This window comes from Henckelia pumila, chromosome 4, assembly GCF_033568475.1.
Source record: "Henckelia pumila isolate YLH828 chromosome 4, ASM3356847v2, whole genome shotgun sequence".
Classification (NCBI taxonomy): Eukaryota; Viridiplantae; Streptophyta; class Magnoliopsida; order Lamiales; family Gesneriaceae; genus Henckelia; species Henckelia pumila.
The window spans coordinates 152,679,455-152,751,543 of NC_133123.1; the positions used below are offsets into that span (position 1 = coordinate 152,679,455).

Genomic DNA, 72,089 nt, shown 5'->3' on the forward strand with positions numbered 1-72,089 from the left:
CCCATAATTAGTGATTTTTATGATTTTTAGTATTTTAATTATTTCATCGCGTAGACAGGACCGTGGACGGACGAGATGACAACTTTCTAGCCAATTTAATTCATGAGCCTTTTAAGAGCCCAAAAATATTATTTTGAGTTTTATTTCCTCAAAAATTTTAGTATTAATTTTATATAATTTTAGGAGTCCGTTTTTATTCAAAATAAGCCAAAATAATGACTTTTTAGTATTTTTAAAATTCCCTTAATTTAATATTTCGGGATTTTAATTTAGTTATCAGATTTTACTTCTTATTTGAAGTTTTTAAGTTATATATTTAATATCCTTTTTAATATTTTCAATTATCCTAAAACCTATTTTAATTAAAAAAAACTTAAACCTAAACCTATCCTACCCAAACCCTTCGACCGATCTCTCACTCAGCCGCCTCCATCAGTTTCTCACCCCCATCTCCATCGTGTTCTTCAAGTTCTTCAGCCTCCATAGCTCGATTTTGAAACTTCCAAGTCGGTTGTCATCGCCCCGTCGTCCCGGAATCGTTTTACGCACTCTTTTCTCTTCAAACTACGGTGCAAGGCATGATTCTTTCTCTTTTTTTTGTACCATATCAGTTATTATGTGTGTGTGTGCGTGAGAATCAGAATTCCTTCGAAATTTTCAGAAACAATACGGGATCAATTCGGTTGTATGCAAATGTTCTTGTGTTTATTGATCATGTTCACGTTTGGTTTGCCATGGTTGTGTCTAGGCTGCTGGTAAAGGTCCCTAGGTTGCCTAAGGTGAGTCTAGGTTTGAATGGCTCGAGTGGCTCGAGCCAAACGAGCCCAGACTTGGAGCTATGAGGCGATCGGCCAAGGGGGGACGCAGGTTAGGGTTCTCGGGAAGGGCTCGGTTCGGCTAGGGGCTGGGCTGCATGGGTTGGGTTCAGGGGCTAGGTTCAAACCGCCCAGACGTGGGCTACGTCTGGGCGGCGGTGCTCCGGCCAGGGGCGGCCGGAGCAGGCCGGCAGCAGCCAAGGAGTGGCTGCTGCTCACGGCCGCAGCCGAGACGGGAAAAGGGGGGGCGACGGGTTTAGGGTTTCAGGGTGGTTCCGGGTCGGGTCTTGGGTCCGAGTCGGGTCTGGTAGTAAGTGGGTTAAGTTAGTTGGGTCTGGGTCCGGGTCCGGGTTAAGTTAGTTGGGCTCGGGTATTTTATTTTTAAGTTAATTAATGAATTTAAGAGTTTAATTGGGCTAATTAGATTAATTTAATTAATGGGCTTCACTTAAGTTAATATTTGGGCTTAATTAATTTAATTAAGTTAGTCCACTAATTTTTTTATGGGCTTTAGGGCCCATGAAAATTATCGGGCCAGTCTTTGGGCTTTTGGGCTCATTGGGCCAGATTAAGTTGTTATTGGGCCTAGAATGTTTTAATGGGCTTTAATTATTTAATTGAGCTTAGAATAATTTTATTGGGCTTAAGTATGTTATTGGGCCAGTCTCAGTGTTAATGGGTCAGATTTAAGTAAATGGGCTTGAGTGTTAGGGCCAGCAGTCCAGTACAATCCATGAGAAATTGCATGTGTTCTGAATATATATTTAATTATTTTTATGCATTGAAGATTATTTTTATATTTATATGTTAGTATGAAATTAAATTAAATATATATGAAGGACAAACATTTTTATTTAAGTACATGCATTCATGAAATAATTTTATGTATGATTTAATGTTTAAGGTTGAGCAATAAGAAAATATTTTATGTTGGAAGTTGAAGTAGTGTGACAATTTGAGATTTGAGGGGGATTCATCCCCATATGTGAACTATTTAAGGGCAGTTTACTGCCAATTTAAGAGGTGATTCGTCACCGCCACGTACGTTGGTTTCCACGCTGATTAGTATTTAATGTATGATTTAACGTTACACTACGGATACAACCATGCGATGTTAGAAAATAATTTGCTCAACAATGTTTATGTATTATGTATGATTATGATATTTAAGTTAATTTAAGTTAGGTTATGTCATGATGTTATTTTAAGCATGCTCATTCATGTATATGTTATGTATTAGTATTAAAGTGATTTAAATTATTTTAAATCCTTGTTATGTTAGCATGTTGGGCTTCTAGGCTCACTACACTGGTATGGTACAGGTGAGTACGTAGAGGACGTAGTACCCACCGGAGGCGAGGACGTATGAGCAGACTGGCAGTGATCCCCGTGACCGTGATAGATATCTGAGTCATGATGCATGTTTGAATATTCCAGCATGTTAAATATTTTTAATTATTTTCAGTGGTTGAGTTTTTGGATAATTTATTTAAATATTTTCAGTGCATGCAGTTTTTAATTATTTTCTTATGACATCATTTTAATTACGTATTTGACTCAGATATTTATTTTATTAAAGAATGCATTTTTATTTAAGTTATTTATTTATTTATTTTAAATCTTTTTATTTTGTGCATATATGTATGGGCATGTATGTACATGTTATATTTAGTAAGTATTAAAAAAAAATTTCCGCGTATTTATTTATTAATTATAGAGTTAGGGTCGTTTCAGTTGGTATCACGGTCCTTGGAGGGGTCATTACTGCTATGCGAGCTCAGAAATCCACGCTACCGGTCTGTAAGTTTTAAGTGTTTATAGCATGTTTTACTTTTAAGAATTTAAGTTAGCATTAATTTTAAACCACTTAGTTATGCATGTCGATTTACGTAAAGAAATATGTGGTGGTGCAGAATGTCTCCCAGACCGATGAACAAACGTGGGGGATCTCCACCTACACCTCCACCTCCGCAGAACCCACTAGCAGCATTGGAACAGGCCAATTCTACCTTGATGGCTGGGATTACTGCTCTGTTGGAGAAGCAGGCTTCACGTTTGAGGATGTCCCATGAGGAGGACGTAGCAGAGCGGTTCCAAAAGAAGGGACCCAAGGAGTTTGCTGGTACCACCGATCCTTTGGTGGCTGAGGGGTGGATTCGCTCTTTGGAGTCCATCTTTGCGTATATGGGGATCACAGACGCCGACAGGGTGAACTGTGCGACGTATATGCTGAGAGGAGATGCAGCTCTATGGTGGGAGGGTGCTGCCAGGGGAGTTCACATTCCTACACTGGCATGGACAGAGTTTTGGCGTATCTTCTACGCCAAGTATTTCACTGAGGATGTGCGCAGCCGCATGATCCGGGAGTTCATGAGTCTCCGTCAGGGGGACAGGTCAGTGGTGGAGTATGTGCGACAGTTCGAGAGGGGCTGTCACTTTGTGCCCTTGATTTCAGACAGTCCACCAGAGAAGTTGAGGCAGTTTGTGGAGGGCCTGAAGGCAGATATCAGGCATGACATTCGCATGGCGGATGTCCCTACTTATGAGACTGCAGTCAGTAGAGCCTTGCGTTCCGAGGAGGGTCGGAGAGAGATTCAGAGGGAGCAGCAAGGTAAGAGGCAGTTTCAGGCTGGATATCAGCGACCGTCTTCGCAGCCTCCTGCGAAGAAGCAGTTTACAGGGCCGCCTAAGGGCCCGAATCCGTAGCAGAGGCCGCAGCAGCAGAGGCCACAGCAGCAGAGGGGCGGGGCCCCTAATGCCATAGGTTTTCCTACTTGCCCGAAGTGTCAGAAGATGCATTCGGGGCCTTGTTTGTTGGGAGCAGGAGTTTGCTACCACTGTAGGGAGCCAGGGCATCAGATAGCTAACTGCCCGAGGAAGAAGAACACTGCTGGTAGAGTGTTCGTCATGCAGGCCGAGGAGGTAGATCCAGACACCTCCTTGATCACCGGTATATCTTATCCCTAGTATTTTTATAATTCCTTCTTTGGTTAAGAATTTTGTTTCTGTGAAATTGTTGTTAATTGGGTTATCTATCTGCATGTTAGAATAAGAAGCATGTTTCTACTTGTGATTAGAATTAAGGGTTTTAGTGACTCGTTGGGGAAAAGTTTAGTAGTGGTATGAAATTGTTGGGAATTTTCTGCGTGCAGGGAGAATTCTAGTTGGAGGAAACTCCACGTTTGCGTTGCTAGATTCAGGGGCTACGCATTCGTTTATCTCCCTGGAGTTTATCAGGTGGATAGGCATCACACCTGAGATTATTGACAGTGGGTATGATGTTACTATGCCGTCAGGGCAGATTATTTCTACCTCGAAGGTCATTCGAGATTTGGAGTTGGAGCTTCAGGGACACTCCATTCGAGCAGATGTGGTGGTTTTGCCTTTGAGTGGGTTTGATTTGATTTTGGGTATGGACTGGTTGACAGTCAATGGAGCTTCGATTGATTTTCATCGAAGATCAGTGTCAGTGAAACCATCAGTAGGCAACCCGTTTACCTTCCAGGCATCTCAGAGCAGTGATATTCCTCAGGTGATATCTCTTATACAGGCGAGGAAGTTGTTGAGACGGGGTTGCCAGGGGTTTCTAGCAAGTATTGTCACGGCCTCAGAACCATCTAGCAGATCATTGTCCGAGATAGAGGTGGTTCGTGACTTTCCGGATGTCTTTTCGAAGGATGTTGCAGGAATTCCACCAGTGAGAGATGTGGAGTTCAGCATTGACTTAGTGCCAGACACCGTGCCTATCTCTAAGGCACCGTACAGACTTGCTCCTACCGAGATGAAAGAGTTGAAGGAGCAGATTCAGGAGTTGTTAGAGAAAGGCTTTGTTCGTCCTAGCTTTTCTCCGTGGGGAGCTCCGGTGTTATTTGTGAAGAAGAAGGATGGCAGTATGAGATTGTGCATCGATTACCGAGAGCTCAACAGGGTCACAGTGAAGAACAAGTATCCACTGCCGAGGATAGAAGATTTATTTGATCAGTTGCAGGGAGCTTCAGTGTTCTCCAAGATCGACCTGCGATCTGGTTATCATCAGCTGCGGGTTAGAGATGCAGATGTGTCCAAGACTGCTTTTCGGACACGGTATGGGCATTACGAGTTCCTAGTGATGCCATTTGGGATGACCAATGCTCCAGCGGTTTTCATGGATCTCATGAACCGAGTTTTTCAGCCGTATCTAGATCAGTTCATCATAGTCTTCATTGATGATATCTTGATCTACTCTAGGAGCATTGAGGAGCATAGACAGCATCTACAGACAGCCTTGCAGACTTTGAGGGAGCATCGTTTGTATGCCAAGTTCAGCAAGTGCGAGTTTTGGCTTGAGCAGGTGGCATTTCTTGGCCACATTATTTCGAGAGATGGGATTGCAGTTGATCAGTCGAAGGTTGAGGCAGTGCAGAATTGGGGTATTCAGAAGAATGCTTCGGAGATTCGCAGTTTCTTGGGTTTGGCAGGATATTATAGGAAGTTCATCAAGGGTTTTTCCTCTATTGCAGTACCCTTGACTTCCTTAACCAAGAAGAACGCGAAGTTCATCTGGAGTTCAGACTGTCAGAGGAGCTTCGATCAGTTGAAGGAAGCACTCACTACTGCACCGGTGTTAGCGGTGACAGTACCACACGAGGAGTTAGTGGTGTACACCGACGCGTCTAAGCTGGGTTTAGGCGCAGTGCTTATGCAGTTTGGCAAGGTTATTGCGTATGCGTCGAGGCAGCTGAAGGTTCATGAGCAGAATTACCCGACGCATGACTTGGAGTTAGCAGCAGTGGTTTTCGCTTTGAAAATCTGGAGGCACTATCTGTATGGCGAGAAGTGCAAGATTTTCACTGATCACAAGAGCCTCAAGTACTTCTTCACCCAGAAGGAGTTGAACATGAGGCAACGGAGATGGTTGGAGTTGGTGAAGGATTATGACTGTGACATTAGCTACCATCCATGTAAAGCTAATGTAGTAGTAGATGCTTTGAGTCGGAAGTCGTCAGTGGTATCATGTTTGACCGTACAGTTACCACTACAGAGCGAGATTCAGAGATTTGACTTGGAGTGTTATCCGAGTGGTCATGCACCGAGCTTGTCAGTGTTGACAGTGCAGCCAGTTCTGCGAGATCGGATCAGGGATGGACAGTCTACTGATGAGGAGTTGCAGCGATGGAGACAGAGAGATGAGGCTAGGGGTAATCTCTTGTATACAGTTGTGGATGGCATTGTTCAGTACCGTGGTAGGATGTGGGTACCGAACGTCGATCAGTTGAGAGCTGAGATTTTAGCAGAGGCTCACACATCTCCGTACTCCATTCACCCCGGAAGTACGAAGATGTACAGAGATTTGCAGCTATTGTATTGGTGGCCCGGGATGAAGAGAGACATCGGGAGAGTGGTGTCAGAGTGCTTGACTTGTCAGCAAGTCAAGGCAGAGCATCAGCGTCCAGCAGGACTTCTTAGACCTCTTCCTATTTTGGAATGGAAATGGGAGAATATTACGATAGACTTTGTGGTTGTCTTACCGAGGAGTGCCAGAGGTTGCACAGCGATTTGGGTGATTGTGGATAGACTCACCAAGTCAGCTCATTTCTTGCCGGTGAGGACTACTTACTCATTGACACAGTATGCAGAGCTTTACATCAAGGAGATTGTTAGGTTGCATGGCATACCAGTGTCGATTGTGTCAGACAGAGATCCGAGATTCACATCCGCGTTTTGGAAGAGTCTGTACACAGCTATGGGGACTAGACTTTTGTTCAGCACAACATTCCATCCTCAGACAGATGGTCAGTCTGAGAGAGTGATTCAGGTTCTCGAGGATCTTCTGAGAGCTTGTGTCATCGATTTTCAGGGCTCGTAGGAGACTAGACTGCCATTAGTGGAGTTTACCTATAACAACAGTTTTCAGTCGTCTATAGGTATGGCTCCTTATGCAGCATTGTATGGGAGGAGATGCAGATCTCCTGTGCATTGGGATGAGGTTGGTGAGAGGATTTACTTGGTCCTGAGATTGTGCAGCAGACAGCTGACATTGTGACTCAGATTCGAGATCGGATGAGGACTGCTCAGAGTCGTCATAAGAGTTATGCAGATACCAGACGACGAGATTTGGAGTTCGCTGTAGGTGATCACGTATTCCTGAAGGTGTCACCTATGAAGGGAGTAGTGCGATTTGGCCGGAGAGGCAAGCTTAATCCGAGGTAAATAGGGCCATTCGAGATCTTGGAGAGAGTTGGCTCGTTGGCCTACCGTTTAGCTCTACCATCAGGGCTAGCGACAGTGCACAACGTTTTCCATGTATCCATGCTTCGGAGATATGTCTCCAACCCGTCGCATGTGTTGGATTTTGAGCCTCTTCAGTTGACACCGGAGTTAGCATTTGAGGAGAGGCCTATACGGATCTTGGCTAGGGAGGAGCGGAGGCTTAGGACGCGTGTCATACCGATGGTCAGAGTCCAGTGGCTGAATCACTCGGAGGAGGAAGCTACTTGGGAGACCGAGGCAGATATGAGGACTCGCTACCCGGAGTTGTTCGGGTAAGTACTTTAATTTCGAGGACGAAATCCAATTTAAGGGGGGGAGAATTGTAACACCCGGTATTTTAAATACGTAAATTCGCATGCATAATTAGAGAATTTAATTATTTAAATTTTTGATTTATGGGTTAAATAATTATGTGAATTATTTGTGCATGATTTAAGTGATTTTTAAGCATTTAACCCATAATTAGTGATTTTTATGATTTTTAGTATTTTAATTATTTTATCGCGTAGACGGGACCGTGGACGGACGAGATGACAACTTTCTAGCCAATTTAATTCATGAGCCTTTTAAGAGCCCAAAAATATTATTTTGAGTTTTATTTCCTCAAAAATTTTAGTATTTAATTTTATATAATTTTAGGAGTCCGTTTTTATTCAAAATAAGCCAAAATAATGACTTTTTAGTATTTTTAAAATTCCCTTAATTTAATATTTCGGGATTTTAATTTAGTTATCAGATTTTACTTCTTATTTGAAGTTTTTAAGTTATATATTTAATATCCTTTTTAATATTTTCAATTATCCTAAAACCTATTTTAATTAAAAAAAACTTAAACCTAAACCTATCCTACCCAAACCCTTCGACCGATCTCTCACTCAGCCGCCTCCATCAGTTTCTCACCCCCATCTCCATCGTGTTCTTCAAGTTCTTCAGCCTCCATAGCTCGATTTTGAAACTTTCAAGTCGGTTGTCATCGCCCCGTCGTCCCGAAATCGTTCTACGCACTCCTTTCTCTTAAAACTACGGTGCAAGGCATGATTCTTTCTCTTTTTTTTTTGTACCATATCAGTTATTATGTGTGTGTGTGCGTGAGAATCAGAATTCCTTCGAAATTTTCAGAAACAATACGGGATCGATTCGGTTGTATGCAAATGTTCTTGTGTTTATTGATCATGTTCACGTTTGGTTTGCCATGGTTGTGTCTAGGCTGCTGGTAAAGGTCCCTAGGTTGCCTAAGGTGAGTCTAGGTTCGAATGGCTTGAGTGGCTCGAGCCAAACGAGCCCAGACTTGGAGCTATGAGGCGATCGGCCAAGAATGTTTTAATGGGCTTTAATTATTTAATTGAGCTTAGAATAATTTTATTGGGCTTAAGTATGTTATTGGGCCAGTCTCAGTGTTAATGGGCCAGATTTAAGTAAATGGGCTTGAGTGTTAGGGCCAGCAGTCCAGTACAATCCATGAGAAATTTCATGTGTCCTGAATATATATTTAATTATTTTTATGCATTGAAGATTATTTTTATATTTATATGTTAGTATGAAATTAAATTAAATATATATGAAGGACACACATTTTTATTTAAGTACATGCATTCATGAAATAATTTTATGTATGATTTAATGTTTAAGGTTGAGCAATAAGAAAATATTTTATGTTGGAAGTTGAAGTAGTGTGACAATTTGAGATTTGAGGGGGATTCGTCCCCATATGTGAACTATTGAAGGGCAGTTTACTGCCAATTTAAGAGGTGATTCGTCACCGCCACGTACGTTGGTTTTCACGCTGATCAGTATTTAATGTATGATTTAAGGTTACACTACGGATACAACCATGTGATGTTAGAAAATAATTTGCTCAACAATGTTTATGTATTATGTATGATTATGATATTTAAGTTAATTTAATTTAGGTTATGTCATGATGTTATTTTAAGCTTGCTCATTCATGTATATGTTATGTATTAGTATTAAAGTGATTTAAATTATTTTAAATCCTTGTTATGTTAGCATGTTGGGCTTCTAGGCTCACTACACTGGTATGGTGCAGGTGAGTACGTAGAGGACGTAGTACCCACCGGAGGCGAGGACGTATGAGTAGACTGACAGTGATCCCCGTGACTGTGATAGATATCTGAGTCATGATGCATGTTTGAATATTCCAGCATGTTAAATATTTTTAATTATTTTCAGTGGTTGAGTTTTTGGATAATTTATTTAAATATTTTCAGTGCATGCAGTTTTTAATTATTTTCTTATGACAGCATTTTAATTACGTATTTGACTCAGATATTTATTTTATTAAAGAATGCATTTTTATTTAAGTTATTTATTTATTTATTTTAAATCTTTTTATTTTGTGCATATATGTATGTGCATGTATGTACATGTTATATTTAGTAAGTATTAAAAAAAAAAAATTTCCGCGTATTTATTTATTAATTATAGAGTTAGGGTCGTTTCAATACTAACTTTGATTTTTGAGCTTATTATTTTAAACTTTTGTTTGTTGTGCACTTTATCATGGTTCATGGGGTCGTTTAGGTAAATTTCCTCGTGCACTTAACTCAATCTGTTTAATAAGCTTACTATTTGGACCTTTTGTTTGTTGTGCACTTTGTCTTGATTTATGGGGTTTTTTTTTAATTTCTTATGCTATCAATAGTATACTTGACTGACTCAAATTAATTAATTATTGATATAATTAATTAACTTCATTATATATATTTTCCATTCATTCATTTGACTCAATCGCTAATTTGATGTCCATATTTGACTTGAAATTTGACTATGTAAAGGTCCACACAAGTCCATGTGAAAACCTAATTTATTTGATCAAGGTTGATCAATGGGCACAAAGGGCCACTGATTTTTCATGTGAACCAATATATATATGGGAAAATTTTGGGAAAGTACCCACTCAGAAACATTTATATGTGTTCCCTCCCCATGTCAGAGTTTTTTTATTTAAAGTCCCTGATAGTACAAAATTGTTTTTTTTACTCCCTGTCCATGATATTTAACATATTTTTAATTGTTTTAATTAATTAAATATAATCATCCTCTCACTCCATCCACACGCTCAACCCTTACTCACTTTCTCCCCCAATTCACACGCATCAAACCCCAATCCCTAATGAAGAAACCCTCCCTGCAATTCTGATTCAACCATAGGCGAGAAGAATCATCAAGAACTTTTCGAATTCGAATCGGTAGCACAAATGAGGGAAAAGGCAGTGAAGGATAAACTGACAAAAGCTCCAGCGAAGAATAAATCTATTGCAGCGGCAACGAAGAAGAGAAACAGCAAAGGTATGAGCAAATAACCTTTTTAGGTTTTAAAATGTTCTTATAAAATCGAAATTTATTTTTAGGAATGATTTTCTTGTTCTCTTAAACTTCGTCTGTTTTGAAATTCTCGTCCCCTAAATCCTCTACCATCTCGTTATTTCCTTCCCTGATTTCGTAGGTTGTGTGCATTATGACAAAATAATGTTTTATTAATTTATCAATTTTTTTTCATAATTATTGAACGCAAGCACTCTCATGATTTTGAAGTCATTTATCATATTTTTAGGATTTTTTCTTTGCTGTTTTTTCAATATAACTATAAATGTTGATGAAATTTAGAATTTAGTTATAGTGCAATATTCTAAGTTGGTTCTCCTAATCTTTGTCTGTTATAATTTGATTCTTGTTTTTTGGTGTTTATCTTGATTTTTTTGTATGACTGTGTTTGGTTTTGATTCTAGACATAATTGTAGAAGATGAAGCAGAGCAAAAAAATGGGAAGAGATTTTTTTCAAGATGCTCTCCCTCTTATTTTAAAAGTGTGATGAGGAAGTTGAAGTCGATCCTAGGCGAGCAGCAAAAGAGTCGTATAGATGATACTCTTTTTGGTAAATGGATTGATATGCCTGTCCTTGCAATCAGTAGTGGCAGGATTGATTATCTACTCGACAAATTTCAGGTGGATTCATGTTGTTTTATTGTTGGTGATGATATAAGGATCCCTTTCCGTTCAGCAGAGTTCTCTATTGTGCTTGGTCTGCAGCATAGTGGCCAACCCGTGGACTTGGACCTAAAAATGGATTCCAGATTTTTAGAACGTCATTTTGCCGGAAAAGTCATCAATGCCAATCGGGCAGCCATTAAGGAAAAACTTCTTTTACTTGCAAGAAGTAACAATGAGAGTGCAATTGAAGATTTTGTTAGATTTTTTATTTTGTTGATCTTTAACTGCATAATATTTCCCACCGGTAATTATATCACGCCTAGCTTTATATTTCCTTATCTCGATGATCTTACCACCTTTTTTAAACATGCTTGGGGAGATGCTGCATTCCGATTTTTGCACCGAGAAATGCGTCATCTCGGAAGCAAACTTTATGTTGATGGATGCATGGTTGGATTAATGGTCAGTATATAGTTTTAGTAATAATGATATTATTATATTGTCAATAATTTTAATTTTTTTGGGGGTTCAGGCTTGGATGTATGAGACCGTCCCAACTTTAGGAGTACGTCACAGTTTAAATATTTACCCTCGGTTGTTTCGGTGGGGTAAAAGCAAGATCCCATTGACGGCTGCTGGTGCTGAATCATCATTGAGATGCATAGATACAACCCAAGTAGTTCCTATTTGCTTTTGATTTATATTAAAGTTTTTGCGTAAAATTTATCGTTGGTTTGATTGAAATTTTTTTTATTTTGATTTTTATAATTGTGAGCAGGTTCTGTCCATACACCCACTTTGTGATGAGGAAAATCTAGTAGACATAAAGAATGTTTTTAAGTCGGTAGAGAGTACATCTGAAGTGAGAAGAATCGGAAAAATTGTGATAGAACAAATTGATGAGATAAAGTTGTTGAAAAAAAGGTGTGCTGAATTAGAGGCTGGATATGTGAGATTTGGATCCGAAGGAAAGAAATTTTTGTTGAAGAAACATGACAATATTGATGAAGATGTTGAGCAGATCGATAAAACCCGGGAAGAATTTAATTTTGAGTTAGCACATGATACAGGCAGTAATTTTGATGATTTTATTGATGTAACTGTGCATAATGTTGTTTCTGAATTACATAAAGAAAGCAAAGATTTAGAAGGATCACATTGTGGGATTGCTTCAGCTGATGGTTTGAAAGAAGAGAACAATGATATGTTAGGAGTTGAATCTGAGAGTGGACCAATTAATGAGAACGATGGTGGTAGTGGTGGTCTTGCTACTTCAGAAGTGGAGAAGATGAATGTTTTCCAATCTTCAATTGTGGATAATGTGAGGACCAGGACTGATCGTGTGAAGAAAAAAAAGGATTTGATGTTTGTGACTCCACCTAGCTCAACACCAAAACGTAAAAAGAAGATAAGAAAAGAGGTATATGGAGCATACTTTAATACCCAATGCATTATTTTAACCATAATATTATGTGTTATTGTTTAAATAGTCAGAATAATGTTTGGATGTTCTCTTATATGACTAAATATATCGCCACTTTGGGACAGTCATTTGTAGATGTTGAGAAGGACGGGTGTACTCCTGAAAAGGCAAACATGGATGTATTCAAAGGTAGAGTTGATTTTTGTGGATGTGAAGAAGCGCCCGATGAAGAAAAAAAATTGGTGATAGACTTTCTTGCTAGAGAGATATTGGAGTATGTTGATATTTAACATGTGTTCTTATTTTGTGAGATTATTCCCTAATTTTTTGTACTGAAAATTAAATTTTTTTGTTCTTGTAGCGTCATCGTTTGGCAAAATGAGTGTTTGAGATTAACTGGGCCTCAATTCTGTCCCTTTTTGTTTCTCGAGCCTGTTGAGTCTGAGATAATTAATGTCTATATGATCATTATGCAAAAGAAAAGCATCGATTATGGATTTGAAATTTATTGCATGGATACAATTGTGCAGGTTCGTAACAATTCGATTTTTTGGTTTTTTTTTCTTCATATTTTTCATCTACTGGATCATCATACAAGAGTTTAATGTTTTCTTTATGTGTAGAGAGAAGTGCTTCAGAACTTGGAAAAATATGGAAAACATAGGATTCTATACAACACCGACTACGAAGTGTTTCTTTCAAGGTTGACATCTTTCATGAGGTGTAGACTGCAGGGGCTGAACAAAGATTTATTTAGAAGATGCAAATATGTCATTTTTCCCATTAACGACAATTGGCACTGGTATTTGTTAGTTTATGAAGCTTCTAGCAGGACATTTAAAGTGTTGGACTCCATGCATGATCCAATGGCAATGGGGACAGCAAGAGTTTATGTGAGTTTGACCAGATTACATTTCAGTAGCACTTAAGTTTGAATTATTAAAATATTATCTTCTTTGCAGACAAAATTTTTGGCTAGTTGCATAAAACATTTATCAGGATTCGAGATATTTAGTGAGCCAGTGGTGAGAGAACCTTGTCGTGATCAAGGTGCAACCCTCGATTGTGGTGTTTATACGTGCATGTGGTTGGAATGCCTAGCCCGTGATACGGTTTACATGTGGAAGTATGAAGAAGATGTCAAAATGGACACTTATCGTGAAACGACCCTAACCTCTATGCTTTATTTAATTTAAAGGAAATTACGGATTTATAAAAATTTTGCCATGACTTGTTTGCAAAGAAAACAAGCCATCTTAACCCAGTCAGCAGTCCAAGTAAGGAAAAGCAACTGACGTAAAACTTAAGTGCGTTAAACATAAACATGCAATCCTAGTAACCACCTCCCGGTTACAGCATAAAGTAAACTAAGGAATTTAAAAGAGTGCGTTAAACATAAACATGCATAGGTGATGGCATACTACAAATCATCAACTGTAGCACAGGGAATACACATCCTGGCTAAAAACACTGTAAGTACTCAAATAACTCTTCATTATTACATAACAGAGTAAATATGCGGAAAACTTAAACATGCAATAGCGACGGTCATTGGGCTTCGCACTACCAGTGGCCTCAACCCAGTGGATCCTGCCCCTCCATCGCCTCAACATAAAACTCATCACCTGCAATCAAACAAGCGTAGTGAGTCTAAAGACTCAACAAGCATAAACAGTTGAATATCAAGGTTTAAAAATAGATGATGCTTTACTCAAACTATGATACTTAGTATACTTTTGAACTTTAACTGTAAATATGCATGAAACTAGAGTGTATAGGAAACATGCATTGATGAACTCATGCTATAGAAGACTTTCAACTTTCTTGACATAAACCTCATGCTTTACTTAACCTCATACTTTTCTTAACCTCATGCATGACTGACTGACATCAACGTAAGACGAGTCAAACTGAAACTTTAAACTTTAACTTTTAAACTTCTCTTTTCTTTTTCCTCTTAGAAATCAGTTCCTTGATTTGTGACCCTCTGTTTCGATCATGATCATGGCTGCAGTGCACTATGCCGGCAAGACGATGAGATTTCTCCCGACGAACTTAACCCCTCTGTGGCAAGGAGACCGAGATTGCTCCCGATCCCACATTGCCCTCTATGACAAGGAGACCGAGATTGCTCCCGATCCCACATTGCCCCTCTGTGGGTAGGGTAGACAAGATGTCTCTTGCTCCCTACCTAAACCTCTGTAACCTCTTGGTGAGTAGACCGAGGCATCCCCCGGCCTAACAACACCCCTCTTTGTCACAAACAAATCACTTCATTCAAAAACATTTACTTTCTTTTCCTTTTCATTCATTAAGACTTGACTCACACCTTTTTAATCATGCATACATGAAAAGACCTCCTTTCACTTTATTTTTCTCAAGAACATGCCATATGCACACGAACATGCAACCTTTAAGATATGAGACTCAACTCAATTATGCTTTGGCATGCAAGACTCAAAGAGACTTTCTTTAAATTTTTCTTTGGCATCAAGAATAAGACTCACACACACGAACGTGCAACTTCAAGAATGAGACTCGACTCCATTGCATGTGAGAACGATGAGCGAGTGACTGCCCCTAACCCTCAAGACTTTACTCTTTTGCCAAAGTCCTAACTTTTCAACTTAGACCGAGCAAGAAAACTAAAAAACCCTTTTTCTCACTCATGCCTTAACCAAAACCCGTCCCGCTTGAACCGACACATTCCTAACTCTTAAAATTTACCATATGACCAGGTTTCAACTTCATTTGACCTCTTATACAAAATGCCAAACAACCCATCCCGGACAGCTCACTTTTGACTATAAATTTCTGCACCGACACTTAAACTTCAAAAATTCATAACTTATTAAATACTTATCCGAATTAAGCCTATTTTATACCGACACGACCGCAACGTCATGAACTAAACTTAGGACAAAACAGAATCGACACAGACCTCGACCAGGAAACTGCCCTGCCCCGAATTCAGACTGCCCTGTCCAAACTAGACACCTCAAATGCCCTACTAGTTTGTGAAACCTTCACCAATCATGCACCCTTGCTTCTAAGACCACTCCAATCCATCAAACACACTTAAAACCATCTCTTAGGACTTACATCAAACACTTGGGCAGCCCACTTCTTCACTTCGACATCACATATCAAAATTACATGATTTTGCACCAAAAAGTGGCAACCTCAAGAGCAAACAATCAAGACCAATGCCATACATCAAAATGCTTCAAACACACTTCATTTCCATCCCTTACACATGTAAATTTTCGAAAATAGGGCACACCAATTTCTGGAAATTCGAAATTTACTTCATGCATGCAAAATGACTTAAGCTTTCCAACACAACTCACCATTTATCAACTTAAAACTCAATCTAATGCATAAATTCGAAAATCCCACATAAAAATCTAAAATTTCAGAAATGTATCAAGTCATACATGCTAAAAATCATAGTCATTTCGAAATTTAAAAAGAAGCTAGGAGCAAATACATAATAGCTTGATTGAAAGCCCAAGAAAAGTCTACACTTGCCTTCAACCTTTAATACCCACAAAATTTCGAAATGCAAAGAGGAGAGGGGCTGGACTTTTGCTCAAACACCAAGCTACTACTCCTATGGAGGTCCTCCGGCGACGTCATCGGCGGTGGAGGGCGGCGGCGGCAGCTAAGGCTTGAGGGAGGAGAGGCCGAAATGCTTGGAGGGAAATGGGAGAAAAGATAATGGAGGGGGCGGCTCTTCATCAAAAGAAAGGGGATAGGGTTTGTAAAATATTAGTAGAGTGTTTTATTTTGTGTGTATTGTGTGTATAAAGTAGTGTGAATGTGTGTGAGTTAATGGGTAACTTTGACTAGAAAAAGAGCTATCTCAAAAAAAGCAACTTTCTCTTTTCTTTTCAAAATAAAAGCTAGCACTAACACTCTCATACATTTAAAATATCTAACAAAATAATCAAAGTTGGAATTTAGTATTCCGGGTCTAAAATACTGTTTTTCAAAGAATTTTTAAAATAAACTCAAGAATGCGATAAATGCGATTCTTGTTACCCGAAAATTCTAAAAATCCAAACTTCATCATTTTTCCTCCAAACTCACACTTAACATTTTTAGAAATACAGTCTGGGAATAACCGCCATAATCCGTCACTGCCGAGGTCGGAACCGGAGAACCCTGAACTTAAAACTTTATCATAAACATTCTTGAAATAACTGAGCATTCATAACTTTAAAGGAACATTAAGCAGTCGCATCAATCAATTAAAATTAACACTTTAAATATTTTGATGTCACAACAATAAGTGAAATATTTACCTAAAAGATAGAGCAATTAAAAGCCATTTAAATAATTACACTAACGGCATAAAAACCTTTAAAATGATTTAGGCAGATAACGACTTAAAAATAATTAAGCTAAACATTTAAAATCATTTAAATGAATAAACTAAGCAATTAAAATAATTTAAATAAGAAAGCTTAAACCTTTAAAATACTTAAAACAAATAAGCTGCACGATAAAAATCATTTGGATAAATAAACTTAAACAATTAAAACATAACTCACATAAATAATTTAAATAAATTAAACTAAAAGATAATAAATCCTAATATTTATTAAATTAATGAATGCGATTTAGTGGATTGGATTCCACGTACTACAATTCCTTCCCCTCTTAAATGGAATTTCGTCCTCGAAATTCGGGACATACTAACGAGGTCTGGACACGTACGACTAAGTAACATCAACTTTTCTAACTCTTCACTCACCCGAGTTGACACTAATAGCTTATTCTGTGCACTATGATGCTTATTGGCATCTATATCATCAAGTATTGGACTAACTCCTACTGCAATATAAAATTTACATTTCTTACTTGTTCCCAAATGGTCTTATCCTCAAGAAAATTCTATCACTCCTCAAATTTACTTTCTATACAAATTTACAAACTTAAAAGCGTCATCTTACTGCAACCGATAAGTTCTCCATCTTACAAATTCTTAGGTCTTTAAGTTATTACACAACATACATTGTCAACCTTAATCCCTACGTCAGAATTCCAGGCAATAGAGTTCATATATCCCATAAATAATTTATGTCGACTTCTACCAAACTTAAAAACTTTCTAACAACGAAGTTATGTAATGTCTATTTACTAAGTAGACTTAACTTACATGATTTACAATTCGAACTCTTAAGAAATTTTCAAGTTCCCAAAATACTTAGCGACTAAACACTAAACTTTTCTAAATAGGATAGCTTAGGGACTATACAATTCTATCTCATTAGACCTTAGGATATGATATGAATTTTACCCATACTTCCCCAATATCGATATATGAAACCTGTCAGGTATCACTAACAACTCCGTGCCATCTCAAAAGATAAAACAAATTACCTATCTCCTCAACAACTGCATAAGTACCGACAATCAAGCTAATTTCCTTATATTCCCAAATCAACAATATTACGAAACGATACCTTCAAGAACAACTTAACATCCAATTTTTAAATTCTACAGGTCTACGCCGCTTGTTAGCAATGATTTACTTATTGCTATTGGACTATGCTCAATCCCTTATTAGTTACCAAACTCACAACGCTTAAAGGAATGATTAAAGTTCTCTTAAGCAACGACTCTAGTTCGGTTAACCTTCAAGTAGAAAATAGTGACTCTCCTCATCTTAGGATCGATTGGCCCATTCCTGTAAACAAATCTAATCTAATCCTTGAAAAGGTAATATAACCTTAAAATCCACTGTTGTTCAATTCCCATGGTAATAGCCGTTAACATATATAATCCAAATAGATGCCTAAACAGATCCCAATTATCCATTCATCAATTTACACGTTCACCTCTAGCCTCTTTGATTATACCGAAAGTTCAACTCTTGATTAAGATTTCCCAATAGATTTATCCACCTTTTCTATCCCAGACGCAACGACTAAGAAATCTATATTTTTCTTTGAAGACAAAACATACCACAAACTATTATCCACTTATTGGGTTAGATGATCCCTAAGTACCAAATAATTCTTATACATCATCGGAAGACATATCTCAACTTTCTATTTCAATTTGACAGCATGTTTGAAAATCCAAAATTCCCAAATTATTATATGTACAACCTGAATTCAAATTTCAAGAACTTAGCATACCACTGGATACCTCGAAGGGTTTCTCAATTTCCTTAGTATTTCACCGAGAAATAAATCTACATCTTATCCAGAAAATAAAACTACCTGAAAATTCTATTCATCAATCTACCTCCAAGGTTGGTGCATTAGTCTTATCAGTTGACATTCACAAGATCTTAGGATGCTAATATAAAGTACCCAAAAGTATTCTAGGGATAACTCTATTTTCCTTCAATTTTCTAAATCATAGTCAGGTTATTATCACACCCAATCTGCTTACCAAAAATCGTCTGTTCACTCTTAATGATCCTGTCAAAAATTGAAGCAACACATTCAATTAATTCACTAACTAACAGTCTTCCTGCTAAGACTTGATATAATTGATAATCCTCATTCCTCGGAACGCCACTGCAACTTAGGATTTTATCAAGTACTATTACTAAATTCCAACAATCTAAACTCTCACTATGCGGTTACGAGTCGATTTTTCTATTCAAGAAGTCGGAATGATAACCGAAAGTGTGATCCACTCAACTAATTCGCCGTGATGGATCATGAAAGGAAATAAATACACATGTAATGCTGCTTAATACGAAACAAAATAATGCAAGCATTACAAAGAAGCGAGCTGAAGAATACCAATCTGGATAAGTGAAAACAACTCACTCATAATTCAAGTCTAGAGATGAATGAATAATAATGGAGGCTCCATGAATAATAAATATGAGCCAACAAGATAACAAATCTAGTGATAACTCATCAAGAGTAATGGCATCATGCTCAAACAATCAAAGCACAATCAAGGGTAGACAGTGTGACTCCAATCGAGAGTAGTCCACACAAATCCATAATTAGGGAAACAACGGTACAAAGACATATTCAGGAGTCAACCACACAACGCAAGTAGATCACCAATAAAAATACAAAGTGATGCTTATTCGCATCAACATGTGTGGTTCTAGTACTGGAGAAAATTTCAAGAAATGTGAAATACGAACATGGTCTTATTAAAAGTTCAACCAATGTCAAAGTAGTAGAATATAAAGTTGACTGACGTCATACGATTTCATAAATGCACAAAGGAAGTGCAGAGAGATTTTGGATACTCAAAAGTAGATGTTGCGATGGATATGAGCACAAAAGAAGAAAAAGAATTAATGATCGAAATAGTAGTTCACATAATCGAAAGACTCATTAGTAACCGATTCACTATTTCCCAAAAACATAATTGCCGCAAAAGGACAAAAGAAAACTCAAACTATCCATAAAAATATAAAACGAAGTGCGTATCCCAAGTCTTTGCACAGATTCGAATCAATAACTTAACTGGCCAAAACATACGTCTTATCAAGTTCTAAACAAACTATGCACTTAGTTGCATCCGACTTGAATCCAATATAAGAAAACAACCTACAACAGTAATACACAATTACTATCTCTTAATGCGCAAGTTAAATATTTCTGACAAACTCCTACAACTCATCAAAATTGCTAACACTACTGAATAACTCAAACAACAACCACGTAATGTCCAAAATTGGAAGGAATATTGGTACACCCACTTCGTTTAACTTGAATTCGCATGCTATAAAAATATAGACAGTCAAATAGTACACTTTAACTACTAAAGAAATTTTAAATAATAAAACATTGAGCTACACATTTAAATAAATTAAACATCTAATTTGAAAATATTTTAAAAAGGATGACATCAAAACATTTAAAGTAATAACTCAAATGCGTCTAACATATAAAATTACTTAAAACTTACAGACTTTGAGGCGAGATCCCCTGAGTTTCGGCAACCGGCAGTAGGCTCAGCCCAAACCAAGACCGTGCTCTGATACCAACTGAAACGACCCTAACCTCTATGCTTTATTTAATTTAAAGGAAATTACGGATTTATAAAATTTTGCCATGACTTGTTTGCAAAGAAAACAAGCCATCTTAACCCAGTCAGCAGTCCAAGTAAGGAAAAGCAACTGACGTAAGACTTAAGTGCGTTAAACATAAACATGCAATCCTAGTAACCACCTCCCGGTTACAGCATAAAGTAAACTAAGGAATTTAAAAGAGTGCGTTAAACATAAACATGCATAGGTGATGGCATACTACAAATCATCAACTGTAGCACAGGGAATACACATCCTGGCTAAAAACACTGTAAGTACTCAAATAACTCTTCATTATTACATAACAGAGTAAATATGCGGAAAACTTAAACATGCAATAGCGACGGTCATTGGGCTTCGCACTACCAGTGGCCTCAACCCAGTGGATCCTGCCCCTCCATCGCCTCAACATAAAACTCATCACCTGCAATCAAACAAGCGTAGTGAGTCTAAAGACTCAACAAGCATAAACAGTTGAATATCAAGGTTTAAAAATAGATGATGCTTTACTCAAACTATGATACTTAGTATACTTTTGAACTTTAACTGTAAATATGCATGAAACTAGAGTGTATAGGAAACATGCATTGATGAACTCATGCTATAGAAGACTTTCAACTTTCTTGACATAAACCTCATGCTTTACTTAACCTCATACTTTTCTTAACCTCATGCATGACTGACTGACATCAACGTAAGACGAGTCAAACTGAAACTTTAAACTTTAACTTTTAAACTTCTCTTTTCTTTTTCCTCTTAGAAATCAGTTCCTTGATTTGTGACCCTCTGTTTCGATCATGATCATGGCTGCAGTGCACTATGCCGGCAAGACGACGAGATTTCTCCCGACGAACTTAACCCCTCTGTGGCAAGGAGACCGAGATTGCTCCCGATCCCACATTGCCCCTCTATGACAAGGAGACCGAGATTGCTCCCGATCCCACATTGCCCCTCTGTGGGTAGGGTAGACAAGATGTCTCTTGCTCCCTACCTAAACCTCTGTAACCTCTTGGTGAGTAGACCGAGGCATCTCCCGGCCTAACAACACCCCTCTTTGTCACAAACAAATCACTTCATTCAAAAACATTTACTTTCTTTTCCTTTTCATTCATTAAGACTCGACTCACACCTTTTTAATCATGCATACATGAAAAGACCTCCTTTCACTTTATTTTTCTCAAGAACATGCCATATGCACACGAACATGCAACCTTTAAGATATGAGACTCAACTCAATTATGCTTTGGCATGCAAGACTCAAAGAGACTTTCTTTAAATTTTTCTTTGGCATCAAGAATAAGACTCACACACACGAACGTGCAACTTCAAGAATGAGACTCGACTCCATTGCATGTGAGAACGATGAGCGAGTGGCTGCCCCTAACCCTCAAGACTTTACTCTTTTGCCAAAGTCCTAACTTTTCAACTTAGACCGAGCAAGAAAACTGAAAAACCTTTTTTCTCACTCATGCCTTAACCAAAACCCGTCCCGCTTGAACCGACACATTCCTAACTCTTAAAATTTACCATATGACCAGGTTTCAACTTCATTTGACCTCTTATACAAAATGCCAAACAACCCATCCCGGACAGCTCACTTTTGACTATAAATTTCTGCACCGACACTTAAACTTCAAAAATTCATAACTTATTAAATACTTATCCGAATTAAGCCTATTTTATACCGACACGACCGCAACGTCATTAACTAAACTTAGGACAAAACAGAATCGACACAGACCTCGACTAGGAAACTGCCCTGCCCCGAATTCAGACTGCCCTGTCCAAACTAGACACCTCAAATGCCCTACTAGTTTGTGAAACCTTCACCAATCATGCACCCTTGCTTCTAAGACCACTCCAATCCATCAAACACACTTAAAACCATCTCTTAGGACTTACATCAAACACTTGGGCAGCCCACTTCTTCACTTCGACATCACATATCAAAATTTACATGATTTTGCACCAAAAAGTGGCAACCTCAAGAGCAAACAATCAAGACCAATGCAATACATCAAAATGCTTCAAACACACTTCATTTCCATCCCTTACACATGTAAATTTTCGAAAATAGGGCACACCAATTTCTGGAAATTCGAAATTTACTTCATGCATGCAAAATGACTTAAGCTTTCCAACACAACTCACCATTTATCAACTTAAAACTCAATCTAATGCATAAATTCGAAAATCCCACATAAAAATCTAAAATTCCAGAAATGTATCAAGTCATACATGCTAAAAATCATAGTCATTTCGAAATTTAAAAAGAAGCTAGGAGCAAATACATAATAGCTTGATTGAAAGCCCAAGAAAAGTCTACACTTGCCTTCAACCTTTAATACCCACAAAATTTCGAAATGCAAAGAGGAGAGGGGCTGGACTTTTGCTCAAACACCAAGCTACTACTCCTATGGAGGTCCTCCGGCGACGTCATCGGCGGTGGAGGGCGGCGGCGGCAGCTAAGGCTTGAGGGAGGAGAGGCCGAAATGCTTGGAGGGAAATGGGAGAAAAGATAATGGAGGGGGCGGCTCTTCATCAAAAGAAAGGGGATAGGGTTTGTAAAATATTAGTAGAGTGTTTTATTTTGTGTGTATTGTGTGTATAAAGTAGTGTGAATGTGTGTGAGTTAATGGGTAACTTTGACTAGAAAAAGAGCTATCTCAAAAAAAGCAACTTTCTCTTTTCTTTTCAAAATAAAAGCTAGCACTAACACTCTCATACATTTAAAATATCTAACAAAATAATCAAAGTTGGAATTTAGTATTCCGGGTCTAAAATACTGTTTTTCAAAGAATTTTTAAAATAAACTCAAGAATGCGATAAATGCGATTCTTGTTACCCGAAAATTCTAAAAATCCAAACTTCATCATTTTTCCTCCAAACTCACACTTAACATTTTTAGAAATACAGTCTGGGAATAACCGCCATAATCCGTCACTGCCGAGGTCGGAACCGGAGAACCCTGAACTTAAAACTTTATTATAAACATTCTTGAAATAACTGAGCATTCATAACTTTAAAGGAACATTAAGCAGTCGCATCAATCAATTAAAATTAACACTTTAAATATTTTGATGTCACAACAATAAGTGAAATATTTACCTAAAAGATAGAGCAATTAAAAGCCATTTAAATAATTACACTAACGGCATAAAAACCTTTAAAATGATTTAGGCAGATAACGACTTAAAAATAATTAAGCTAAACATTTAAAATCATTTAAATGAATAAACTAAGCAATTAAAATAATTTCAATAAGAAAGCTTAAACCTTTAAAATACTTAAAACAAATAAGCTGCACGATAAAAATCATTTGGATAAATAAACTTAAACAATTAAAACATAACTCACATAAATAATTTAAATAAATTAAACTAAAAGATAATAAATCCTAATATTTATTAAATTAATGAATGCGATTTAGTGGATTGGATTCCAGGTACTACATATCGAGCTCGTATTGCAACCACAATATTATCCGATGAAAATGGATTATTGAAAAACAAGTTTGAGTAATGTTATGGAGGAAGAGACGTACTAGTTTAGTATTTGAGCTTTGCTGGTCTATATAGTAGAGTTCACTTATATCATGTACTAATGTGATGAAACATATGGTTGTTGATGCATGACTTTTGTTTTTGTCCGAACCTTGAACCATGACTTTTGTTTTTGTGCAAACTCAAGGTTCAGTTAGAATGAGTATATGCGGGTTTATGTTCTCTATTATAATTAAATTATACCCAAATCGCATTAATATTCTCCAATTACATTCATCTGTGCCCCAAAAATATGTTTGTATTGTCTTGTGTTTATATTATGGATTAGACCTAAAGTGTGCTTGAATCTTCAAAAAATATTCTCGAATTAAATTATTTTGTGCCAAAAACAGAACATGGTATTATATTGTATTTGATAGATAAAAACCATGCAAAGAAACTATTTTTCTAACACAACATACATATTAGTTTTCATTAAGACCAATGGGGTAGTTTTCGATTTGCATGCTCAAAATTCTATTTTATATTCTTGATTCAGCCTAGAGTATGCTTGAATTTTCTTAAAATATTCTGAAATTAAATTCTTTTGTGCCAAAAAAATAATATGGTATTATATTGTGTTTGAAAGATAAAAACCATGCAAAGAAGCTATTTTTCCAACACAACATACATATTAGTTTTCATTAAGACCAATGGGGTAGGTCTCGATTTGCATGCTCAAAATGCTATTTTATATTCTTGATTTGGCTTATAGTATGCTGGAATCGTCTTCAAATATTCTGAAATTATATTCTTTTGTGCCAAAAAAATAAGATGGTATTATATTGTGTTTGAAAGATAAAAACCATGCAAAGAAGCTATTTTTCCAACACAACATACATATTAGTTTTCATTAAGACCAATGGGGTAGGTCTCGATTTGCATGCTCAAAATGCTATTTTATATTCTTGATTTGGCTTATAGTATGCTGGAATCGTCTTTAAATATTCTGAAATTATATTCTTTTGTGCCAAAAAAATAAGATGGTATTATATTGTGTTTGAAAGATAAAAACCATGCAAAGAAGCTATTTTTTCAACACAACATACATATTAGTTTTCATTAAGACCAATGGGGTAGGTCTCGATTTGCATGCTCAAAATGCTATTTTATATTCTTGATTTGGCTTATAGTATGCTGGAATCGTCTTTAAATATTCTGAAATTATATTCTTTTGTGCCAAAAAAATAAGATGGTATTATATTGTGTTTGAAAGATAAAAACCATGCAAAGAAGCTATTTTTCCAACACAACATACATATTAGTTTTCATTAAGACCAATGGGGTAGGTCTCGATTTGCATGCTCAAAATTCTATTTTATATTCTTGATTTCGCTTATAGTATGCTGGAATCGTCTTCAAATATTCTGAAATTATATTCTTTTGTGCCAAAAAAATAAGATGGTATTATATTGTGTTTGAAAGATAAAAACCATGCAAAGAAGCTATTTTCCAACACAACATACATATTAGTTTTCATTAAGACCAATGGGGTAGGTCTCGATTTGCATGCTCAAAATTTTATTTTATATTCTTGATTTCGCTTATAATATGCTGGAATCGTCTTCAAATATTCTGAAATTAGATTCTTTTGTGCCAAATAAATAAGATGGTATTATATTGTGTTTGAAAGATAAAAACCATGCAAAGAAGCTATTTTTCTAACACAACATACATATTAGTTTTCATTAAGACCAATGGGGTAGGTCTCGATTTGCATGCTCAAAATGCTATTTTATATTCTTGATTTGGCTTATAGTATGCTGGAATCGTCTTCAAATATTCTGAAATTATATTCTTTTGTGCCAAAAAAATAAGATGGTATTATATTGTGTTTGAAAGATAAAAATCATGCAAAGAAGCTATTTTTCCAACACAACATACATATTAGTTTTCATTAAGACCAATGGGGTAGGTCTCAATTTGCATGCTCAAAATTCTATTTTATATTCTTGATTTCGCTTATAGTATGCTGGAATCGTCTTCAAATATTCTGAAATTATATTTTTTTGTGCCAAAAAAATAAGATGGTATTATATTGTGTTTGAAAGATAAAAACCATGCAAAGAAGCTATTTTTCCAACACAACATACATATTAGTTTTCATTAAGACCAATGGGGTAGGTCTCGATTTGCATGCTCAAAATTCTATTTTATATTCTTGATTTCGCTTATAATATGCTGGAATCGTCTTCAAATATTCTGAAATTAGATTCTTTTGTGCCAAATAAATAAGATGGTATTATATTGTGTTTGAAAGATAAAAACCATGCAAAGAAGCTATTTTTCTAACACAACTTACATATTAGTTTTCATTAAGACCAATGGGGTAGGTCTCGATTTGCATGCTCAAAATGCTATTTTATATTCTTGATTTGGCTTATAGTATGCTGGAATCGTCTTCAAATATTCTGAAATTATATTCTTTTGTGCCAAAAAAATAAGATGGTATTATATTGTGTTTGAAAGATAAAAACCATGCAAAGAAGCTATTTTTCCAACACAACATACATATTAGTTTTCATTAAGACCAATGGGGTAGGTCTCGATTTGCATGCTCAAAATGCTATTTTATATTCTTGATTTGGTTTATAGTATGCTGAAATCGTCTTCAAATATTCTGAAATTATATTCTTTTGTGCCAAATAAATAAGATGGTATTATATTGTGTTTGAAAGATAAAAACCATGCAAAGAAGCTATTTTTCCAACACAACATACATATTAGTTTTCATTAAGACCAATAGGGGTAGGTCTCGATTTGCATGCTCAAAATTCTATTTTATATTCTTGATTTCGCTTATAATATGCTGGAATCGTCTTCAAATATTATGAAATTAGATTCTTTTGTGCCAAAAAAATAAGATGGTATTATATTGTGTTTGAAAGATAAAAACAATGCAAAGAAGCTATTTTTCCAACACAACATACATATTAGTTTTCATTAAGACCAATGGGGTAGGTCTCGATTTGCATGCTCAAAATGCTATTTTATATTCTTAATTTGGTTTATAGTATGCTGGAATCGTCTTCAAATATTCTGAAATTATATTCTTTTGTGCCAAATAAATAAGATGGTATTATATTGTGTTTGAAAGATAAAAACAATGCAAAGAAGCTATTTTTCCAACACAACATACATATTAGTTTTCATTAAGACCAATGGGGTAGGTCTTGATTTGCATGCTCAAAATGCTATTTTTTATTCTTGATTTGGAGTATGCTGGAATCGGTTTCAAATATTCTGAAATTAGATTCTTTTGTGCCAAAAAAATAAGATGGTATTATATTATGTTTGAAAGATAAAAACCATGCAAAGAAGCTATTTTTCCAACACAACATACATATTAGTTTTCATTAAGACCAATGGGGTAGGTCTCGATTTGCATGCTCAAAATGCTATTTTATATTCTTGATTAAGACCAATGGGGTAGGTCTTGAATTAAATGCATTTGTGCATAAAATATTCTTGAATTACTTGCAATTGTTTACTTGCTTTACTACTGAAGAAATATGTTGGTATTCATGACTATTTTAAATTGAATGCAGTATAATCATGTTCTTTAGATTAAAATTAATTGACTTTTTGAGCATATATAAAGAGCTACCAATTCCAGATTTTAGAAAAATAGTTCTCAATCTTTACAATTTTGTACTAACTTTCTGAAATTTTTTGACATAATTCTATTACACATCAACACACCTACAAAACAAGGGGAAGAACCACAAGTATTTCAGTTCCATGTTTGAAACCGACTACTCAACAACATACCTGTGACGCCCGGGGCTGAAGAGGCAGGGAGTGATCGCCGGTGCCAAGAGGTTGCACGGACAATGAGCGGCTCCTGGTAGGCTTCTAGGCGGAGGGAGACATGAATGAACCGATCCCGTGCCGGAATGAGAGGGATTCTGAGACTGTGTAGGTATGAGACTACATAGCTGAGGAGGGTTTAAAAGATTTCATATGTACTACTCATATAAAGAAGGTGCATCTTCTTTTCGGAAGCTCATCACATAAGAACTCCAAAGCTAAGCGTGCTTGACTTAGGGCAATTATAGGATGGGTGACCCCCTGGGAAGTTTCTCAGGGTGCGTGTGAGTGAGGACATAAGCACGCTGAAAAGACTCGTCTTGATACAGTGGGTCATTACAAATGGTATCAGAGCCGACCTCTCTTAGTACGGTATGGTTCGGGGACGAACCAAGCGGAAGCTGGTGGGCATGTGACGCCCGGGGCTGAAGAGGCAGGGAGTGATCGCCGGTGCCAAGAGGTTGCACGGACAATGAGCGGCTCCTGGTAGGTTTCTAGGCGGAGGGAGACATGAATGAACCGATCCCGTGCCGGAATGAAAGGGATTCCGAGACTGTGTAGGTATGGGACTACATAGCTGAGGAGGGTTTAAAAGATTTCATATGTACTGCTCATATAAAGAAGGTGCATCTTCTTTTCGGAAGCTCATCACATAAGAACTCCAAAGTTAAGCGTGCTTGACTTAGGGCAATTATAGGATGGGTGACCCCCTGGGAAGTTTCTCAGGGTGCGTGTGAGTGAGGACATAAGCACGCTGAAAAGACTCGTCTTGATACAGTGGGTCATTACAATACCAATAACATAAAAGTCATTGACCACAAAAAAAACACAAAGATCTGACACCGCTCTCAAGTAGCAACCAGGAACAAGCCAACGAAACATCAACATAATAAAATAAAATATCAATCAACGCAAAAATACGCCTCCATTATTGCAGCTGGATCGAGTAAACCTTCTTGTAGATGCATCCTCGCAAAATGCTTGTTCCAATATGCGACTTTTCCTGTATATAAAAAAATGAATTACAATTTGTTAGATAAATCATAATAATGGATGGTAAAAAAATAATACAATATTTTACTTGTAAATAAAACAGTTCAATACTATTTCATCAATCAAAAACAGAACTAGTTGTTGGCTTCATTGCAGCTGCGTCGATTGTGGCCTCGCTTATGGCACCGACCACACTTTGACACACGTGATTGGACTTGTGATGGTATCCTTTGAGTTCTTCTTCGGCCCGGTTGAATTCGAACATCAGGCGCATTGATTATGGATGGATGTTCAGGATTGGAATCATACATGTTAAACGTGGGGATCGGATTTAGAATTCCTTTATAAGCTTCACGATACAACTCTATATGAAAGTATTTGTCACAAAAATCATATAACGACAAAGATTTTGATTCTATGGCAGCACATGCATTCTTGCATGGAAGTCTATTAATCTGCCATGCTCTGCACGAACAAGTCCTAGCAGACAAATCAACACCAAATGATTTATCACCATCAACAACCTCAAAACTCCAGCCACATGCCTTGTGCACTTTCAAGCTGCGAGATTCAGCATATGTTTTCGCAACAACATTCTCTTTTGAAGGACTCAATCTTTTAACCATCCTCATTGTTGTCTCACGTCTTCTGTGCATCATGTCCATAATTTGAAGGCGAATATGGTCCACCATGGCCACAATAGGAAGATGGCGTGCTGCTTTAACCCAATTATTCCAAGATTCAGCAATGTTATTATTTATAACACCCCATCGGTTACCTGGAAACAATGCATTTGCCCAACTTTCTGGACAAGAACTCACAATGAACTGTCCGGCAAGTGGCATTGACACTACTATGTTGTTAATATGTTCGTCGAACTCTTTCCTTGATGGGGCATATGCAGCTTTCTTGAAAACGGACGACCAATGCTTTTTGTTGTGAAGTGGGTAGCTTTTCATGACCTACATTGAAAGAAATAAGAATAATAATACAATGTTTTTAACACATATTCCAAAAAAAACTCCAAACACAAACATACTGTTATTTTCTAACCTTATGCACAAAATTATCTACCAAATGCCGTAGACAATATGCATGATGACTGCTTGGGAATACTAAATGAACAGCCTTAAGTATCCCAGGATGTCTGTCAGAGAAAAATGTGAACTCATCGAACCCCATCATGCGATGAGAAAGCAATGCATCTTTTAGCTGGAAACAAAACCATCCCCAATTGTTATCATTTTCAGCATCTACAACCGAATATGCTAATGTGAAAAGATCTTCATTAGCATCCTTTGCTACAGCAACCAAAATACATCCCCTGTACTTATTTTTAATGTGAGTTCCATCCAAGAAAATCAAGGGCCTACATCCATTGATGAAACCAACTACACATGCATTGAAACAGATAAATAACCGTTTAAATTTATTAGTACAGTGGTCAATTTCACACTCAACAATACTTCCAGGATTAGTTTCTTTGATAGCACTACAATACCATCGTAATTTATCATACGATCCATCTTCTGCACCATGAATGTCATGCATAGCTAATTTTTTTCCTTTCCAAACCTTCTGGTAATTGAGCTCAACTCCAAAATCTCTTTGTAAATCTGTCAACATCATGCACGGCCGATAAGAGGGCTCTCCTCTCAATCTGTCAATCACAACATTGGCAACCCACGAAGCATCGGCTCTAGGATGTCCTCTGCTACGAAGATTGTCATCCCCACACGTATGCACTAGGTTACATTTTCTAATGCCAAAAATATTGTCAGCTTTATGTCTTGAGACATATATTCTCCAAGAACATGTTTTCACACTACAAATTATAATAACTTTCTCACTGTCATTCTTTTTATACTTAAAAGATCGTCTCATAGCAATTGCATATTTTTTGGCATAGTTTCGAAATTCTGCAGCATCCGTGAAAATTTGACCTTCTCCACGGATGCAGTGACTCCAAGCATCTAGGGAATTGCTCACCAAACCCACATCAAGATAGCGATCAGTACTAGTCCGTGTCTCCTCTTCAGATTCATGCCTTAACAGTTTAACATAATCAATATAGCATCGGTGCAAATACAACACTTCTAGTTAGCATGATATGTATATAACAAAATATGTAACATTCAATCATTATATAATTAACATAGAAAGACTTTTCAACAAACTAAAATGTGGAAAATTGAAATTATGGATGCATATAAAATTTAAACAATAAGCCATCATCAGTTTTATTCGTTTAAAGATTTCTTTTCAAGCAAAAATTTATACAGTTACATTTTCCAAGCAAAAATTTATAAAAGAGGGAATTTTAAAGATATATTTCCAAGAAAATATTTAGACAACTTTAATTTGAAAATGAAATTGTATAAATTTTGTTTGTATGAAGTTTTTATGTGGAGCTAGATATTACTTACCAAGCAAATCAATATAAACCCGAGATATCATCATCAATTGAAATTAAAAATTTCTTACCAAGCAAATCAACATCATCCCGATTCATGCAAAAACAAAAAATACAAGTAACAAATTATTTACCTCCCCGAATTGTTCCCTTCCATATGATCTTTTTTCACTGCCCTCATATTAATTATTGTCAGTCTCATAGCCGTGTGAAGATGTGTCATGTTACGAACGTCATCGTCTTCTTTCAACGTCACATACAACTTTCGATGGGGAGCTAGATATTGCAAGATCACATTTTGTGGAGCAATCTCCTCACATTTTCTCCCAAGACTAAGAAACAACTCCATTAGACTAAAGCCATTACAAATGGAGATCATATAAAGATCTTCTTTATACTCGCAGCTACCCAAAAATGAATAATTTGAAGATCCAGATCCAGCTTCCATTTCTTCAAGAAACAGACAAAAACCTGTGTAACCTAGTCATTTAAAAAAGTGACATGGTAAATTTAGACCAAAATCAGGATTTAAAACAAAAACTCATACTTAATTCATTCAAAATGACAATTCCTAAGTTTCAAACAAACTCTATAAAACCATGACATTATACAATATATCAAGACATCCACAAGAAAAACACTAGCTGACAATAAATCGACCACTGTCATCAACATCCAAACTTCCCTCTTTTTAATCCATTATGCGTAAACTTGTATATAGCATTAAGTACTTCGAGCCACAAGAATTAATTAAGCAAAAAGTAATTTAAATGACAATTTTATCAAAAGAAGAAAACAATTAAAATTATTAGAAAGGGGGATGAGAGATTTTTTTAATTGAAAAATATATCTTTCAGTTCCTTCAATCCACCACTTCAATTCCAGATTGCAAACTAAAGATAAAATAAACAATCTAAAAGTCACTTACACCAAGGAAGAAACAAAAATCAGGAAAGCGCATAATTTTTTTAAAAAACACCAAATAAATATAATCGCAAATAAACCCACCAGGATTGCATCAATGATCAAGAGAAGAAAGCTTACGTCTAAGATAGTCGTCGGACGGTGCGTTTTCACGGACAATAGATTTGGAAATGCATTTTCAGTTTATCCTTCACTTGTGCTACCGATTCGAATTCGAAAATTTCTTGATGATTCTTCTCGCCTATGGTTGAATCAGAATTGCAGGGAGGGTTTCTTCATTAGGGATTGGGGTTTGAAGCGTGTGAATTGGGGGAGAAAGTGAGTAAGGGGTTGAGCGTGTGAATTGGGGGAGAAAGTGAGAGGATGATAATATTTAATTAATTAAAACAATTAAAAATATGTTAAATATCATGGACAGGGAGTAAAAAAAAAACAATTTTGTACTATCAGGAACTTTAAATAAAAAAACTCTGACATGGGGAGAAAACACATATAAATGTTTCTGAGTGGGTACTTTCCCAAAATTTTCCATATATATATTTGCATCATATATATAATAAAATAATATGATCTCTTTATGATCATTAGATCAATTCTTAGGATAATATCTCAAAGATTAAATCGAACTGGTTGGACATTCCACCGATTCAATCTTATACATCCAAATCACTGTTGCATCTTAGTTTATTCCACGTATAAACTTATGCTATACAATTATTCTAATGACATCAGATTTCAAAATCATTATGATATTGATATTGGAGTAATTTGAAATCCATTGTGATTAATATATATAATTATAGTTTAAATAAGTGGAAAATAAATTTAAATTTTCGCTATTTAACTTATTTAACAACAAAAATAAATTCAAAATCATAGTTTTCAAATGATTTAATTCAAATGCAACATTAAATATTCGGTGACATTGCATCCATTTCCTCGTTCCAGCTTTTTTTTTTTCTTGCCTTTTACCTTGGTTTCTTGTGTGGCTGAAATAAAATAAAAAAGATATCAGGCGGAGAGACAATGTATAATTTTTAAACTCGAAAACTTTTAAAAGGGAGAATTACTAACCGTGTGTTTTTCGGTACAAAAGAATTACCATGGGATTTGAAATTACAAATACCCATTTAATGTATCTCATGACATTTTATTTAACTAAAATGATTTTTTTATGAAATTGATCGAATGTAAGATTTCATATAATAGATTTATTACATTTATTTTGATCGAACTATACTATTATTATTGAATAACAAGAATTACGTTATCATAAACTTTAATTTATAGTTAGATATATCATCAACCAGAACAAAAATCTTTCATCCAAACGAATACAAATTCTTGCAATATCTGCTTTCAAACACCTTCAATACTAATCGTTCGTATACACATATTCAACCACATTAACTTGGAAAGCAACATTTCCATTTTCGTGTTGCTGCTCCTGAATTCGCCTTGCCGAATTCACTAATGATCCCCGACAGTCCTGTAACTCGATGAGTTGAAGTGAATCTATTTCTCCTATGCCACTCGAAATCGCATCGATCAATTTTACATATACGAGAATCAAGCTTTCAAGGCTCGGGAGGTGCTCTTTTTCCACTTCCCACTTCACCCAATAATCTAAGGAAGAACAAAAGTACTTGAGTCGGAGAAACTGGTCTTCTATCGTAGTCCACTCCGATTCTCTGTTGATATCATTATCTACAATTTCGAGAACTTGAAGATTAGGGAGTGACCCGATCATGGTCATGTTTTCCCAAGGAAAAGAAACATTTCGCAGAGTTAATTTCATGAGACTGATTGGAAAAGCATAGTTCCACGTGAAAGAGAGATGATCAGAATAGTCAAAAAAGATATCACCTTTTATATCTCGAGAGACTCGTAATTCTTCAAGGTTTTGTAGATGGAAAACATTGTCGAGATTCAAATCATCCCAGTTATCGCCGTAATGATCAACAACAACTGTCAGTTTCTTCAGATTCACAAGTATTTTGATGACATCTTCGGTAAAAAAGAAACCGATCACTCTTTCAAGTGTTCGTAGATCACTTGTGTTGATGATTCCTATGACAGAGGGATCCGATAAACAACGAGGGTGGCTCATTATCAGATGCCTTAACTTGGGCATTCTCAAGATTTCATTGGGTACTTGCAATCCTTCGCAGTAAGTTACATCAGTAATTATAGTTTCCAGATTGGGAAGTTTGGATAAGGAGGCAAGAAACTCGTTGAGGCATGGCATGTTGTCATCTAAGGAAACAGAAATGTACCTTAAATTGACGAATGTCGAGATTACTACTGGCAAATTCCACCAAGTCACTTTGGGTGAATTCAAGATCCTGAGGCGCCTAAACTTCAGAGATAACTGTGAAAAGAGTCCTCTCTCGGAGAAAATGGATCGCAAGCTTGAATCTTGTGTATGTAGTTCCTGAAAAGTCTCTGTGCAATGTGCACCGAGACGACGCTTTGGATTCTCTATGGCATCATGACAGACATTTGTTTTAGATGAGAAGTGATGAAGAAATCCCTCTTCTTCAGCTTTTGTTATGCAAATCTTCCTCAAGAGATCATGAATTCCGACGGCTACGAGTTTGCCATCCGGCCCTTTCTTACTCACCAAGATCAGATTTCTATTCACAAGATCCTCCAAATATACCTTCCCCACGTCTTCCAAACATTTAAACTTGTTACATGGCTTAAGGAATCCCTCTGCAACCCACAACATGATTAGCCTAGAAATATCAATTTCAAAATCTTCTGGAAAAGCTGCCATGTATAGGAAACATGGCTTTAATGGCAGAGGTAACCAATCATAACTCAAACTTAGTATCTTGGAGCATTGCACATTGATTGTGGATTATATTGAACTTGTGCTTTCCAAAATACTTTCTCACAGTTCTTCTTCCATCATGTTTCCTGATGAAAGGATAAGTCCTGCAACGACCACGATCGTGAGCGGAAGTCCCCTGCAGTTTCTTGCAACCATCTTACCAAGCTCCACAAGGTGGAGAGGACAGGATTCTTGCCCGAAAATCTTTTCCTCGAGTAGTTTCCAACTTTGATCTTCGGTCAAAAACTTCATTTGATGAAATGAAGTAGTAGAAGATCCCGCATAAACAGCAACATCTGATAGCCTCGTAGTTAACAAGATTCGACTTCCACTACCATCGTCCGGAAATATCATCTTCAAATCATCCCAAGCCTTGGTACTCCATATATCATCAATCACAACCAGATACCGCCTACCCAAGAAACTTTGGTACACTCGTTTTGCCATTTGGGCTTCGCTCTCACCAGATTGTTGATTAGCATCAGTACTGGTGTATTTCTTCAAGGATTGAAGAAGCTTCGAAAGAGTATCTACTTTTTTGTACTCTGCAGACAATGTAGCCCACGCATAGATGTCAAAATCCTGAGCACGGATTGAATCCTCATAAGTTCTTCTAGCTAGAGTCGTCTTCCCGATCCCTCCCATCCCAACAATCGGGATGATTTGGAGTTTAGACGAATCTTCATACATACTTTCTTTGATAGCATCCAAGTCATCATCAAATTCCACAACCTTGTTTCCAGTGACTTGGGCTCCGGATGAATGATCTATGCGAGAAGAGTGAGTTCTGGATCGGAGATCTTTTGCTGTATCGTCTTTCTTCATGATCTCCATTGCCTCTTCCCAGATAAAATCAATCCTTTCAAACGCCATGTCCAAGTCTCGATCCAAGCTCAAAGCATCGTGGGTTGTTGATACCAAACACAGATACGAATCCATGAAATCCTGCGCTTCATTTGCAGCATTTCTGATTTCATTTCCCACACGATCGTGCGTTCCGCGATGCTTCTCCGAATAATCTTCGAGGAAAGTGATGATGGACTCAACTTTTTCTTGAAGGGAAATGATTCTTTGTTTGTGAATTAAGGGATCAAGATCCAAAATCTGGTGGATTGATCGAGCAAGTGAGAGAAGCGCAGCATAAGCAGTAGTTGTCATGGGAGACAAATTAAGAAGGATTGAAACGAGAGAGACACAACTTTGTATTATATGTTATGTTAAAGTTGACCAATTATATATTTGTTAAATAAATCATTTAATTTAGGAAGTGTTTGCAATAAATTGTGCTTTTATAGAAATGATTAATTTATAAATTATAAAAAAGTTAAGAAAAATTAAAAGTTGGTAGTGTTTGGAAACATATGTGAAAATCTAAAAATCAAAGTTGGGTAGTGTTTGATAAATAAATGATTAAAGTTATTTTAACAATGACCTTCTTATTAGAATCACTTTTGGAGAATCATAATCACCACATGACTAGCTTTTGGATTTCAATTAAGTTAAGCATAAGCTAACACATAATCTAGGTCTAAGAAACACAAAAAAATGATTTTTTTTAAGTCAAAAGCTAACAATCACCTTTTTTTAGTGATTGCAAACACTCCCTTAATTTGCATGCGGGAAACAGCTGGTGCCATGGTACCATCAAACATTATTCTATGATGAACATTTATATATTTACGTATGTATATGAGTTGATGGAGTAAATGAACATTTGATCTAAAATCAAGAGTTTGATTCTTGTGATTTAACTGGTTAACGTGATTTGTATGTTATTGTGTTAGTTTTTGAGTTTACCTAATCCGTACCGAAAAGTAACGATCGTCAATTTTTAAAAAATAAAGTAAATGTCCACACAAATTCTTTTATTTCGGTTTTAAAAATATATAATCTGATATTTGAACCTTTTTCCTGGACCCAGTTTAGTTTTCTACTAATTAAGGTATATTTTAAAATGTAATACATTATTTTTTGAGCAAATTGGTGATAAATCCCCAAACCCAAACTTGACTTTGCCCTAGCTCCCTACCCATAAGATTCTTTGCAATAGCTCCCTAGGACCACAAAACTTGAATATTTAATTGTTTAATTCTTGTACTGGATTTATGCTTTTTTATGCTTAAAATCTAAAGACTTTATGCTAAAATCTGAAGATTTTGTGCTTATTCATGATACAAAGAATTATCCGTAAAAATGGTATCAAAATAAAATCATAAATCTAGAACACACTTCAGGTTCTAGAAAAGGAAATACATGAGGAAGGTTACATCCCTCATTTGGTACCGAACCTTTGTTACATCAGAAAGGTAAAACCAAAATGGTCCAAAAACCACTAACCAATGATGAAATGATGATTAATCTTATAAAAGCAATATCAAAGAAAAACACTATCTGATGACTACTTTAGAAAGATTAAATCTCAAGGATCTACAAGATCTTGCGGATTCTTTTGCGAATCTCAAAGTATTAGATCTAAAAATGAATTTTCCTGAGGGTGAACAACCCACAGGGAATCCCCCAAGATATGTGGTTAAAACAGAAGAACCACATAGTGAGTTCCAGGTTGGAGAAAATTCACATCCAGCAGAAACCAGATCGAGAAGGAGTAAAATCCCACTCCATCAAACTCCTTACGAAAAAACTGTTTTAGATCCAATACATCCTTACGGGGTTATGTTAAACCTTGATGTTTTGGACTTCAAAAACAGAAAAAATCTTATAGATGATTGGACGTCAGCTATGAGAATAGCAGCAGGGACATTAGATCTCAATAAAGAAGGATTCATTAAAATTCTAGAAATGAGTCTAATGGGATCTGTTAAGATCGCATGGGAGATGACTATGCCAGAAACTAAGGAATCAATCTTAGCAGGAGAATCCCTCAGCGAGATTGGAGAAAGAATGGCCACCCTATTTAAAGCACAATTCATAGGGGTAGACTATTTCAATAATCAAGATACAGAGAAAAAAAGAAGATATACTCAAGCTCTTTATAGCCTCGTGTTGGAAAACGGTGTTCAGATCAATCAGAATTGATACCTGGTGCAGCGGAAGTTTTAAAATTTTATATGGAACGATTCCATATCATGGGTATCAAAACTTTACGATTAAATTGTGCGTGTAAAAATTAAATAACAATTAAATTTTTACCTTGAATCTCGAAACGAGATTATGGACACCAACAGATAACTCTGCTCTTGTTGTATATCCCAGGAACTGATGGACGAACAATTCTTCAATCAGGTCCACGAACAGAAGTTTAATCCCTCTGATAGATTGCACTAGAAAATCTATCAGAAGTTTCTACGAAGAGAATTAACGAATTTGATCCGTTAAAGCAGACTGCAAATTCAAAATTCACAGGCTGGAATTTTTGACAGAGAGAGGAGAGGGGCGGCGGCCACTAGAGAGAAAACCCTAGTGTTTTTCGAAAATTATGCCTCTGTTGTCTAATTTCTGTACTGCAATAACTTATTTATAATGTGGGCTGCTAACAGCTTAGGGCCCATTAGTCATAAGTTCAAGCCTGACAAGCAAAGCCCGCATGTTCAGAAATTAATATAAAATTCATCGTGACTCAGATTGATAAACCAATTTCACCAATTGCACAGAAACCATTTCTGCATCTTTTAAAGTCAAGATAAATTTTCTGAATTCGAATTCAGTGATTTCCAAAAATGTCCATCCCTATGTCATTTTAGGAAATCTTACTCTTCTACTCTGATATAAGAAGTCCCACTTCTTTATTCACTAAATTTAACTCTTTAAATTTAATTATCTCAACGGGGATTAAAAATCCATTACTTGTGTGACCCTCAATGGTTCAGGGATACAGCTAGCCGTGGGCTCACAACTCCTTGTGACTCGGAACAACAATTTCCGACTTGCCCATCGAATCATGGTAAGAGCGCCTAGCAACATCGCCCCATGATTCCCTAGGTATCAATGATAGTGCCTGCAAGAACCAATAGATTTTGGTTAGCGTACAGTACGGTCCCTTCATCCATATATCCCGATCGAATCAACAACTATTGGTAAATCGAGAGTCGTTTGAGATTCGATAACTATGCAATGCATCTTGAAGATCAAATAGTGACATCGCATGTGCTACTAAGAAACCATTTCTTAAAACACATCATGTACTCTGGCCAGAGATTCGTCACACTAATATCTCCTCAGATTGCATAGGATATCCACACTAGCAAGTATGTGGTGAATCCTTAACAACAAAGCATCGACTCCTATATGTGTCATAACTGTACCCAATCCCGACACCTGATGACCCCAATAGAGTCGGTAAACGAGTCAAAGTACAGTACTAGCATATAGAGTCTCAATGATATTTCAAGTAGTAAGGACTAATGGTGTACAACCAAAACCACGGACTTTATCCACTCGATAAGTGATAACCACTTGGAAAGTTCGGATAGGGTAGTTCGATCATTCATTGTATGAATATCCATTTGCATGATGAACATCTCTATGTTCCATACCAATGAAACGTGGTACTCGGCATCGCAAATGCTAGTCTCAATCTCGAGCGATTCTTATCCTTATTAACGGACGGCTCAATCGACTAGGAACTGTTTAGAATATACAGTGACTATAAGATGTGTTTCATGATAGCCATCCCCATGTGCCACCACATCTTACATACACTATAATATATTCAAGGTCTTCATCTAAACATCTTATAGTATGTCACAACATAATAATATGATAAAAGATAAAGTAAACGCCATTATAAAAGTGTAAATTATATTAAACAAAAGATTATTTATACATAGAGTCATAAAAGCCCTTAGCCACAAGTTGGCTCACCGGGCACCCACTCTTTCACCTTGAGTTACATGATATCTGCCTAGTTGATGAATACATTATGTTATTCACTAAATACAGATGAAATTCGGGAGTCGAGGAAAATATAGCTATTCAGCTATTTTTTGCAAAAATGTCAAGTCCCTGGAGAGAAATGCTGATTAAAGAATATGTTACAGACAATCTTGATAAATTGGCAAGACGTGCCTCCTTTTTTAAAGGAAAATTAGCAGAATGGTGCCATATGGCAGCATTACAGAAGAACTACAAGAAAATAAGGGGTATAGATAAGCGTACACCTTTGTGTTGTAGAGAAAATGATCTTCCAACGATCATTGGAAACAGATCACATGGATTTAAAAGAAAGAAATTCAGAAATAATCCATATAATAAAAGAATGAAAAGTTCTTGGAAGCCAAGAACATTTTGGTCCAAACAAAAGGCCAGATCCTATAGATTAGGTAGAAGAAGTGGACCTACAAGAACATCCCCAGCAACAGGCTCATCACAAAGCAGGGAAAGAACACCATCAAGAAGAACTTTCAGAAGAACTCATACAAGAGCAAGTGAAAGTTTCAAGGATTGCAACTGCTGGACATGTGGAGCAAGTTGACATATATCTACAAATTGTCCAGAAAACGAGAAAAAAAGAGTTAAACTCTTTGAAGCAACACCAGATATGGATGATGCTGTCTTATTTCAATATCTAGTCCAAGTATATCAATTTGAGGATATCCCCTCAGATGAAAGCATATACGAAGAAGAGATATTGTTTAGTCGATAAGTTTCTGAAGATGAATCAGAATCAGAATCAGAGTAAAGAGGAAGTGTTTTGCCATGAAACACATGAAAGTTTGGCTGGGTTCTTTAGTCAAACCACGATATCTCATAATATGGTCCAAAGGATTATGAGAGAAAATCCAACATTACAGAAGTACCAAGGATTTTCGGCAGGACAAGTTGAAAGAGTCTTAGGAAACCTAGGGCTAAGACAAAGAATACATAATTTGATTTATAAGGTATCCAGAAGGGAAATGGCGATCCCTATGGAATTAACCAGTAATCAAATTGAAATGCAGTTAATTTCCTTTGAAGAAATTCGAGAATAATTACAGAAATTAAAATCAGAAATAGCAAAGACAATGTCTTGGATTCATATTGGAGCAATCCAGATTATGATCAAGGCTAATTTTAAAGAGGGAATAGATTCACCCATAGATATCGTAGTATGCGATAAAAAAATGAGGAATATGCAAGATGCGGTTCTAGGAACTATCTCGAGAAATTTATGTGCAAAAAAAATTGTGGGAGTTATTTATCCAAGAATAGCCTACAATTTAGCTGATAGAGATTTTAGTCGAGCCTTGACTTTGCATAAAAAATTCAAGGAAAAAAGACTAATGAAGGAAGGTAATAGGTCATATTCTATTACGTATCAAATTTCATATGCTCTTTCTAATACTCACCATTCTGAATTATTTATTAGAAATGAGTTCATTGAAATTCCAGAGATCTTTGGGAAAGTTGCTCAAGCAATATACCCGGAAAGAATCGAGTTTCCTTTAATTCAGGAAACAGACATTCAAATTCAAGACAGACCGGTTCTATATAGAGACCTTAAAATAAAACCCCGAAGGTTATCTTTCCAAGGAGACAGAATGACAAGCAGGAGATGGGACAAATCTCCTATTCAAGAAATTCCACCAGAAGAAAAAGAGTTTTCTATAATAGGAAAACTTAGATCTCCAGAAGGATGAAAAAAAGTGAAAATAGTATTCGAAATTACAAGTCATCGGAACTTGTTCTCTTGTAACTCGATTTACTATTTGGAACAACAGAAAAAAGGAAATTACCAAGGAGTGATAAATATTGGAGAATTAGAAGTTCAAATCGGGGGAATTCCAGGAAAAGAAATGGATCAACTCATTCTTGGTATAGAATTCCTGGAGGACCATAAACCATGAAAACGCCTTGAAAAAGGAATAGAGTTCATGGCAAAAGAAAAGACTTGGAGGATTCAATAAGAATTCTACGAAATGGAAAACCAAGAGAATTGGATAAGGGACAATCCCTTAATCAGATTCGAGAACTCTGTTCACAGACAGAGGAAGAATCAACAGTTGAAATTAGTAAGTCATGAACATGATTTACTAGAACGCATTGAAGAAGTAGAAAGGAGTAACCATACTCTACCTTCTGAGGCTTTAGGAAAACTAAAGGTAAATAGTCTTAATCGGATTACTGAGTTACAACACAGTCTGTTAAAAATGGCGGGGCCATTTAGTAATCCCTTTAAAAAATGACAACAAGTCCTTTCTCCATATACATTCTGATAGGGTTGTTATATGAACAATATAAGGCTGAGTATTTTGCAGCTTATATTGACTCGGGAGCAGGAATTTGTACAGCAAAAAGAGGAGTCTTCCCTGAAGAATGTGAAGAGGAATTGCCAAAAATTGCTGGATGAGATTTCTCTCGAAGAATTTTAATTCTTTGCAAAGAAATAAAACAAGCAGAGATCCTTATGGGAGGTGCAGGTCAAAAACCTTGGTACAAGGTAAAAACACCACCAATCTATTTCCATGATACAGGAGCTGATATCCTGTTAGAAAATAACTTCTTACAAATGTTTAAGAAGTACACACAAGACAATGAGTTAAGAAGACTTATGTTCACTACAATTTGTGATAATAAAATTATCGTTCAAAGACTCAAGGTTGCTTTTTATCGACAATTGCCGATAATATTTCGCAGCCAGCGTGGTTGTGAGACCTCGATTCTAAACAAATAATCAAGGATTAAACAATAATAAAGCATACATTAATCCAAGCCAACATTTAAGAAATTTTTTTTTAAAAAAGGCCTAAGCCCGCGCGAGATGCACCCTCGCGCGCGCGCAGGCCCTCCCAACAGGGCCTCGGGTGAAGGCTCGCGCCCGCGTGAGATGCCTTCTCGCGTGCGCGGGGGCCAACAAACCCGAGCCCTTGAGTACCCCACGCGCGCGCGAGGTACCACCTCGCCCGCGCGCGGTAGGCCTGGGCAGAAATGCTCATGCTACCCAAAAAAATGGATTTCATGCTGCTACCGACGTGCTTTCAATAACATACTCTAATACATGGTATTGAGAATACACAAAACAAACATGCTTCCAAAAAGCCTAAGATCGACAAGAATCTAAATCGATACAACACCAACATGCTTCAATTCTAAATTACAATCCGAATACAACCAATTCGAATAACAACATAATAAGTTCGAGTTCTAACATGCTTTAATCTTAAACTAGATAAACATGCTGATTCGACTTCTAAACCGAGTCTCACTTCTACTACTTGCCCTCGAAGCTAACCATGCCTCTTCTGACTTGTTCATGCCCCACCTATTGTCAAGTACACATACAAAACAAAGCAACAGTCGGATAACCGGTGAGAACGATACTCCCAGTAAAAGCAACATAACAAGTAATAAATCAGTAAACATGCTTTCAAGGCAACACGTAATCAATATCAACGTAATAAAATGCATGTCTTTAAAACTGGATATCAAATCTGATAAACGAGGGATTGCTGCTGTACTTTTGGGATCCCGAGGATGAGATCACGTGACGACTCACCGACTTTCCCAATCGAGGTGGTGCCACATATCTCACTCCTCTAGACTTTGAGCAACCATAATGAGTATGCTAGCACTAGGCAAAACGACTACGACCTAGGCCACTCAATCATAGTTCCCAAACGTCTAAACAAAAAGGGCTGTTCGGCCCGCTGAAACAAGAGTTTGGCTCAAGATGAATGCGTAAAAGCAACATAACACATAAGTCATATAAACAAACTCAAATAACAACCAAAATACAAGTTTCACATGCTAGAACAAGTATTGATGCAATATGTGATTTGAAAAGGGAAAACTCGAGAACCAACAGTCCCGAGTAGGCTATCCCGCTACGATGACTGCTTTTACCTTTCAATGCAGTAGTTCCAACTCTGGAGAAGCTACAACAAAAGGTTTAATCAACAACTAAACAATCCAACAACAAAGGCAACAGTTCAAGGTAATCTCTTTACCGTTCTTCGTCCAACTCTCGACGATCAAATGCTGCTAACACAGGGCTCGACAAACTCCAACGAATCTGTACGAATACAAGAGATGATCAACAACAACGATCACTCACATGCCAAAATGCAACGACTCAAAAACGGTTCAAATCTCCAAAAACTCAACCCGACGGCATAACGGCTATAACTGAACAAACCGGCAACGCAGACAGCAGTTCAATAACGATATCAACTCATAGCAATGCTAATACAACCAAAACAAGGCAATTCCAACCAATCTCAAAAACCACATTTTCGAAAATGGCTTCCAAAAATCATAATAAATCCAAACGTCGCTCTATTTCAAAACCGACGGATAATAAACGATCAGAACTCTGTCAAGAACAACATACTCGAATCTCAAACGATTCTAACAACATCCAAAAACTAGAATGTATCTGATCGTAGAAAAACTTACGATAGAACGAAGCTCTCGCAGCAGTGATCGCTAAACTGACTTCAGAAATAATTTCCAACGGACGGATCAAGCTCGGACTGAAATCCCAAAGCTTGAAACCCAAAAGGGGCGCTTCAATGGAGTCTTCTCGGTTGGGAGGAAGATGAGGGATGCTTGTAAAGTCAATACAAGTGTAGATAATATATAAAATCCAATAATTACGTTTTAATCCCTGAAATTTCCAAAATTTGCAAAATGGACCCTGATCAAAATCAAGTCGGCTTGTGAACTCTGAAACCTCCGATTAACTCAAATAAACTCATTTAAGATAAAAATGGGGTGTTACAATTCTCCCCCACTAAGAAGAGATTTCGTCCTCGAAATCAACGAGAACCACAACTCATAAGATAGAATAAAGAACTAAAGACAGTAAGAAGAACTCACGTCATCCGAATAACTCCGAAAATTGCTGTCTCATGTCAGATTCGGTCTCCCAAGTCGCTTCCTCGATGCCGTGACGGCTCCACTGCACTTTCACCAATGGAATCAACTTGGTTCTAAGCTGTTTCTCTTTTCGATCAAGGATTTGAATCGGTCGTTCAAAGTAGATCAGAGTCTCATCTAACTCGGCTTCGTCAGGCTGAAGGATATGAGAAGTATCTGGATGATACTTTCGTAGCATAGAGACGTGAAAACGTCGTGAATACCAGATAAATATGGAGGAAGTGAAAGTCTGTAGGCAAGATCGCCTAACTTCTCGAGAATCTCATACGGACCAATGAATCTCGGAGATAACTTCCCTCTCTTACCGAATCTGACAATGCCTCTGAACGGAGAAATCTTAAGGAATGCACGGTCTCCCTGCTCGAAACTCAGAGGTCTACATCTGACATTCGCATACTTCGTCTGTCTATCTTGAGCTGACTTCATTCTGGTCTGAATGATCTTAACTTGCTCTGCCATATCTCTAAGCATATCCGGTCCCAAATCTGGTGACTCGGACAAATCATCCCAAAACAACGGAGATCGGCATTTCTTACCGTACAATGCCTCAAAAGGCGCCATACCGATACTCGCTTGGAAGCTGTAGTTGTAAGAAAACTCGACAAGAGGAAAAGAATCCTGCCAACTAGTGCCAAAGTCTAGCACTACTACTCGAAGCATATCCTCTAACGTCTGGATAGTCCGCTCTGACTGTCCATCGGTCTGAGGATGATAAGTTGTACTCAGATGCAATCGAGTACCCAGTGCCTCCTGAAGACTTTGCCAAAAGTGCGACGTGAATCTAGGGTCTCGGTCTGAAACGATCGACTTCGGCACCCCATGCAATCTCACAACATTGCTAACATACAACTGTTACGCCTTAAACGCATACAAATCTCGTGTTATGAGATTAATGTTTTTAATGCATTAACAAGTCTCATAATATTATGTTTTGATGATTACAAAACTCGGTTAATTGTTACTAACCTTTTAAAGTGAGATTTTGCAGATTAGAATTTATTGACAAATAAATTGTTGGAAGTTATTTTGAAGCTATACATGTATTTATAAAGTCTTTTATTGCTCATTGAATGGATGGAACATTGTTAATAGATATGAAAAAAAAGAGAAGAAGAAGCCAAAGTATGGAGCAGCAACTTCCGAAAATTACTGGGAATTTTCTAGGCATTTAAATACGATCTCCACCAGTCATAATAGTGATGAAGAAGTTTTACATGTGTTGTCCAAATTTGAGAGCAATCCAACGGCTAGATATGGAGTTATGATTTTTCCACAAAAATTGTGCAGTACCTATTTCTGCAGAACTTGTAGTGAAGAATGAATAATCAATTTCTGAAAATTACTGGACGTGCTTGAGACATCCAAATCAAATCTCCACCGATAAAAATCAATATCAGGATGTTTTCAAACTTATATCAAAATTTCATATCAATCCAACGGCTAGATATGAAGTTATGATTTTTCTACAAAGATTGCACAGTACTTATTTCTGCAGAACATGAAGCAAATTATGAAGATTCAACTTCAGAAATTAACTGGGATTGTTTGAGAGATTCAAATCACATCTCCACCAATCAGATTCAAATTCAGGATGTTTTACAACCTCTTTCCAAATTTAAGATCAATCCAACGGATGGATATGGCGATATGAATTATTCAACTTTGTTGCACAGAACAAGTTTGAAAACTTGATGAAGTGACTTCCGAAAATTACTGGAAATGTTTGACTCGTTATAATCAAATATTCACCGTTCATATTTCATATCCAGATGTTTTAAAGCTTCAGTTCAAATTTCAGATCAATCCAACGGTTAGATTGGAAGATATGATTTTTCCACAAAATCCGCTCAGTGCTGGGAAAAATATGGCAGCGGCGCCGAATACTTTTTTGTCTCTCCTTGACTTCTTAACACACGCTTCAAGCACTCAAATCAGATTCAAATCTTTGCCAACTATAAATAGAGGCCATCCAAGTTCATTTGGAGACATCCCAACTCATCTCTTCTCTCCTTTGCAAGCAATTTCTCACTATCAAAGTGTTTGTGTGATATATTTGAGAGTGTTTGTAAAAATAGTTTGTGAGTTGGTTGTGCTATTGTTGTAAATACTTGAGTGTGAAGTCAAGTGTTGTGCTATCGTTGTAAGCACTTGAGTGTGAAGCCAAGTGTTGTGTTGAGGCTATCCTTGGAGCCCTTAAGGCCAAGTGTTGGGTTGTATCGGCGCGGTGATCGTGTTGAGTTGTAAGGCTATCCTTAGAGCCATCAAGGCCAAGACGTTCGAAGTGCTAGTGGATCCTTGGTTAATCGACTTAACCAAGAAGGGGAGACGTAGACGATTTATCGTCGAACTTCCATAAACATCTCTTATCCCTTTTACTGCTTTATTTACATTACGCATTTATTTACCGCACTTATTATTTGATTGCTTCAGTCTTCCGCTTGCATACTTGCATAATCGCTTTAAATTGCTAAAGTTGCCAATAGAACCTAAATCCTCCCCCCCCCCAATTAGGTTCTAACAAGTGGTATCAGAGCCACCTTTTTACAAAATATTTTCAAAAAGGCTCTATGGCAAATCTAGCGAGCGACTATGCTCAAGGGTAATCAACAAATCGTCCTCATCTTTTCAATGGCATAAACTACGGATATTGGAAAAACCGAATGTCCCTATATATCCAATCCGTAGATTATGATCTTTGGAAAGTTATTGTGAAAGGTCCCTACATACCTACTAAAGAGGTTGAGGGTGTCAAAATTCCCAAGGGAATTGACGTCTTTTCCAAGGAGGACATGCGATTAATTTCTCAAAATGCTAAAGCCATGAATATTATTCATTGTTCCTTAGATATGAATGAGTACAACCGGATCTCAATGTGCTTGTAAGGACCCGATTTTACTCTATTAATTTATTTGTGTGTTAAAAATATTGATTTTTAAATATCGGTTTATAGACGATATTAAATGAATATGTTATTTATAGAGCACACAGGAGTTGAAATAACTCGAACCGGGTCCAGTTTGAACCCCGAATGAATAAAATAAGACACACATTAAACTAATACATAATATATATAACGCATAATCTTTCTCCTCCATTTGTTTTTCCACCGCCTTCGCCCGTCTGTTCTTTTCCGTTTCTTTTCAATTTCAAAATCTTCCTATCGCTTCAAATCTCCGTATCTCCTTCGTTTTTGGCCGGATTTCAAAAGTAAATATAGTTCCGGAATCCTCGCGACGAGAGCTATCTTTTGGTACCCATATTTCATATTTTTAGTGAAGTTTCCGAAAAACCCGTCGCACAGCTGCCGCCGTTCGCTGCCGCCGTCCGCCGCCGTTCGCCGCCGCCGATCGTCGCCGGAGTTTAGGGGTTGTGTTAGTTGTTTAACCCTTTAATTCCAAGCTTTGAGGTATAATGTTGAATTTAGGGTTTTGAATTTTGGGTATTTCGATTCAATTGACATCCGATAATTGATATTTGATTTATTATTGGTTGTAGGTATTATACCGGACTCGATTGGAGGTATTGACTATTTTTCAGAAATTATTGGGGCATTATTTCGAATTTCCAGATTATTTAAATTGGGATTTTTGAAGTTTAGAGCTATTTAAATCACTGTTTGGATTTCTAGATGTGCTAGAATTAATATATATAAATTTCAGAATTTTTGGGAATTTTCTGGAAAAATTTAGATTATGATATTTTTGGTATTTCGACTTTTAGAGTCGTAAATTCGATATTTGGTTATTGATAGGATGTTTTAATATTAAATATAAATTTTAGGATTTATGAGCAATTTTTCTGGAATTACAGATTCTGAAAATTTGGGATTGGAATATCCGAGAAATACTTGAGATATTTCTGTGGTAATTAAGTGTCGGTTGAGGTACGTATGAGCTGTTTATATTACGACATCTATAATGACATGTAATGATATTAAATATTTTGTAATGAGTGATAATGTGTTTTATGTGCTTACGTGGATTATATGATTGCATTCACTAATTTATAAATTTACATAGCACGTTGAGCCTTGACTCCTTTGATTACTATTGATATTGATCTCTTGAGATGTATTGAGTCATCATGGAGCGAGTGACATTATTTTAGTGCACTCCTGAGATAGTATGAGGCACGGACAGGTAGCTCCTGTCGCCCTCTGATGCTACGTACGACACTCCTGATGACAGCATGAGGCTGGACGGGTCGCTCCTGTCACCCTCCGATGCTACGTGTATGGATTAGCAGTGATGATTCGAGGTCTGCTGCGTTCCTGGCACGGGTGGCCACTGAGTTTATTGTGATACGATTATTTGGACTCCTTTTGGTATTCCTATTTCATTGATACCTGTCACGCATTACATTGCATTTCATTGCATTGTACTTGATTTTATTCATGTCAGTTATATTTGTCGTAATTTTTATAGTTCGTCGTACTGGGGTCCGACCCCTGTTTTCTTTTTATGCTGTGGTTGTTTGTGATTCCATAGCAGGTTATCCAGGGGGATTTGACGCATCTGGTGGAGCGTCATCTAGTGGTACCCAGTGAGGCGAGCGTGGAGTTGAGTTCCCAGATATATATGTATATATATCATTTTAGCGAGTTTTATATTTGCCGGGGTGATGCCCTGTGTATCTGTATAAATAGTTTTGGACTTTGTTTTGAATTGTTATTTGTATGATCGAGCCTTGCCGGCCCTGCATGTGTTTAGTCCTGGCCAGTGCGGCTATAGGTGTGTAAATTGGAGTTGTGACTCTATTTTCGAGTATATATTGTTGGTTGTGTTGTACAAGTTTTTGGGATGTCCTATTTACGAATAGGTCATGCCGAAATTTCTGTAGGCCCAAACGCAAATTTTTAACTCGTTTTCGCTGTTTACATTAATTAATCCTGGTTGTTTGATCATTAAATATTAAATCAGGACACGGGCCCTTTCATTTGGTATCAAAGCATATACTGGGATATGCTCGAATTAGAGTCTAGGACACTCGAGTTTAGACACTAACAAAATGGTTGCGTATGTGTGTGACTACTTGTTCTTACGTGACTTACTTGTGGTGCTTATTTTTGAACGTATTTGTTAGAACCAGTAGTTCTTGGCTTTAGAATTAGTTTATGAATTCTATTAGAACTCTGAATTTCTATCATAGTTTTCTATTCGTTAAGATATTTTTGCCTGTGTATTTAAATCCTTGTGTCTTGTAGAATGGCACCAGGAGGAAGAGGTAGAAAAGGGAAGGAAGTTGTCGAAGAGTCTGCAGCGATAAATGTTAGAAATCTTGATGATATTGTCAGGGGAAGACGTGGTCGACCAGCTGTTCAGCCTCCGAAAGATGTGGAATTAGAGGTGGAACAACAACCACGGGTAAATCCTGACAAAGGAAAAGCGATTCAGGCTGAGGCTGATCCAGTAACCCAATTGACTGAGAAAATGGGAGGAATACGATTAATAATTTCTCAATTTCAGGAGTTGCGTCCGCAAAAGTTCTTTGGCAATGAAGGAAGTGAGAAAGCTACTAGTTGGTTGAAAAGTCTCAACAATATGTTTAATGGATTAGAATATCCTGATGACATTCGACTGAAGTTAGTTCCTTTTCAGCTGAAAGACCGAGCGCAACTGTGGTGGGAAACGACAGCAGAAACACTTTCTGATTCTGGTGAAAAGATCACATGGGAAGTATTTTGTAAGCAGTTTGCACAAGAATATGCACCACCATCTTATTATTCTGCTAAAGAAGATGAATTTAATCTGTTGGTGCAAGGCAATAAATCTGTTGCTGAATATGCTTCTCAGTTCTCTGCTCTTCTGCCTTATGTCCCACATGTTGCAAAGAATGATCGGTCAAAGCTTTCACATTTTCTGAAAGGGCTTACACGAACGATCCATACTTTGGTGACTACTGGAACTCCATCTACTTATATGAAAGCAGTAGAAAAGGCCAAGAAAATTGAAGCAAGTCTACTAAGGAGTGAACCACAATCAATCCCAGCATCTGTTCCTCAAGGAGCTGGAAGCAGTTCACAGACACCAATGGGTTTACCTTCATATCAGCCTATTCAATCTTCTCAGCAAGCGAAAAGGCCTTGGTTTAAAGCTAGAGGGAAGCCATTTAAAAAGAAACCACAGTCTAGTTCCTCCAGTTCCAGTGGTAGTCGTGGTGGAAGTTCAGTTGGATCATCTGGGAGAGTGTACTGTGACAGATGTGGTGGTAATCATTTGAGTGCACATTGTACAGGATTTCCAGGAACTTGTTATACTTGTGGGCAGGCTGGACATTCGTCTCGAGTATGTCCAAATGCTGGAAGACAGCAATTTCAGCCACAACAGTTTGGCCAGTTTCCTGGACGACCATCATTCAGACCATATGCTCCTGTACCACAGTTTGTTCCTACACAGCCTTATATTCCAGGACAGTCCACTCAGCAGCCTAGGTATCCATCTCCTCAGAGTCAGCAGCGTTTTCCAGGTCCACAGCAGGTTCAAGTCCATGCTCTGACTCAGGATCAGGCACAAGATGCACCTGGGGGAGTTATTGCAGGTATTTGTTATATTTTTGAGTATCCTGCACGTATCTTGATAGACACAGGAGCATCTCATTCATTTTTATCTGTTACATTTGCTGATGAGCATGAGATTGCTTTTACTCCGTTATTGGATACTGTGTCTGTTGCTACTCCTGCTGGTGTTTTCTTGATGTCTAATGAGATAGTGTTGAATTGTGTGATTAGATTTGAGGATAAGATCATGATAACTAATTTAATCAAACTAGCTATGTCTGATTTTGACTGTATCTTGGGTATGGATACACTGATGAATTATAGAGCTACGGTTGATTGTTTTCATGGCATTGTGAGATTTAGACCGTATTATGGCAATAAGTGGAATTTTTATGGTAGTGATTCACAATCTCGCATTCCATTAGTATCGGCAATGGAAATGTTTAGATTATTGTCGATAGGAAATGAAGGAGTTATGATTTATGCTCTAGATGCGACGAAGGAAGAGAAAGTGAAAGTTTCAGATATCCCTGTAGTTAAGGATTTTACTGATGTATTTCCTGATGAGATTCCGGGTTTTCCGCCTCAAAGGGAAATAGATCTTAGCATTGAATTAATGCCAGGGACAAGTCCTATTTTTCGAGCTCCATATCGATTAGCTCCAGCAGAATTGAAAGAACTCAAGACGCAATTGCAAGATTTGCTGGAAAAAGGTTATATTAGACCAAGTGTATCACCTTGGGGTGCTCCAGTCTTGTTTGTGAAGAAGAAAGACGGAACGATGAGAATGTGCATCGATTATCGACAATTGAATCAGGCTACTGTGAAGAATAAGTATCCTTTGCCACGAATTGATGACTTGTTTGATCAGTTGCAGGGTACATCTGTATATTCTAAAATTGATCTTCGTTCCGGATATCATCAACTTCGAGTTCGAGAGGAAGATGTTTCCAAGACAGCATTTCGAACGCGTTACGGACATTATGAATTCTTAGTTGTGCCTTTCGGGTTGACTAATGCTCCAGCAGTTTTTATGGATTTAATGAATCGTGTGTTTCGGGAATTCATAGATCGATTTGTTATCGTTTTCATTGATGACATTTTGATTTATTCTAAGTCAAGGAAGGATCATAAAGAACATTTGACGTTAGTACTTCAGAAACTCAGAACATCACAATTATATGCTAAGTTTTCGAAGTGTGAATTTTGGCTGGACAGAGTATTATTTCTAGGACATGTGATATCAGCACAAGGAGTATCTGTCGATCCTAGTAAAATTGAAGCTGTTCTTAATTGGTCTCGACCAACCAATGTCTCTGAGATTCGTAGTTTTTTGGGTTTGGCTGGATATTATAGGCGTTTCATCAAGGGATTTTCTGAAATAGCTAGGCCTATGACTATATTAATGCAAAAAGATCGACGTTTTGTGTGGACTGGGGAATGTGAAGCTAGTTTTCAGACTTTGAAAGAGAAATTGACTACGGCTCCAGTACTAGCATTACCTTCAGGCTCAGGTGGGTTTGTTATCTGTACAGATGCTTCTTTGAATGGACTGGGTTGTGTTTTGATGCAAAATGGACGCGTGATTGCGTATGCATCTCGTCAATTGAAATCACATGAGACTCGTTATCCAGTTCATGATTTAGAATTGGCTGCCATTGTGCATGCATTGAAAATATGGCGTCATTATCTGTACGGTGAGCAGTTTGTGATTTATTCTGATCATAAGAGTCTGAAATATTTATTCACACAGTCTGATTTGAATATGAGACAACGTCGATGGTTGGAACTGCTTAAGGATTTTGACTGTGATATTCAATACCAGCCAGGAAACGTGAATCAAGTTGCAGATGCTTTGAGCAGAAAAGTTCATACTAAGATGTTGGCATCTTTAACTATTTCTAAAGTTCATGAGCATTTGAGAACTTCAGGATGGACTTATCGAGCTAAAGGTAATCATTTCATAGTTTCATCTATACAAGTTGAACCACGAATAATTTCGAAAATCAAAGAAGCACAAAAGACTGATCCATATATTCATCATTTGAAAGAATTAACTCCAGCTGGTCAGTCAGGGAAATTTCTTGTTGCTTCTGATGGATGTTTGCGTTATAATGGTAGACTTGTGGTTCCGAATTTGATAGATTTGAAAGACAATATACTACGAGAAGCTCATTGTAGTCGACATAGTGTACATCCTGGAATTAGAAAGATGTATCATATCTTGAAAGCCCATTACTGGTGGGAAGGTATGAAGAATGATATTTCTGATTTTGTGGCTAAGTGTTTGACGTGTCAACAAGTTAAGGCTGAAAGAATGAGACCAGGTGGTATGTTACTTAGTCTTGAAGTACCACAGTGGAATTGGGAACACATTACTATGGATTTCGTGACACACCTACCTCGATCTAATCGTGGTTGTGATGCCATTTGGGTTATTGTGGATAGATTGTCTAAATCTGCCCATTTTATTCCATATGATCGTACGTGGACATATACGAAAATGGCGAAAATGTACATTGATCAGATAGTGCGATTGCATGGTGTGCCAGTTACTATAGTATCAGACCGTGATCCCAGATTTACTTCTAAGTTTTGGTCTAGTTTGCAATCATCTTTAGGTTCTAAATTGGCCGTGAGTACTGCCTATCATCCACAGACAGATGGTCAATCTGAAAGAACTATTCAGACACTTGAAGATTTATTACGAGCTGTTGTGATGGATTTTAGTGGCGGTTGGCAAGAATCTTTAGCTTTGGTGGAATTCTCTTACAATAATAGTTATCATGTATCTATCGGGATGGCACCATTTGAAGCCTTGTATGGCAGAAAATGTAGATCTCCGATATGTTGGGAAGAAGTAGGAGAACGACAGTTGTCAGGACCAGAGTTTATTCAAGAGATGAAAGAAAAAGTTGACCTGATCAGGAAAAGAATGAAAGCAGCCCAGGATCGTCAAGCCAGCTATGCTAATAACAGACGTAGACCTTTAGAATTTCAGGTTGGCGATTTTGTTTTCTTGAAAGTATCACCATTTCGTGGTACTATGAGATTTGGGCGTAAAGGGAAATTAGCTCCTCGTTATATCGGTCCATACGAGATTGTTGAGAAAATTGGTATTTTAGCGTATCGTTTGAACTTGCCGCAGAGTTTGTCTGCGATACATGATGTATTTCACGTATCTATGCTGCGGAAGTATGAACCAGATCCTTCTCATATCTTGAGGGCTGATGATGTGGAGTTGGATAGTTCCCTTAGCTATGTTGAGTATCCAGTGCAGATTCTTGATCGTAAAGAAAAGCAACTGAGGAACAAGACGATTCCTTTGGTTATGGTAGAATGGAGTAGACATGGAAGAGAAGAAGCTACATGGGAATTGGAGTCTCGAATGCGTCAAGAATGGCCTCATTTGTTTGACAATGTTATGAATTATGCCTTGTACTCTGATTTCCCTATGTACTATCAGTGGTAAATGTTTAACCACTTTGTATATAAGTTTGATGTGTGTTTAATTTCGAGGACGAAATCTTCTTTTTAGAGGGGGAGAAATGTAAGGACCCGATTTTACTCTATTAATTTATTTGTGTGTTAAAAATATTGATTTTTAAATATCGGTTTATAGACGATATTAAATGAATATGTTATTTATAGAGCACACAGGAGTTGAAATAACTCGAACCGGGTCCAGTTTGAACCCCGAATGAATAAAATAAGACACACATTAAACTAATACATAATATATATAACGCATAATCTTTCTCCTCCATTTGTTTTTCCACCGCCTTCGCCCGTCTGTTCTTTTCCGTTTCTTTTCAATTTCAAAATCTTCCTATCGCTTCAAATCTCCGTATCTCCTTCGTTTTTGGCCGGATTTCAAAAGTAAATATAGTTCCGGAATCCTCGCGACGAGAGCTATCTTTTGGTACCCATATTTCATATTTTTAGTGAAGTTTCCGAAAAACCCGTCGCACAGCTGCCGCCGTTCGCTGCCGCCGTCCGCCGCCGTTCGCCGCCGCCGATCGTCGCCGGAGTTTAGGGGTTGTGTTAGTTGTTTAACCCTTTAATTCCAAGCTTTGAGGTATAATGTTGAATTTAGGGTTTTGAATTTTGGGTATTTCGATTCAATTGACATCCGATAATTGATATTTGATTTATTATTGGTTGTAGGTATTATACCGGACTCGATTGGAGGTATTGACTATTTTTCAGAAATTATTGGGGCATTATTTCGAATTTCCAGATTATTTAAATTGGGATTTTTGAAGTTTAGAGCTATTTAAATCACTGTTTGGATTTCTAGATGTGCTAGAATTAATATATATAAATTTCAGAATTTTTGGGAATTTTCTGGAAAAATTTAGATTATGATATTTTTGGTATTTCGACTTTTAGAGTCGTAAATTCGATATTTGGTTATTGATAGGATGTTTTAATATTAAATATAAATTTTAGGATTTATGAGCAATTTTTCTGGAATTACAGATTCTGAAAATTTGGGATTGGAATATCCGAGAAATACTTGAGATATTTCTGTGGTAATTAAGTGTCGGTTGAGGTACGTATGAGCTGTTTATATTACGACATCTATAATGACATGTAATGATATTAAATATTTTGTAATGAGTGATAATGTGTTTTATGTGCTTACGTGGATTATATGATTGCATTCACTAATTTATAAATTTACATAGCACGTTGAGCCTTGACTCCTTTGATTACTATTGATATTGATCTCTTGAGATGTATTGAGTCATCATGGAGCGAGTGACATTATTTTAGTGCACTCCTGAGATAGTATGAGGCACGGACAGGTAGCTCCTGTCGCCCTCTGATGCTACGTACGACACTCCTGATGACAGCATGAGGCTGGACGGGTCGCTCCTGTCACCCTCCGATGCTACGTGTATGGATTAGCAGTGATGATTCGAGGTCTGCTGCGTTCCTGGCACGGGTGGCCACTGAGTTTATTGTGATACGATTATTTGGACTCCTTTTGGTATTCCTATTTCATTGATACCTGTCACGCATTACATTGCATTTCATTGCATTGTACTTGATTTTATTCATGTCAGTTATATTTGTCGTAATTTTTATAGTTCGTCGTACTGGGGTCCGACCCCTGTTTTCTTTTTATGCTGTGGTTGTTTGTGATTCCATAGCAGGTTATCCAGGGGGATTTGACGCATCTGGTGGAGCGTCATCTAGTGGTACCCAGTGAGGCGAGCGTGGAGTTGAGTTCCCAGATATATATGTATATATATCATTTTAGCGAGTTTTATATTTGCCGGGGTGATGCCCTGTGTATCTGTATAAATAGTTTTGGACTTTGTTTTGAATTGTTATTTGTATGATCGAGCCTTGCCGGCCCTGCATGTGTTTAGTCCTGGCCAGTGCGGCTATAGGTGTGTAAATTGGAGTTGTGACTCTATTTTCGAGTATATATTGTTGGTTGTGTTGTACAAGTTTTTGGGATGTCCTATTTACGAATAGGTCATGCCGAAATTTCTGTAGGCCCAAACGCAAATTTTTAACTCGTTTTCGCTGTTTACATTAATTAATCCTGGTTGTTTGATCATTAAATATTAAATCAGGACACGGGCCCTTTCAGTGCTCATCCGCTAAAGAGATATGGGACAAGTTGGAGATATGCCATGAAGGGACTAATCAAGTCAAAGAGACGAAGATCGATCTACTCCAACTCAAATATGAAACATTCGAGATGGAATCAAACGAAGATGTAGATACTATGTTCCGAAGGCTTACTCAAATTATCAATGAGCTAGCCCAACTCGGGGAACAATATCCAACCAAACAAGTATGGAGGAGAGCTCTACGCACCTTACCCAAGGAGTGGGATGCCAAGAGGACGGCCATCATCGAGTCAAACAAAGGCGACACCGCATCCTACGATCTTGATCAACTACATGGGACTCTAAAAATCCATGAGCTGGAATTATCAACAAGGAAGGAATTAAAGAAAGAAAATACCAAGGCAAAGGGGATTGCTCTATCTAGCCAATCCAAAGAAGATGATGATGATGATGATATGGCGCTCTTCGCAAGAAAGTTCAAACGATTCATGCGAGGAAACAAATTCCAAAAGAAGCCGGATAAGGAAGTTACTTGCTACAACTGTCAACAACAAGGCCACTATGCAAATGAGTGTTCTCTTAAGAAGAAAGTTGACAAGGGAAAGAAGAAAGCACTTCTAGCCACTTGGAGCGATAGCGACGATGACGAGGAGGAAGCCAACATCTGCCTCATGGCTAAAAGTGATGACATCGTCTCCGACGACGATGATGAGGTACCTTCCTATGACGAACTACTACATTCATATAAACAAATGTTTGATATGGCTAAGTCACTTAGAAAGGAAAATAAAAACCTTAAAAATGAATTAGAAACTAAGGAGCATGAAAACCTAAGATTAAAGGATGACATAGCTCACTTAGAGAAATCTTTTGATAAATTCAATGTAAGTAGTAATAACTTGAATAATTTACTAAGTATGCAAAAATGTAGTTTTGATAAGGGTGGAATAGGGTATAGAAAGAAATCTATAGATTTCACTAGTCTAATTGCTAAAGCAAAAATGAGATCACCCTCTGCATGTTCTTACTGTTGTAAAATAGGACATGCTAGACATAAGTGTAGATCTTTAAAATATCAATATGATAAAAAGAGCTATATGAAATGGAGGCCTAAGAGTACTTAACAACTCATCAGTTGGCATTATGAGATCATGATCTAAGGGAGTTCAATATAGACCGGCTTAAAAATGCCTTGACTTGCGGCTGGTCTCCCTGTTAAACGTTGCTCTGTCCAAGGAAATAGGTTTTTAAAGTGGCCATATGCCCTACCTACTACTGGGAGCACTCTTAGAAAGTGGCGATGATGTTGCTATGAGAGACTGAACTTTTAGAAGTCTATTTTGTATCTCTCTTTTCTAACATTGTGGACCCAAAAGAACTAAAGGGTACCAAAACAATTCTTTTCAGGGAACTAGGAAAATTGTTCTCTCTAGCATATGGTATCTAGACAGTGGATGTTCTAGACATATGACGGGGAACAAGGATCTACTCCAATCAGTCAAACCTAAGGAGAAGGGAACAGTCACCTTTGGAGACAACAGCAAAGGAGTCATTGAAGGCATCGGCTCAATAGGTATATCTAATTCTTGCCTAATTGATGATGTACTCCTAGTGAAAGGGCTTAAGCATAATCTACTAAGCATAAGTCAATTGTGCGATAGAGGTTATGAAGTCAAATTCACTCCCCAACACTGCACTATATCACTCACGACTGACAAATCAATAAAATTCAAAGGATATAGAAGTGAAAATGTATACAAGGTTTCTTTAAATAATTTATCTTTATCAAATATTAAAAGTCTTGTATCTTTGAATGTTGATGACAACATTCTTTGGCATAGACGACTAGGTCATGTTGGTCCTAGTACCATAGAAAAACTTTTTAAACTTGATTTAGTTGTTGGTATGCCAAAACTTAATTTAAAATTAGATTCTATTTGTGATGCATGTCAACTTGGCAAACATACAAGGAAATCTTTTAAAAGCAAAAATTTTATATCAACTTCTATGCCCCTTGAACTTCTTCACCTAGATCTATGTGGTCCCTCGAGGAACGCTAGCCTAGGAGGGAAGCTTTATGCATTTGTCATTGTGGATGATTTCTCACGATTCACGTGGACATTGTTTTTAGCCCACAAAAATGATGCCTTTTATTATTTTAAAACTTTTGTGAAACGTGTTGAGAATGAGAAAAATCTTTCAATAAAGCAGATCCGTAGTGACCACGGAACTGAATTTCAAAATGAGAGTTTTACAAATTTTTTTGAAGAGAAAGACATCGGTCACAATTTTTCTTGTCCTAGGACTCCTCAACAAAACGGGTCATTGAGAGGAAAAATAGGAAACTTGTAGAGATTGCAAGGACCATGATATGTGAGCATTCTCTACCAAAATATTTTTGGGCTGAAGCAATGAACACTGCCTGTTACATCATCAATCATGTATCAATAAGGTCAATTCTCAAGAAAACTTCATATGAATTATGGAGAGGCAGAAAGCCTAACATTTCATACTTTCGAGCCTTCGGATCAAAATGCTACATACACAATAATGGTAAGGACAACCTTGGCAAATTTTATGCCAAATCCGACAAAGGTATCTTTCTCGGATAATCTACCTCAAGTAAGGCCTTTAGAGTTTTTAATAAACGCACTTTACTTGTTGAAGAATCTATGCATGTTATTTTTGATGAATCTATGTCTACTATTGTTCGCACTAACATTGATGATGTAGAATTACTCGAAGAAGAGTTGGCTTCCTCAAGCCTAAATGATATAGATGTTTCCGTTGAGGAAACACCACTTTCGAAGGATTGGACGCTTCACAAAGATCACCCAATGGATCTTATCATCGGAAGTCCTTCGAAGGGAGTAGCCACTCGTTCTTCTCTTAATAATATTTGCAATCATCTTGCTTTTGTTTCGCATGTTGAACCTAAGTGTATTGATGATGCTTTATTAGATGATTCTTGGATTATTGCTATGCAAGATGAGTTGAATGAGTTTAAACACAATAATGTTTGGAATCTTGTTCCTAGGCCGCACGATAGATCTATCATAGGAACTAAATGGGTGTTTAGGAATAAACTTGACGAGCATGGTACTATCACTAGAAATAAAGCTAGGCTTGTAGCGAAAGGATATAGTCAAGAAGAAGGCATAGATTATGATGAAACTTATGCGCCTGTTGCTAGACTAGAATCCATTCGCATGCTACTTGCTTTTGCTTGCTCTAGAAATTTTAATTTATTTCAAATGGATGTCAAGATGGCTTTCTTGAATGGTGAACTAAAAGAGGAGGTTTACATTGAACAACCTGATGGCTTTGTTGATGCATTTTTGCCTGATCATGTTTATAGACTAAACAAAGCATTGTATGGTTTGAAACAAGCTCCTCGAGCTTGGTATGATAAATTGTCTACTTTTCTTCTTTCACATGGTTTTTGTAGAGGTAAAATTGATATTACCTTGTTTACAAAGAATGAAAAAGATGATTTATTAATTGTGCAAATTTATGTTGATGACATAATTTTTGGTTCTACTAACGAAACTCTTTGTCAAGAATTCTCTAAGTTGATGCAGGAACACTTCGAGATGAGCATGATGGGGGAACTTAACTATTTCCTCGGATTGCAAATCAAACAGTGCAAAGATGGGTTCTTTGTGAACCAAATCAAATACATCAAGGAGATTCTAAAGAAGTTTGGGATGGAGAACACAAAATCATCATCCACACCAATGAGCACAGCAATCAGACTCGACAAGGATGAAAATGGTAAATCTGTAGATCAATCTTTCTTTCGTAGTATGATTGGCTCCTTATTATATGCTACTGCTAGTAGACCAGACATTATGTTTAGTGTTTGCTTGTGTGCACGATTTCAATCATGTCCAAAGAAATCACATTTGTTCGCCTTAAAACGCATTTTCAAATATCTTTCAAATACTCCAAATCTCGGCTTGTGGTATTCAAAAAATTCTTTCTTTGATTTAAAAGCTTACTGCGATGCCGATTTTGGTGGATATAAGGTGGACCGTAAAAGTACTAGTGGAACTTGTTTCTTTTTAGGAAACTGTTTGGTTTCCTGGTTTTCCAAAAAGCAAAATTGTGTTGCGTTATCAACGACCGAAGTCGAATATATGGCTGCCGGTAGTTGTTGTGCGCAAATTATTTGGATGAAGCATCAATTGCTCGACTATGGCGTCTCTTTTTCAAAAATTCCTATTTTCTGTGACAACACTAGCGCCATATGTCTTACAAAGAATCCGATTCAACATTCGCGCACCAAACATATTGACATTCGTCATCATTTTATTCGTGACCACATCGAACGAAATGAAGTTGAACTTCAATATGTTGACACTAAAAATCAAATTGACGATATTTTTACAAAACCACTAGATGAAAATACTTTTATTCGTTTGCGTGGTGAACTTGGCATGATTGAGTTGTAATCACTTGTGGACATAAATAAATTTAATGTCGTATTAAGGGGGAGCTTAATATAAAATTTGAGCAACTTAATTTTGGATAATACAAATTAATTGTATTTATTCAAAGTTATAAAGCTCACATTTTATGTGAAATTTATGTGTTGCTTTTTAGAAATCATATTCAATTATCATGTTTTGCATTTACTTTTCCAGTCTTTTTGATTATCACAAAAAGGGGGAGAATTAGTTTGGTTAAATACTTTAACTAAGGGGGAGAGTTAGTTTGCTTAAATGCATAGAGAATAAAAAAATTGGTTATTTGATAAACAAACTCTTCTTAACTAATTGTTTAATTTAGGAGGAGTTTTATTCATGCAATTATATTGTGCAAATTTAAATTATTTATTTAATATTGTACATTTATTTCTCCTATTTAACCAAGTTTTGTGATCATCAAAAAGGGGGAGATTGTTACGCCTTAAACGCATACAAATCTCGTGTTATGAGATTAATGTTTTTAATGCATTAACAAGTCTCATAATATTATGTTTTGATGATTACAAAACTCGGTTAATTGTTACTAACCATTTAAAGTGAGATTTTGCAGATTAGAATTTATTGACAAATAAATTGTTGGAAGTTATTTTGAAGCTATACATGTATTTATAAAGTCTTTTATTGCTCATTGAATGGATGGAATATTGTTAAGAGATATGAAAAAAAAGAGAAGAAGAAGCCAAAGTATGGAGCAGCAACTTCTGAAAATTACTGGGAATTTTCTAGGCATTTAAATCCGATCTCCACCAGTCATAATCGTGATGAAGAAGTTTTACATGTGTTGTCCAAATTTGAGAGCAATCCAACGGCTAGATATGGAGTTATGATTTTTCCACAAATATTGTGCAGTACCTATTTCTGCAGAACTTGTAGTGAAGAATGAATAATCAACTTCTGAAAATTACTGGACGTGCTTGAGACATCCAAATCAAATCTCCACCAATCAAAATCAATATCCGGATGTTTTCAAACTTATATCAAAATTTCATATCAATCCAACGGCTAGATATGAAGTTATGATTTTTCTACAAAGATTGCACAGTACTTATTTCTGCAGAATATGAAGCAAATTATGAAGATTCAACTTCAGAAATTAACTGGGATTGTTTGAGACATTCAAATCACATCTCCACCAATCAGATTTAAATTCAGGATGTTTTACAACCTCTGTCCAAATTTCAGATCAATCCAACGGATGGATATGGAGATATGAATTTTTCAAATTTGTTGCACAGAACAAGTTCAAAAACTTGATGAAGTGAATTCCGAAAATTACTGGAAATGTTGGACTCGTTAGAATAAAATCTCTACCATTCATATTGCATATCCAGATGTTTTCAAGCTTCAGTTCAAATTTCAGATCAATCCAACGGTTAGATTGGAAGATATGATTTTTCCACAAAATTCGCTCAGTGCTGGAAAAAATATGGCAGCGGCGCCGAATACTTTTTTGTCTCTCCTTGACTTCTTAACACACGCTCCAAGCACTCAAATCAGATTCAAATCTTTGCCAACTATAAATAGAGGCCATCCAAGTTCATTTGGAGACATCCCAACTCATCTCTTCTCTCCTTTGCAAGCAATTTCTCACTATCAAAGTGTTTGTGTGATATATTTGAGAGTGTTTGTAAAAATAGTTTGTGAGTTGGTTGTGCTATTGTTGTAAACACTTGAGTGTGAAGCCAAGTGTATTGTGCTATCGTTGTAAGCACTTGAGTGTGAAGCCAAGTGTTGTGTTGAGGCTATCCTTGGAGCCCTTAAGGCCAAGTGTTGGGTTGTATCGGCGCGGTGATCGTGTTGAGTTGTAAGGCTATCCTTGGAGCCATCAAGGCCAAGACGTTCGAAGTGCTAGTGGATCCTTGGTTAATCGACTTAACCAAGAAGGGGAGACGTAGACGATTTATCGTCGAACTTCCATAAACATCTTTTATCCCTTTTACTGCTTTATTTACATTACGCATTTATTTACCGCACTTATTATTTGATTGCTTAAGTCTTCCGCTTGCATACTTGCATAATCGCTTTAAATTGCTAAAGTTGCCAATAGAACCTAAATCCTCCCCCCCCCCCCCCCTTAGGTTCTAACAAGTGGTATCAGAGCCACCTTTTTACAAAATATTTTCAAAAAGGCTCTATGGCAAATCTAGCGAGCGACTATGCTCAAGGGTAATCAACAAATCGTCCTCCTCTTTTAAATGACATAAACTACGGATATTGGAAAAACCAAATGTCCCTATATATCCAATCCGTAGATTATGATCTTTGGAAAGTTACTATGAAAGGTCCCTACATACCTACTAAAGAGGTTGAGGGTGTCAAAATTCCCAAGGGAATGGACGACTTTTCCAAGGAGGACATGCGATTAATTTCTCAAAATGCTAAAGCCATGAATATTCTTCATTGTTCCTTAGATATGAATGAGTACAACCGGATCTCAATGTGCTCATCCGCTAAAGAGATATGGGACAAGTTGGAGATATGCCATGAAGGGACTAATCAAGTCAAAGAGACAAAGATCGATCTACTCCAACTCAAATATGAAACATTCGAGATGGAATCAAACGAAGATGTAGATACTATGTTCCGAAGGCTTACTCAAATTATCAATGAGCTAGCCCAACTCGGGGAACAATATCCAACCAAACAAGTGTGGAGAAGAGCTCTACGCGCCTTACCCAAGGAGTGGGATGCCAAAAGGACGGTCATCATCGAGTCAAACAAAGGCGACACCGCATCCTACGATCTTGATCAACTACATGGGACTCTAAAAACCCATGAGCTGGAATTATCAACAAGGAAGGAATTAAAGAAAGAAGATACCAAGGCAAAGGGGATTGCTCTATCTAGCCAATCTAAAGAAGATGATGATGATGATGATATGACGCTCTTCGCAAGAAAGTTCAAACGATTCATGCGAGGAAACAAATTCCAAAAGAAGCCGGATAAGGAAGTTACTTGCTACAACTGTCAACAACAAGGCTACAATGCAAATGAGTGTCCTCTTAAGAATAAAGTTGACAAGGGAAAGAAGAAAGCACTTCTAGCCACTTGGAGCGATAGCGACGATGACGAGGAGGAAGCCAACATCTGCCTCATGGCTAAAAGTGATGACATCGTCTCCGACGACGATGATGAGGTACCTTCCTATGACAAACTACTACATGCATATAAACAAATGTTTGATATGGCTAAGTCACTTAGAAAGGAAAATAAAAACCTTAAAAATGAATTAAAAACTAAGGAGCATGAAAACCTAAGATTAAAGGATGACATAGCTCACTTAGAGAAATCTTTTGATAAATTCAATGTAAGTAGTAATAACTTGAATAATTTACTAAGTATGCAAAAATGTAGTTTTGATAAGGGTGGAATAAGGTATGGAAAGAAATCTATAGATTTCACTAGTCTAATTGCTAAAGCAAAAATGAGATCACCCTCTGCATGTTCTTATTGTTGTAAAATAGGACATGCTAGACATAAGTGTAGATCTTTAAAATATCAATATGATAAAAAGAGCTATATGAAATGGATGCCTAAGAGTACTTAACAACTCATCAGTTGGCATTATGAGATCATGATCTAAGGGAGTTCAATATAGACCGGCTTAAAAATGCCTTGACTTGCGGCTGGTATCCCTGTTGAACGTTGCTCTGTCCAAGGAAATAGGTTTTTAAAGTGGCCATATGCCCTACCTACTACTGGGAGCACTCTTAGAAAGTGGCGATGATGTTGCTATGAGAGACTGAACTCTTAGAAGTCTATTTTGTATCTCTCTTTTCTAACATTGTGGACCCAAAAGAACTAAAGGGTACCAAAACAATTCTTTTCAGGGAACTAGGAAAACTGTTCTCCCTAGCATATGATATCTAGACAGTGGATGTTCTAGACATATGACGGGGAACAAGGATCTACTCCAATCAGTCAAACCTAAGGAGAAGGGAACAGTCACCTTTGGAGACAACAGCAAAGGAGTCATTGAAGGCATCGGCTCAATAGGTATATCTAATTCTTGCCTAATTGATGATGTACTCCTAGTGAAAGGGCTTAAGCATAATCTACTAAGCATAAGTCAATTGTGCGATAGAGGTTATGAAGTCAAATTCACTCCCCAACACTGCACTATATCACTCACGACTGATAAATCAATAAATTTCAAAGGATATAGAAGTGAAAATGTATACAAGGTTTTTTTAAATAATTTATCTTTATCAAATATTAAAAGCCTTGTATCTTTGAATGTTGATGACAACATTCTTTGGCATAGACGACTAGGTCATGTTGGTCCTAGTACCATAGAAAAACTTTTTAAACTTGATTTAGTTGTTGGTATGCCAAAACTTAATTTAAAATTAAATTCTATTTGTGATGCATGTCAACTTGGCAAACATACAAGGAAATCTTTTAAAAGCAAAAATTTTATATCAACTTCTATGCCCCTTGAACTTCTTCACCTAGATCTATGTGGTCCCTCGAGGAACGCTAGCCTAGGAGGGAAGCTTTATGCATTTGTCATTGTGGATGATTTCTCATGATTCACGTGGACATTGTTTTTAGCCCACAAAAATGATGCCTTTTATTATTTTAAAACTTTTGTGAAACGTGTTGAGAATGAGAAAAATCTTTCAATAAAGCAGATCCGTAGTGACCACGGAACTGAATTTCAAAATGAGAGTTTTACAAATTTTTGTGAAGAGAAAGGCATCGGTCACAATTTTTCTTGTTCTAGGACTCCTCAACAAAACGGGGTCGTTGAGAGGAAAAATAGGACACTTGTAGAGATTGCAAGGACCATGATATGTGAGCATTCTCTACCAAAATATTTTTGGGCTGAAGCAATGAACACTGCCTGTTACATCATCAATCGTGTATCAATAAGGCCAATTCTCAAGAAAACTCCATATGAATTATGGAGAGGCAGAAAGCCTAACATTTCATACTTTCGAGCCTTCGGATCAAAATGCTACATACACAATAATGGTAAGGACAACCTTGGAAAATTTGATGCCAAATCCGACAAAGGTATCTTTCTCGGATATTCTACCTCAAGTAAGGCCTTTAGAGTTTTTAATAAACGCACTTTACTTGTTGAAGAATCTATGCATGTTATTTTTGATGAATCTATGTCTACTATTGTTCGCACTAACATTGATGATGTAGAATTACTCGAAGAAGAGTTGGCTTCCTCAAGCCTAAATGATATAGATGTTTCCGTTGAGGAAACACCACTTCCGAAGGATTGGACGCTTCACAAAGATCACCCAATGGATCTTATCATCGGAAGTCCTTCGAAGGGAGTAGCCACTCGTTCTTCTCTTAATAATATTTGCAATCATCTTGTTTTTGTTTCGCATGTTGAACCTAAGTGTATTGATGATGCTTTATTAGATGATTCTTGGATTATTGCTATGCAAGATGAGTTGAATGAGTTTAAACACAATAATGTTTGGAATCTTGTTCCTAGGCCGCACGATAGATCTATCATAGGAACTAAATGGGTGTTTAGGAATAAACTTGACGAGCATGGTACTATCACTAGAAATAAAGCTAGGCTTGTAGCGAAAGGATATAGTCAAGAAGAAGGCATAGATTATGATGAAACTTATGCGCCTGTTGCTAGACTAGAATCCATTCGCATGCTACTTGCTTTTGCTTGCTCTAGAAATTTTAATTTATTTCAAATGGATGTCAAGAGGGCTTTCTTGAATGGTGAACTAAAAGAGGAGGTTTACATTGAACAACCTGATGGTTTTGTTGATACATTATTGCCTGATCATGTTTATAGACTAAACAAAGCATTGTATGGTTTGAAACAAGCTCCTCGAGCTTGGTATGATAAATTGTCTACTTTTTTTCTTTCACATGGTTTTTGTAGAGGTAAAATTGATATTACCTTGTTTACAAAGAATGAAAAAGATGATTTATTAATTGTGCAAATTTATGTTGATGACATAATTTTTGGTTCTACTAACGAAACTCTTTGCCAAGAATTCTCTAAGTTGATGCAGGAACACTTCGAGATGAGCATGATGGAGGAACTTAACTATTTCCTCGGATTGCAAATCAAACAGTGTAAAGATGGGTTCTTTGTAAACCAAAGCAAATACATCAAGGAGATTCTAAAGAAGTTTGGGATGGAGAATACAAAATCATCATCCACACCAATGAGCACAGCAATCAGACTCGACAAGGATGAAAATGGTAAATCTGTAGATCAATCTTCCTTTCGTAGTATGATTGGCTCCTTATTATATGCTACTGCTAGTAGACCAAACATTATGTTTAGTGTTTGCTTGTGTGCACGATTTCAATCATGTCCAAAGAAATCACATTTGTTCGCCTTAAAACGCATTTTCAAATATCTTTCAAATACTCCAAATCTCGGCTTGTGGTATTCGAAAAATTCTTTCTTTGATTTAAAAGCTTACTGCGATGCCGACTTTGGTGGATATAAGGTGGACCGTAAAAGCACTAGTGGAACTTGTTTCTTTTTAGGAAACTCTTTGGTTTCTTGGTTTTTCAAAAAGCAAAATTGTGTTGCGTTATCAACGACCGAAGCCGAATATATGGCTGCCGGTAGTTGTTGTGCGCAAATTCTTTGGATGAAGCATCAATTTCTCGACTATGGCGTCTCTTTTTCAAAAATCCCTATTTTCTGTGACAACACTAGCGCCATATGTCTTACAAAGAATCCGATTCAACATTCGCGCACCAAACATATTGACATTCGTCATCATTTTATTCGTGACCACATCGAACGAAATGAAGTTGAACTTCAATATGTTGACACAAAAATCAAATTGCCGATATTTTTACAAAACCACTAGATGAAAATACTTTTATTCGTTTGCGTTGTGAACTTGGCATGATTGAGTTGTAATCACTTGTGGACATAAATAAATTTAATGTCATATTAAGAGGGAGCTTAATATAAAATTTGAGAAACTTAATTTTGGATAATACAAATTAATTGTATTTATTCAAAGTTATAAAGATCACATTTTATGTGAAATTTATGTGTTGCTTTATAGAAATCATATTCAATTATCATGTTTTGCATTTACTTTTCCAGTCTTTTTGATTATCACAAAAAGGGGGAGAATTAGTTTGGTTAAATACTTTAACTAAGGGGGAGAGTTAGTTTGCTTAAATGCATAGAGAATAAAAAAATTGGTTATTTGATAAACAAACTCTTCTTAACTAATTGTTTAATTTAGGAGGAGTTTTATTCATGCAATTATATTGTGCAAATTTAAATTATTTATTTAATATTGTACATTTATTTCTCCTATTTAACCAAGTTTTGTGATCATCGAAAAGGGGGAGATTGTTACGCCTTAAACGCATACAAATCTCGTGTTATGAGATTAATGTTTTTAATGCATTAACAAGTCTCATAATATTATGTTTTGATGATTACAAAACTCGGTTAATTGTTACTAACCATTTAAAGTGAGATTTTGCAGATTAGAATTTATTGACAAATAAATTGTTGGAAGTTATTTTGAAGCTATACATGTATTTATAAAGTCTTTTATTGCTCATTGAATGGATGAAACATTGTTAAGATATATGAAAAAAAAAAAGAGAAGAAGAAGCCAAAGTATGGAGCAGCAACTTCTGAAAATTACTGGGAATTTTCTAGGCATTTAAATTCGATCTCCACCAGTAATAATCGTGATGAAGAAGTTTTACATGTGTTGTCCAAATTTGAGAGCAATCCAACGGCTAGATATGGAGTTATGATTTTTCCACAAAAATTGTGCAGTACCTATTTCTGCAGAACTTGTAGTGAAGAATGAAGAATCAACTTCTGAAAATTACTGGACGTGCTTGAGACATCTAAATCAAATCTCCACCGATCAAAATCAATATCAGGATGTTTTCAAACTTATATCAAAATTTCATATCAATCCAACGGCTAGATATGAAGTTATGATTTTTCTACAAAGATTGCACAGTACTTATTTCTGCAGAACATGAAGCAAATTATGAAGATTCAACTTCAGAAATTAACTGGGATTGTTTGAGACATCCAAATCACATCTCCACAGATCAGATTCAAATTCAGGATGTTTTACAACCTCTGTCCAAATTTCATATCAATCCAACGGATGGATATGGAGATATGAATTATTCAAATTTGTTGCACAGAACAAGTTCGAAACCTTGATGAAGTGAATTCCGAAAATTACTGGAAATGTTTGAATAGCTAGAATCAAATCTTCACCGTTCCGATTGAAGCGCCAGATGTTTTTAAGCTTCAGTTCAAATTTCAGATCAATCCAACGGTTAGATTGGAGGATATGATTTTTCCACAAAATCCGCTCAGTGCTGGGAAAAATATGGCAGCGGCGCCGAATACTTTTTTGTCTCTCCTTGACTTCTTAACACACGCTCCAAGCACTCAAATCAGATTCAAATCTTTGCCAACTATAAATAGAGGCCATCCAAGTTCATTTGGAGACATCCCAACTCATCTCTTCTCTCCTTTGCAAGCAATTTCTCACTATCAAAGTGTTTGTGTGATATATTTGAGAGTGTTTGTAAAAATAGTTTGTGAGTTGGTTGTGCTATTGTTGTAAACACTTGAGTGTGAAGCCAAGTATGTTGTGCTATCGTTGTAAGCACTTGAGTGTGAAGCCAAGTGTTGTGTTGAGGATATCCTTGGAGCCCTTAAGGCCAAGTGTTGGGTTGTATCGGCGCGGTGATCGTGTTGAGTTGTAAGGCTATCCTTGGAGTCATCAAGGCCAAGACATTCGAAGTGCTAGTGGATCCTTGGTTAATCGACTTAACCAAGAAGGGGAGACGTAGACGATTTATCGTCGAACTTCCATAAACATCTCTTATACCTTTTACTGCTTTATTTACATTACGCATTTATTTACCGCACTTATTATTTGATTGCTTAAGTCTTCCGCTTGCATACTTGCATAATCGCTTTAAATTGCTAAAGTTGTCAATAGAACCTAAATCCCCCCCCCCCCCCTCATTAGGTTCTAACAACAACTCAGCCATCTGATCATGACGATACATCATCCTGTACGGAATAAAACAAGCTGATTTCGTCAATCGGTCGATCACTACCCAAATAGCATCGCATCCTCGAACGGATCGCGGTAGCTTCGTGACAAAATTCATAGAAATATGATCTCATTTCCATTCAGGAACAGATAGACTGTGCAATAGACCACCCGGTTGCTTCCGTTTTGCTTTCACTTGCTGACAGTTCAAACACCGAGATACAAACCTCGCAACATCGCTCTTCATTCTCTTCCACCAGAACTGGTTCTTCAGATCGTTGTACATTTTACGACCTCCAGGATGAACACTGAACCGACTGCAATGAGCCTCTCGGAGAATACGCTGTCTCAACTCCGAAATATCAGGCAAAACAATACGGTTATTCACAAACAAAACATCATCTCTAACCTGGAATTCAGACTGATGCCCAGATCTGACTTTCTCTACTGAAACCTAAATGCTCGGCTCAGACTTCTGTGCTTCTCTGATCGCAACAAACAACTCCGGCTCGGCTTGAATAGAAAACACTCTGATAGTCTTCCTATCTGTTTCAAACTCTAAACCAGAAGTGCAACAATCATCGATCAACTGAGAAACACCGATAGTCGAAAGAGATAGAGAACAAAGCTTTCGGCTCAAGGCATCTGCAACTGCATTAGACTTTCCCGGATAATACTTGATTTCACAGTCGAAATCCTTCAACAGATCTAACCATCTTCTCTGTCTCATATTCTGTTCTGCTTGCGAAAATAATTACTTAAGACTCTTATGATCAGAAAAGATCTCGAAAGACTCACCATAAAGATAGTGACGCCAGATCTTCAGAGCAAAAATGATCGCAGCTAGCTCCAGATCATGCACCGGATAACGAGTCTCATGCAGTTTCAGCTGCCTTGATGCATACGCTATCACATGCTTATGCTGCATAAGAACACAACCCAAGCCTCGGTTAGAAGCATCACAATAGACTGTGAAACCTCCAGTACCCTTTGGAATAGAAAGAATCGGAGTGATGGTCAGTCTCCTCTTCAGATCAACAAAACTAGCCTCACAATCTGAAGTCCAGACAAAAGGCGCATTCTTTTGAGTCAGCTGGGTAATAGGCTTGGCAATAGACGAGAAACCCTCGATGAATCGGCGATAATAACCAGCTAAACCTATGAAGCTTTGGATCTCAGGTACTGATGTCGGTCTAGGCCAATTCATAACCGTTTCAATCTTGCTGGGATCGACAGAAATCCCATCTCCAGAAATGATGTGACCAAGGAAAACAACTCGATCCAACCAGAATTCATACTTAGACAACTTGGCAAACAACTGCTCAACTCGCAAAATCTGCAGTACGGTCCTCAAGTGCTCTGCATGGTCAGTACGGTTCTTCGAGTAGATAAGAATATCATCGATAAAGATAATGACGAACTCATCTAAATAATGCTGAAAGATACGGTTCATCAAACCCATAAAAACCGTGGGAGTATTAGTCAAACCGAACGGCATGACTATAAACTCAAAATGACCATACCTTGTTCTGAATGCGGTCTTAGGAACATCTTCCTCTCGCACTCTCAGCTGGTGATAACCTGATCTCAGATCAATTTTAGAATAGACAGAAGAACCCTGCAGATGATCAAAAAGGTCATCTATTCTGGGTAAAGGATACCTGTTCTTAACTGTAGCCTGATTCAATTGACGGTAGTCAAT

At 37.0% G+C, this 72,089-nt stretch overlaps 5 protein-coding genes and 2 long non-coding RNA genes across 8 annotated transcripts; 2 read left to right on the top strand and 5 right to left on the bottom strand.

Annotated features, from left to right (window-relative positions):
* Positions 1 to 10,282: 10,282 nt before the first annotated feature.
* On the top strand, positions 10,283 to 13,368 carry LOC140862099 (uncharacterized). The gene is made up of 7 exons (XM_073265103.1): positions 10,283 to 10,373; positions 10,814 to 11,271; positions 11,549 to 11,692; positions 11,795 to 12,436; positions 12,565 to 12,713; positions 12,801 to 12,969; positions 13,063 to 13,368. The coding sequence occupies exons 1-7, from the start codon at positions 10,283 to 10,285 to the stop codon at positions 13,366 to 13,368; spliced, it is 1,959 nt and encodes a 652-aa protein (XP_073121204.1).
* Positions 13,369 to 13,802: 434 nt separating this feature from the next.
* On the bottom strand, positions 13,803 to 16,201 carry LOC140867841 (uncharacterized). Its single transcript, XR_012145286.1, has 2 exons — positions 15,971 to 16,201; positions 13,803 to 14,064 (listed from the first exon to the last, which is right to left on the bottom strand). It is a non-coding gene; the product is annotated as an uncharacterized lncRNA (long non-coding RNA).
* Positions 16,202 to 20,621: 4,420 nt separating this feature from the next.
* On the bottom strand, positions 20,622 to 23,022 carry LOC140867717 (uncharacterized). The gene is made up of 2 exons (XR_012145241.1): positions 22,792 to 23,022; positions 20,622 to 20,883 (listed from the first exon to the last, which is right to left on the bottom strand). It is a non-coding gene; the product is annotated as an uncharacterized lncRNA (long non-coding RNA).
* Positions 23,023 to 28,713: 5,691 nt separating this feature from the next.
* On the bottom strand, positions 28,714 to 31,398 carry LOC140862100 (uncharacterized). The gene is made up of 4 exons (XM_073265104.1): positions 31,352 to 31,398; positions 29,858 to 30,851; positions 28,995 to 29,766; positions 28,714 to 28,814 (listed from the first exon to the last, which is right to left on the bottom strand). Exons 1-4 carry the CDS (start codon positions 31,396 to 31,398, stop codon positions 28,714 to 28,716), a joined length of 1,914 nt encoding a protein of 637 aa, XP_073121205.1.
* A 2,118-nt stretch (positions 31,399 to 33,516) lies between these two features.
* Positions 33,517 to 34,920, bottom strand: LOC140864908 (putative late blight resistance protein homolog R1C-3). Of its 2 annotated transcripts, none has more exons than XM_073269318.1 (2): positions 34,008 to 34,920; positions 33,517 to 33,848 (listed from the first exon to the last, which is right to left on the bottom strand). In XM_073269318.1, the coding sequence occupies exons 1-2, from the start codon at positions 34,918 to 34,920 to the stop codon at positions 33,517 to 33,519; spliced, it is 1,245 nt and encodes a 414-aa protein (XP_073125419.1). The 2 variants fall into 2 exon arrangements, with proteins under 2 accessions (XP_073125419.1, XP_073125418.1); XM_073269317.1 differs by having other exon boundaries at positions 33,517 to 33,863.
* Positions 34,921 to 35,037: 117 nt separating this feature from the next.
* Positions 35,038 to 36,135, bottom strand: LOC140862101 (putative late blight resistance protein homolog R1A-3). The gene has a single exon (XM_073265105.1). It carries the CDS (start codon positions 36,133 to 36,135, stop codon positions 35,038 to 35,040), a length of 1,098 nt encoding a protein of 365 aa, XP_073121206.1.
* Positions 36,136 to 47,705: 11,570 nt separating this feature from the next.
* Positions 47,706 to 56,653, top strand: LOC140864413 (uncharacterized). The gene is made up of 9 exons (XM_073268585.1): positions 47,706 to 48,196; positions 48,286 to 48,309; positions 48,601 to 48,673; positions 49,278 to 49,348; positions 49,994 to 51,327; positions 55,260 to 55,324; positions 55,454 to 55,477; positions 55,769 to 55,841; positions 56,446 to 56,653. Exons 5-8 carry the CDS (start codon positions 49,995 to 49,997, stop codon positions 55,823 to 55,825), a joined length of 1,479 nt encoding a protein of 492 aa, XP_073124686.1. The 5' UTR covers positions 47,706 to 48,196; positions 48,286 to 48,309; positions 48,601 to 48,673; positions 49,278 to 49,348; position 49,994; the 3' UTR covers positions 55,826 to 55,841; positions 56,446 to 56,653.
* Positions 56,654 to 72,089: the final 15,436 nt, after the last annotated feature.

Coding starts and splice junctions, on each gene's coding strand:
- LOC140862099 (XM_073265103.1), top strand. CDS start 10,283: ATGAGGGAAAAGGCAGTGAAGGATAAACTGACAAAAGCTCCAGCGAAG. Junction 11,693..11,794: donor GATGCATAGATACAACCCAA/GTAGTTCCTATT, acceptor AATTGTGAGCAG/GTTCTGTCCATACACCCACT. Junction 12,970..13,062: donor GCATGGATACAATTGTGCAG/GTTCGTAACAAT, acceptor CTTTATGTGTAG/AGAGAAGTGCTTCAGAACTT.
- LOC140862100 (XM_073265104.1), bottom strand. CDS start 31,398: ATGAGGGCAGTGAAAAAAGATCATATGGAAGGGAACAATTCGGGGAG. Junction 29,767..29,857: donor TAGATAATTTTGTGCATAAG/GTTAGAAAATAA, acceptor CTTTCAATGTAG/GTCATGAAAAGCTACCCACT. Junction 28,815..28,994: donor ATCACGTGTGTCAAAGTGTG/GTCGGTGCCATA, acceptor TTTTATATACAG/GAAAAGTCGCATATTGGAAC.
- LOC140864908 (XM_073269317.1), bottom strand. CDS start 34,920: ATGGCAGCTTTTCCAGAAGATTTTGAAATTGATATTTCTAGGCTAATC. Junction 33,864..34,007: donor AGTCTCTCGAGATATAAAAG/GTGATATCTTTT, acceptor CTAATCTTCAAG/TTCTCGAAATTGTAGATAAT.
- LOC140862101 (XM_073265105.1), bottom strand. CDS start 36,135: ATGACAACTACTGCTTATGCTGCGCTTCTCTCACTTGCTCGATCAATC.
- LOC140864413 (XM_073268585.1), top strand. CDS start 49,995: ATGGCACCAGGAGGAAGAGGTAGAAAAGGGAAGGAAGTTGTCGAAGAG. Junction 51,328..55,259: donor ACCTGGGGGAGTTATTGCAG/GTATTTGTTATA, acceptor CCCGTCGCACAG/CTGCCGCCGTTCGCTGCCGC. Junction 55,325..55,453: donor ATCGTCGCCGGAGTTTAGGG/GTTGTGTTAGTT, acceptor TATTGGTTGTAG/GTATTATACCGGACTCGATT.